The sequence below is a fragment of the Aedes albopictus genome, chromosome 2 (assembly GCF_035046485.1).
Source record: "Aedes albopictus strain Foshan chromosome 2, AalbF5, whole genome shotgun sequence".
NCBI lineage: Eukaryota > Metazoa > Arthropoda > Insecta > Diptera > Culicidae > Aedes > Aedes albopictus.
In genome coordinates, this window is record NC_085137.1 from 2,569,956 (window position 1) to 2,621,331 (window position 51,376).

The 51,376-nt window shown below is 42.1% G+C and overlaps 1 protein-coding gene across 6 annotated transcripts; it reads left to right on the plus strand.

Moving 5' to 3' along the window:
- The first annotated feature begins 13,715 nt into the window (after nt 1–13,715).
- Nucleotides 13,716–45,166, plus strand: LOC109411734 (AP-2 complex subunit alpha). Of its 6 annotated transcripts, none has more exons than XM_019685331.4 (8): nt 13,716–13,783; nt 14,747–15,057; nt 25,419–25,630; nt 25,694–27,378; nt 27,489–27,632; nt 27,702–28,118; nt 42,979–43,183; nt 43,259–45,166. In XM_019685331.4, the coding sequence occupies exons 2-8, from the start codon at nt 14,994–14,996 to the stop codon at nt 43,334–43,336; spliced, it is 2,805 nt and encodes a 934-aa protein (XP_019540876.1). In that variant the 5' UTR covers nt 13,716–13,783; nt 14,747–14,993; the 3' UTR covers nt 43,337–45,166. The 6 variants fall into 6 exon arrangements, with proteins under 6 accessions (XP_019540876.1, XP_019540873.1, XP_019540875.1 ...); XM_019685328.4 differs by lacking the exon at nt 13,716–13,783 and adding an exon at nt 13,880–14,163; XM_019685330.4 differs by lacking the exon at nt 13,716–13,783 and adding an exon at nt 14,116–14,350.
- Nucleotides 45,167–51,376: the final 6,210 nt, after the last annotated feature.

Below are 51,376 nucleotides of genomic sequence, written 5' to 3' on the forward strand. Positions count from 1 at the left end.
TGAAATTTGAATATGTGATACAGAATAACAAGTTTTGTATGTTAGTCATTAAACATTTTGAGTTTTGGCTTAAATCGCCAAAATATCAGTTCAGTTGCTATGATAGTGCTCTGGAGTGCGGGTCAGTATCAAGCCGTTGCCGGTCACTATCATTTTGATATTGATCGGCCTACAGTGATAGTGACGGTGGTGCAAAATCAGTAGTCAACTGACATGACTGATATTTCGCAGCTCTGGGCAAATCATGCTTATTTCCGAAGTTTTTCTTGTCAAATAAGAATTTTTGGCAGGATGTTTCTTCCGGTGATTTTTTACGAATAAATATTTGATTTTTAGCTATTAATATAAACCATTCAGAATTAAAGCAATAGTTTTATTTTTTTCTGGGGAATGGAATTCTGAGGAATGGTACATTCTGGGGAATGGATTTCTGGGGAATGATTTTCTGGGGAATGTTATAGAATCGCATGAATTGCATACATTTTGTTGAAAATGAATGGAGTTATAGTAAATGGTAGGTACTTTGAAAAACAACATGGGACTGACATGCAAAGAAAAGCAGGATACAGGCTGTACGACCAAAATAACTGTAATTTGTAATTGTAATTTATTATCATAAACGTAAGCCTGGCGGTATAACCATTAATCAGGTTAAGGAAATTACTGTTTAGTATTTTACAAACATTTCGAAAAATAATAACTATTACTAAGGAGGTAAGCAAGATTGACTATCCAGTAAGATGCATCATCGTCGTGCTGAAAGAGCTGACTTAAACGCATTAATAGTTGGTAGCTGCCTGGTTGCCAAGGGAAGTTGGTTCCAGTTGATTGCTCCTGCAATCATGATACTTTTCCTCTTCGATGTAGTATGGTGAGGGATCACGAAGCTACGAGCACGTTCCTGCCGTCCCTTTATCAAATGCTGTTGTAGATAAGGCGGGAAGTTGCTGGCATATCCTTGCCAGATCATGGCCCAAAATAAAGTTTCTCACGGCAGCGGTGGTTTCTCTCCGTCTGAGGCTATAAACGAAGCGAACTGATGCCTTGAAGCAGCGATTAAGTTGATCACGAAGCGCCGCAGATAGTCCGGGATAGTAGATGACATCACAGTACGTAAAAAATGGCAAGATTACGGCTCGAACTAGTTTCAGCTTAGTTTGAACTGACAGAACAGGTGCGAATCTTCGGAGTGTTCGCAACGTTCCGAAAACCTTAGCTGTCACATCGTTGATATGTCCATTCCATTTCAGATCCATTCTGATTCCAAGATTCACAACGTTGCCTGCTAGATTGATGCGCTCCCCACAGAAAACGATGCTCGTTGTTGGATCAACAGCACCTTCCTTGCAGAAAATGATAGCCTGCGTCTTCTTCGGATTGGGGAAAAGAGAGTTCTGCCTGGCCCAATGCTGTATCGTTTCAAGATCGCTGTTAATGGTCGAGATGAGCTGGTCTACGTCGCGTATCGATCCGGAGATGTAGATCTGCAGATCGTCAGCGTAGAGTTGATATCTGCATCTGAGTCCAATTGGAAGGCTGTTGATGTAGAGGCTAAAAAGCAAGGCGCTCAAGCAAGAGCCTTGAGGTGTGCCGTCTACTAGTGGTCTTTGGGAAGAGGTCGAGTTTCCTATGCGTACTGCTTGCGTCCGATGCTCGAGAAACGAATGTATGAGGTCGCATGCATTGTTGGAGAAATGAAACTCCTCTCGAAGCTTCCTTTGTAGTTTTCGGTGGTTGACACAGTTAAATGCCAACGAGAAGTCGACAAGAACCATAACTGTGCACTGGTCGTTATCGAAGTGGTCGTAGATGTCGTGCGTTACCTTTGCCAGGGCGGTCGTTGTGCTATGTCCTTTTCTATAGCCAGACTGGTTCGTTGCAAGAAGAGAATTGCCGTTCCTGTCCACGTGGTCCACAATTTGGTCGAGAAGAATCTTTTCGAGTACCTTAGATACCGCTGGGAGTACGCTAATTGGCCGAAAATCTTTGGGTTCCGTTGGACTACCTACCTTGGGTATCGGTGTAATCAGCGCACTTTTCCAAATAGCAGGGAACGTACGTGCTTCGATTATGGCGTTGTATAGATGAACCAGCACCGGCAGCACAAACGGTGCCAGCATTTTGATAAACGAGATAGGAATACCGTCAGAACCCGCAGCGTTAGTCTGGATCTCCATGATTTTTCGGGATATTTCGTTGGCCGTCGTACGTCGGAAATTGAAATTGGCTCCTCCACGGTCTGTGGTGGTGCGGTGTTCTGGCTCTTCTTCTTCCTCTCTATCGTTGATCACACGTTGATGTCCCTCACAGAAAAAGCGATTCATCTCGTTGGGATCGGCTTGGTCAAAGGAAACGTTCTTTTTGGTATTGTTATGCACGCCTTCGCGCCGGAGGTTGCTCCAAAGCTTTTTTGCTGGGAGGTCATGAGCAAAGTGCCTTTCTCCGTATCGTTTCTTCGCTGTTGAGATCAACGTTGCAGCTATATTACGCTTTCGGATATATTCGTTCCATTGGTTGTCGTGTCTTCTCCTATTAGGATTTCGAGAGTAGAGTGCATGTGCCAAGTCTCTAACCGAAATTGCTCTCTCAATTTCCGGTGTAATCCACGGTGTCCGGTCATTCCTAACAATAATAGTCCGTTCGGGGGCATGCGTGTCCATTAAATTCTGTAGTTCAGCTGTAATGAGTTCTACTTTAAGATTGACGTCGTTTGTGTTGAGGGCATTTCGAAAATCTTTGGTCTGAAAGTCTGCCTGAAGTGCAACTGCATCAATGCTACGGAAGTTCCTCACCGTAATGCGTTTAGGCGGTGTTTTTCGGATTTTAACATCAGGAAGGAAAATTATCTCGTGATCGGAAATGCTCGACGATTTCGTTTTCGCTGCTCTTATAGACTCAGGACAGTCAGTAATAAGCAGGGTATCGCGCCACTTGGGCGGTGGCTTCTATATTCGTCTATTTTCCACTATAACTCAGTGAATTTTGAACCAATTGACTTGAAATGTTGTACACGGGTAGATACTATACCTATCTCACCACATTCCAAAAGTTGTGTCAATCGGTTCAAATTTGACTGAGTTATAGTGGAAAACAGACGAATATAGAAGCCACCGCCCAAGTGGCGCGATTCCCCAGATCAATGGTGGTTGAACTTCTGTCTGCAATTCTAGTCGGTGGTGTCGGCAAGATGGTTAGGCGGAAAGCGTCATGGATACGGGAAAGTGCCCTTAGATTTCCAGATGGTAGTGGAGCACTGACATTAATATTAAAGTCCCCGACTATGAATACTCGATCGAACGCAAAGTCCTGCATATCAAAAAGAAGCTTTTCATACTCACGTGCAAAGTGAGGGTTCGAGACGTTTGGATTGTACACACAATAACGATTCCGATGCTGAGGTCGTTGATTTTAACCTGTACTGCTAGATATTCAAACCTCTGATCGAGCGGAGCATCCAAATTATGTTCAGATCTGAGTACAGGGATTGCCTTCAAACCTTTCAACACGTAGAGCCCAATTCCCCCACAGTCCTTGCTTCCACGGCCACGGATCGACGGTAGGGAATGCTTCACGAAGTTGTACGCCGGCAGGCGCACCGGTCCCACAGGAGAAGATGGTTTCAGCTTAGTTTCCGTGACAGCGAAGAAATGATATTCCGCCCTATGTAGAAGAAGCTTGATCTCATCGATATGACTTTCAAGGCCTCTAACGTTCAAATGTCCAAGTCGTAGGTGAGGTATGTTGTTGTTCGGCATGATTGTTGTAGATACTCGTATTACTATTTAGGAGGTTGTTAGCGCGCAGTAATGATCACTGTTGGGAGGAGACGTCTGCTGACACTGCGTCGAAAAAGACGTCCGCGCCCACACCAGCCTCAGTTAGCTTCAGGAGTTCACTGCAGTCAGTAACTGGAATGTACCGCTTCTGCCCGGGCAATCGAATAGAGACTCGATCATTTCGGACAAAAACAGACTGGATCGCATCTTTTTGCTTAAGACGCAAGGCCAGATTGCGTACGCGAAACGTTTGGATAGAAAGCATTTCATTCACAGTGAAACGATATTCCAGTGGCATTGCGGACTTCAGGTTACACAGTTTCGCTTCCTTATGCTTCTCGAAGTAGCGTTTGAGAACAAGGGATCTTATTTCTCTGCTTTCGAAAGCGACTACAATAGTGGGGGTGAGGTTTCGGTCGGTCCACTTGGATGGTTTTACTGGCAACCGGAAGCAGCAAGTGACGTGCGGCATTTTGTCCTTGATGCCGAGGAAGCAGAGGAAATTCTCCACTATGGACCGAACACTTTCGTTGGGATGGTGTGGTACTTTATTGATTGCTATTCGACAGCAATTGACACTATTGGAGCAGGTGCCAGTAAGTTTCGCACCTTTACCATATATTTTCATTTCGAATAGGTACTAGAATAGGTTAGCCAGATGCTTTTTCCTAGTAAATATTTGTGTAGGAATAGGAATTTGCTCTCTGTTTTACATATATGTTTTTTTATTAACATGTATTCGAATATCGACTAATAATTGTATTGTACTCTTTCATTACAGAAACGGAGAATTCAAAAATATTCAGCTCAAATCTAGTACTTCAACGATTGTCCTATTACTAATTCATTATTTTCCTCTTTCTATCAACTGTTGCCTGCTGCAGAACTCATGCAGATATAAATATGGAACAGCTTCGAAAAGACTACCAGACCTCTTCATGCATCCCGGTATGTGGGAAAAAGACGCATCAATGAACACACGAAACTTGATGGAGAAGTATCATCGATTTATGTAAGTAAACATATCGACACTGATTTTTCATTTGGGCCTAACTGACATTTTCGAGTTCTCTTCATCGATCCTCTCTTTGTGTTATCACAGAATGTGTATTGAGTTTTCCAAAGATTTTTTGATTGAAATGCGAAGAAGACGACTACATGTTGCTATTAAAACAAAAAAAATAATGATTTTGTTTGTTTTAATCAAGTTATTAGCAGAAGAGAGAGTCGGTGAAGAGAAATCGATCAACTCAGTTAGGCCCTTATGAAAAATCATTGTCGATATATAAAATCCTTTAACTCTAATTCCTATTTAGGGGCTGTCCATAAACCACGTGGTCATGAGGGGAGGGGGGGGGGTTCGGCCAATGACCATTTTGTATGGACGAATAAAAAAAATTGTATAGACTAATGACCACGCGGGGGGGGGGGTTGAGAAGTCTTAAAAAAATGATCACGTGGTTTATGGACAGCCCCTTAGTGTGAAGGATAAAAGGAGATGCAATCTTAAGGACAAACGTCTTAATATCCCGCTTCCACAGTGCATCAGAACTTCAGACGCACAAATCTCAAGAAGCAAGAATCAAACAATAGTGCGTTTTGTTATTCTGTTCTTGCTCACTTGTAATAAGCTTAAAATGAGAAGATCAGGTGCGCTGCTTTTGTTTACGAAGAGATTTGTGCGCTCGAAATCGTGAGTAGGTGACAAAGTCGGCCATTGTGACGGCCATGTTGGGATCCTAACAAGCCTGTCCTTAAGCTCTATGCTATGCCTAAGCCACATGTGGGCGTGTCTATTATCTTGAACAAATTCTCAAGTGGAACTCCTGAAGGGTTTCCAAAAGAAACTTTGGATTCCAAAAGAATCCTAAAGAAATCCCATCAATTCGGAAAATATCTCTCGAGGATCAATTGGATGATTTCTTGAAAGAACTTATACAGGATTCTTAGAAGGAATTTCTCAAGGATTCCATGGACATGGAACTTCTGGAGAATTCTCAGGAATAACTCCCCGGAGATTTCTATTCAGAACATCAGGAGGACTCCCTGAAGAAACTTCTGGAGGATTTGAGGAGAGAATTTGTAACAAAAAAAAGTGCGGAACACTACAAATGCATTGTGCTCACGATGAGTACCACAATTTGGACAACTTCTAACAGAACCCTACAAATGCGCATTTTATTTTCCATGGCAGGCTAGATTTCCCAAACTAGATACGAAAAATAAAATGAAACATTACAAATGCACAAAACACAAACATGAAAACATTACATAAATTGTGCCCAGTTATCTAAATAGATAACGAAGTCCAATTCCAGGATGACGAGGTTTCATTATTGTTCTGGGTCCATCAGTCAATCCTGTAATCGTATTTCTTCTGGCGGATTGCCTTTTTGTTCGCAGTGTTGGTTGCTTACATAGCTTGAATTTGGTCTAGGATTTACTAATCCCAAGGGGCATCCTGTTTTGAGCAACAACACAAGACCGTCTACAATTTGATGTCCGTGATAGGGGACGGTTGCGTGTTTTGTACTAGGTCGCTCCTGAAATGGTTGAAGCGCTACAAATGCACATTAAATTTAGGGATAGTTTCACAAGCCAGAGTATAGCATACGGTACAAAAAATACGACTAAATGCAAACGTAACAAATCCCTGGAAGATTACTAGACTTAACTTCTGGGAGATTCCCAGGAAACGCAGTAAGAAATCGGGGAGAATTATTATTATATTATCTTCATTAACGAGATGTTCAGGCTGGTTCGTCTAGTAATCATGGGGAAATAACAAAGATGAAAGATAGAAGTCTCTTGTAAAATCTCTTGAAAGTATTCATAATAAAAGTTCCAGTAGGGGTAGGTGTTTCTATTGCGCATAAATACCAATAAAAAGTCCTGTAGGAATCCTTCAAAGAAATTTTTGGATGGAGGACATTTTGTAGGGTTTGTACTGGCATGCACTTTCTATGTTTACATTGAGTGTGTAGATAGTGCGAAATGAGCAGTTACGAATGAGCGTGTAGAGTGACAGTTGCGAGGGAGTGAAGCGTCGGCGGACGGCGGACAGCGAACATGTTGGAATGTGGTGAATCCGAACGACCGGAGAGAAGCTTCTGGACTGGAGAGCTGGAGTTTGCCGTTGCGAGAGTTGCTTCCGGAAGTGGACCCTACAATTGGCGACGAGGATGGGATGGAAGGCCTCGTATACGGTGAATGTTTTTTGACCCCTTGAACGTGTTTGTTTTGAGATGGCTTGCTGGCAGTTTGGTTGGTGTTGTGATGATGGGAGAAACGATGCAACGGTGCAACAATTCGGCAGGTGAAGTTAAAAGAGGAAGTGTAATTATTTGCACGGAATAGATGACACAGTGTTTTGAAAATGCAGGTGTTGAAGAATAATTTTTGGACAGCTCATTGAGAGAGCGTGCTTGTATGATGTTTCAGTGGAGAAGTGTGAATGCGCGTGGTACAATCGGTATTTACCTGAACATTTTTTTTCAACCGTGGCGGGTTGCCGGTTGAAGAAAGTTTTAACCTTGGCGGGTGCCGGTTAAAAGAATACATGAGACCGTGGCGGGTGCCGGTCGATGCAAATTTAACTGTTGCGGGTGCCAGTTAAAAAGGACAAAAAGACCGTGGCGGGTGCCGGTCGAAGGAAATTCAACCGTTGCGGGTGCCGGTTGAAAGGACAATTGAGACCGTGGCGGGTGCCGGTTATAATCAAGGCCGTGGCGGGTTGCCGGTCGAAAGAAACATTTGATCGTTGCGGGTTACCGATCAAAGAGAATGATAAACCTTGAAACTCCCTGCAAGGGTGCTTGGGAGCAAGGTAGTAATTCCATGGCTTGGGGGAGCCTGGAAAAGGATCCGTAAATTCCTGCAATCAGGTGACATCGAGGTGTTGTGTTGTCATGTCTCAAGGGTGCGTTGAGTACTCAATAGTAGTTGGTAGCGGTTTTGGCAGTTCCTGTAACCACAATATGGTAACATTTCCATGACTGGGGGCGCATGGAAATAAAGTAATTTGCTTTAGAAGCTCCTTCCTACCTGAATAGGGTGCTTGGGAATTGAGAAGTGCTTCTATTACATCTTGGAGAAAACCAGGGTATATTAGTGGATCCATGGATTAGGAACAGGGTGATGATTGACTGGATGATGGAGAGGCGATGCCTTGCATGTTGTGTTTGAAGGCAGTGTAGTGTTTCCATGGTTTGAGGATGCCTCTAGGAAGATTGATCTGACTTAGATATTCCAAGTTGCGCTTGAGACCTTGAGAGCATTAGAAGTAAATCGTCTTATCGCCTGATAGTTCTTGCGAGAGACGTGCGGGCGTGAGTCATTGTATTCAATTACAAGTACTTGTAATGGGTAACACATGTATATAATGGATCACTAAAATAACTAAAACGGCCGCTATGAAGCGAACAGAAAGCGCCACTGTAGCCTTGTGTGTTTGACGTAGCTCCACTGCTGTCACAATGTTAATGTCTATATACGCTGGCGCCTTTGTTTACATGCGGTGAACACTAGAAAAGTTTGCTTAATTGATCCATTGATTTAAGCTTGGAAGAGGAGAACAGGGTTTTCGTAATTCGATGGATTTAATGCAACAGTTGTTATAATTACACCAAGCGAGCGTGTGATGTTTGATGGTTTGTGCAAGGAGTGGAAGGGAAAGCGAGACATGTTTTGTTTACTGACCCGGATGCTGGATTCAAGAATGGATTGTTGATTATACCAAGGGTTGCTGAAACTTGGTTGTTGAAGATTGGCTAGCTATCTGTACGCGGATGGTTGGGATTGGAATGAGAAAATTTGGCTGGACTTTGTGCGTCATTGAATTGCGCACTTGAGAAGTTGGCTGAAAAATAAAATATCTAGTGTTGAAAGGAGTTGACGTCTATGATTAATAAATCTTCCACCGTACACCGAAGGGGTCAGCAATATTATGAAAAGCCGTGTGTAGTTTGAATAAAGCATAAGTTCGGAGAGTGACACACGTGGCTCCTATCAAACCCAATGAGTATAAGGCACAGACAGAAAACGTGACTAAGAAGAAAAAATAGTGACATCAAGGTTTGAGTTCATTGTGGATGGCTAAGATGTGTTGTGCCATGAAAATTAAAATTTTTTAGAGGTAAAGAAATCCTTAAGGCATATTTTTGTTTGGATTTGTTAAGTGTTGGAACTCACATCGACTCGGAAACCTCTGCACCAATGGAAACAGTCAGCTGGTTGAAGAGTTAAAACATTTGGAGTGTTAAAACAGGCATTGTCCTATGTATTTAGGCATTTTGTCTTACTTAAAAAAAGTTTCTCTCATATACATTATTTATATTCATTTATTCACTTGCTTGATGCATTGGTACAGTGTGGCTTATATAATTCTATCGAACTTCGACGAATAGAGTGGCTTCTCTAAATAATTTCCTTGCCATGAAAAAGTGTGTATGTGTAACTATTATTGACAAAGCTATTGACTGTTGTTTATTGATAAAAGTTATAAGAATTGGAAAAGGTTTGAAAAGCCAAGGGGAAGTTATTCGAAAATAGTTGAGCCACGTCACATCACGTTGATGTTGGGGAGCATGTGGGCCGGCATGCAAAGATGCAAGGAGGTTGATGGTAGCTGCTGAACACTGAGTCTTGTTTTGTGGATTGTTCTGATAATTTGTGTGACGGGGTTTGATAATTAAGAAGGGGAAGGTTATGGATAGTTGTTTCTGGTTTCGCGGATGTGTTTTCGTGTTTGACAGATGTTGGATCTCCAGTTAGTCAAATGCAGTGGTGCTTGGGCTGAAGCATACCTCGGGCCAAATTGAGATTTAGCGTCTAAGCCGCGGGCCACAGTTTGAGCAACACTGGTCTAATGGATAGGGCTTGCAATTTCCAACCCAGAGAAGCTGAGTTGGATTCCCGTCTCGATCGTAAGGTATTCGAGACTTCCTAGATGTGATATATCAATGAGTTTTCCACAATGTGCAAATTCGTCCAATAGCAGGTGGGGAAGGTCCTTGATGTTAGATTGCTTATGGAATGTTGCGACTGGGCTGGCAAAAGTCCAGCGGAGGCGTTGTGGATTGTTGTTTTCAAGTATTGAGTTGCATATAGTGTAAATGGTGGGTGCTGAGTGATAATAAGGCTTGCATTTCAGAGCATGGGTTAAATTTGCTGAATTCAAAGGAGTCTGTAGTTTTAGTGATATTGCATCTTGCTTTGCTCTTTAGATTACCGTGCAAATGTTCAAACGTTTGAAATATTTGTTCACACGTCAAACACCAAAGGAAGTAGCAAGTAAACAAACCGATTATTCCATGCACCACCCAAAAAGTGTAACCGACGCTGAAAAATTCTAGCAGCGAAACGAATTAATGTATGCTAAAACTGGTGGGAACATATTGTGGTGGGACAAAAAATTTTTGCAGGGGGTCGAATGCGGTGCAAAAGATGCAATATTTAAAGAGAGATTGTTTAGATGTCAGGTTCCTATCATTTTTTTAAAGAAAGATGGGGGTGTAGGGTTTGTACTGGCATGCACTTTCTATGTTTACATTGAGTGTGTAGATAGTGCGAAATGAGCAGTTACGAATGAGCGTGTAGAGTGACAGTTGCGAGGGAGTGAAGCGTCGGCGGACGGCGGACAGCGAACATGTTGGAATGTGGTGAATCCGAACGACCGGAGAGAAGCTTCTGGACTGGAGAGCTGGAGTTTGCCGTTGCGAGAGTTGCTTCCGGAAGTGGACCCTACACATTTCAGTGAAAATATACCGCATTTAGTTCACCACTGGACTGCGAACCAATGAGAGTATAATGGAGGTGTGGAAGAGATGCTTTGTGTGCGTGAGATCCGTGTTTGGTGCAAAACATGTCACTACTACAAGTAAAGCGAGCTCCCATAAGAACGCGTGTCAAATAGTGACGTCACTATTTGTGTTTACATTTTTCTTTGCTTACTAATACATAGCCATCTCTTGTTCTTCCTCACCTGTAATATACTCTCATTGACTGCGAACTGCGACTTCATAAGTGCGAAAACGTAAATAAAAGTGCGCGTTTGCATCAAATCAGGTTGATGTCTTCGGCGCACTATTTCTTCAATCTATGGTGAACAAGTGCTCTGAAGACACCGAGATGATTTGATGCAATCGCGCACTTTTATTAGCGTTTTCGCACTCGTGAAAACTAGTGCGATAATCCAGTGGTGAACTAAATGCGCTATATCATAAGAAACTCTTTAATGAATCCAAGAAAGAGCTTTTGATGAAATTCTAGTAAAATTGTTGAAGGAATCCCAGAAATTCGGGAGGAACCCCAAAAAGAACCCCTGGAGAAATATCAGAAAAAAAAATTCTGTAGGGATTTCAAAAAGTAGGGTGCCTGTACCAGTTATCGCACCACCTAAGAAAAACTATTTCTACAAAAATAAGAAGAAGACCGACGAATGTCATCGATATGTCAAATGATTGATTAGTTTTCATACTTTACGGGAAAATATAAAAATTGAGCGAAAACTACTTTTAGTAAATAAAAAGAAAATCGCGTTAAGTACTGTTCCTTTGACTTCCACTAAGAATTTGCATCCTTTGACAGTTACGTATTTCGACCTCAACAGTAAGGTCGTCTTCAGTCGAGTCTTCAGTGTCTTGTACTTGACTCGACTACAAGACACTGAAGACGACCTTACAGTTGAGGTCGAAATACGTATCTGTCAAAGGATGCAAATTCTTAGTGGAATTCAAAGGAACATTACTTAACGCGATTTTCTTTTTATTTACAGATATTCCCCTAACAAGCCCAGGTTAATCATCATACTTTTAGTATTTATTACGACGTGTGCCAATGATAGGTAGCCTGTACCAGTTATGGACACATTTGTTAATTTGAGTTCCACTTCGCACTATTTACATGCATTCCTTATGGGATTTGTCATAACTGGTACACATGGCGAAATAGGGTGCAAGCAGGTCGAAAAGTTAAGGGAAATAATTTATACCATTATTTGAGCAAATTGTGAAGTTTGAATGATTGCAATCATCTTTTGTGATCGTGATCTGTTGTTCACAAAATTTTTCGTGTTGATTTGTATCTTTAAAGGTTGAAAATCAACTATGGCGAATTTGAGGTACTATAGAAACTCCTATATTTAAAAAGTAAAATCTAGGTGAAGTCATGTGAAGCTTCAAAGCAAGTCTTGGATGAATTTCAACAGGATGTCTAGGTTAAATTCCAAAATGATTTTCTTAGCCCACCTTGTGCATTAGGGTCATTCTAGACCCAAACCGTACACTACGTCAGCGAGCTGTTCCCAACATAATGCATAAGGAAGGTCAATAATTTCCAATTCCTGGTGGAATATTTGAAGGGATCCCCAAAGGAACTCCAGGAGACATTTCAAAAGAGATATCTACGCTCGTATCTAGGTTAATCCACAGACAAACAGACGTCTCACTCTACTCACTTCTCATCGTTACCCTTATTAACGGTTAGTTCAAATATGTTTTAGTTCGCAAATCGCTCGGTCACGGCGCTCCTGTTTGACGTTTGCTCACTACTGCTACCTACTGAGTGATTTGCGTAACACAGCCTGGTTAGCATTGGGCGATTATGTTTTCGTGACGATGATTTTGATCGCAATTTGTTCCAAGTGATACGTCTGTTTGTCTGTGGTTAATCTGAGAAGAAATTTCTGAAGAAATCATAAGGAGCAAAACCCCTTTTTACTAAAAAATGTTAACGAATTGAAAAGATAAACAAGTGGCATGGTAAAAGGTAACCTAGAAGAATTCTGGACGAACTTCTTGAAGAATCCAATATTCTGGAGAAGTTACAAAAGATTGCTTAGGAAAATTCCTAAAGGTATCTTAGACGATCTCCAGTTAACCTAGTGGCCAATCGCCAATCCGGGAACGGCAGGTTCGATTCCCGTTTCGGTCGGGAAAATTTTGTCGACTCCCTGGGCTCACCCGGCGGCTGCAAAACAATTTTAGCCAAGGTGCACACCGTGTACAAATCATACGTGCGTGGTCTGGCGCGATCTGAGGCTGCGCGTTTCGAACGCAGCTTGCTGAGAATCTAAGAGCCGATGCACACGGGCGGCGCGTCCACGCAGCGTGCACGCAAGTGCGTCCTGAGTTACACACAATCAAATGGGAGGATGCACACGAGAACGCAACGCTACCGCACCGCAACCGCGCCGCACCGTGTGCGCCACGCAATGTCAACGCATGCCCCACAGGAACGCTGCGGCGACGCAGCGTGAATTCACGCAGCGTCAATTAACAGATTTGGAATCTAATATGATGAATCTATCGAGAACAAGAGTCCATTCATTGAAAAAATAGTTGTAACGAAGTCGTATAGCAGATTGTTTGAAGGGGTTGATAAATGACAAAAATATCAACAATTTTTATTTTTTGCCCAACAAGTTGTATATAAACTAGATTTCAATGAAAATACGTCTAAGATGAACTTTCATTTGTATAAAATTGATTTACGTTTACCTTTTTCTTAACTGGTTGAAGGAATCATAGTAATAAGATAAATTACACAATGCCTGCCGCACTATCAAAGTTACCCGCATTATCAAAGATACCCCGTTTTACGGTACATATAATAAAAATAATCGATTACCAGGAATAATCGATTAATTATATCCGATTAATCGACATCGGTAATCGCCATGGCAAAACATAATCGATTACCGATTAATCGATTATTTGAAATTTTGCGACATCACATCGAGATTCCGCACTTCCTCGTCGCACTTTTAACTGCGCAATGCGCAATATTTTGTTTTGATTTATTTCTGAGTGTTGTTTTGAAACATTTTCCCCATTTTTACCCATACTTGAGTAAAACCGTGCAACCGTGTACGAGTGACAGCCAGCCGCCGTGCGCGAAGACGACAGTGACGTTTCTCGCGTTTGAAGATGCGTATCCCGTGTGTGTGTGTTGGTGCGCGGGGGAGAGAGTCGAGTGTTGGTTGTAAAACGGAACGGACACGAACTGAGGTTCGAAGAGCGAAAAATCGATTGATTTTTATCCTTAATCCCCCAGCAGGGAAAGCAGACTCGGAAGCAGTGAATCCTTTCTGGCTAGCTATAGAGGTAATCACGTTCAAATGTATGCGTGCCTTTTTAGTAGATGTAGTTGTGAAACTGCGAGGAAAATATTTGCACTCTTGCCCCGGACGTTAGTTTTATCATTATTTACCCGTTTTACCCAATTCGATTGGGTAATATTTGCATATGCAATCTGAATAGCCTTTCAATCGGCGTGCACTTTTGTGTGAGGAAAAATTTGCGCTAGTGTTCGTGTGTTGAAATGTCACTTATCTCTATTCGCGTGTTGTGGTTCCAGTGGAACGGTGAAAAATCTGCAATTGGATCACGTAATTGAGATTCGGAACGCGTCGATACTTCCCGTATAGGAAGAAGCGCTCTCTTCCATTCCGACAGGGGCTAGGCAGCCAGTAGCAGCAGCAGTGCAATTCGCAAGTGTGTGGAAGTGAATTTTTTTAGGGCGTCAAAAGAAGTGATTATCATCATCGCCGCGGTCGTCGTCGTGGAGTTTTAGTGGTTTTGTGTCTGTTCCATTGCCTGATTCATTCATTCATATTCTCATCTTCCGGAGGCATCCGGCCACAGGAAGAATCAGAGAAAAGTCGTATCCGTGGGGGGGACATTCTCGGATGACTTTTTCCTCCTCCAAGTGGCCATTGAGATCCTCCTACTTGGGTCTGTTATCAGATAATTGAGCTAAATTCAGTAACACTGGCCGACCAGATTGGGAATCAGTGACTTTCGCTTGGATGGGTCTGTCTGTAGCGTGAAAAGTGAACATTGCTGGCCAGTCGGAGTCGGCGACATATTTTTGCATAGAGTCGAGAAGAGTGTTCGCGAATAGTGGTCAGAAGGAACAGTGGAAGGGTTGAGCATTGATTTCTCGTTGTTTTCATTTGCATTCGCTTTCAGCCTGGGTGAAAGATTGCGACGTCGGCACTGAAGCTGAGGCTCCGTAACATTAGATGAGCTGCGGAAAATAAAAGACGTGATTACAATCATCGATCAGATCGGATCGGAGTGTGGGTGCGTGAGTGAGTGCTTGAAGAGCTGTTTGGTTGGCTCAACCACGGCCAGCAGAACCAAATAAACTAGCGATTCCGGCTGTTGGGAAAACAAATAATAGAAGCATTCGACCGGAGGACCGTGTTACTTCAGCATGGCACCTGTTCGAGGAGATGGAATGCGCGGCCTGGCCGTGTTCATTTCCGACATACGCAATTGTAAGTAATATTTTAACATTTAATAGTTAACTATAGTTTTTAAATTATATATGGTTTTGCAATTCGGAAGGTTTTTTTTTAATTTTCCTTTCTTCAAGAATGCTTCAAAATAAAAGACTTCCTAAAAATAAGAAATCCTAAAACCCAAAATGTAGCTCACATCACTGCTGTCAGGACAACCCATCCCAATGCGTAACTAAATGCAACAAAATTTAATAGAATAAGAATTGAAACTAGATTGAATTCACTTGAAATAATAGGTATGAAAATCGCCTTACAATGTTGACTATGTTTTGAGAACTAAAAATAAAACACTGATTACCTACTATTGAAAGGCAGTGGTTCTCAACTATTCGGCATTTTTTTCGTAAGTGATAAATATACGCTGTTTGGTATGGTCTGATCAAATATTTTATCAAACATACTTAAAAAAAATCCATTATAAAATTCGTATTTTTATGTAGTCCTTCCTTGGGGGTTGTCCATTTATTACCCAAGCCAATGTTTACGATCTTGGTTTAATTGCTGCTGTTCTTTGTTGTGCTGCTATTGCAAAGAGTTTACCTTGTCTAGTTTGGGTAGTGGCTGTGATCAATTAATTAAATTGATCAATTAAAAAAAACAGCAATGATCAATTTTGCAGATTTTTCAAGAGCTGAAAGTCTCTTAAATAAAGACAAATCAATCACTCAATTTTGCAGACTTATAGTATGGTACAGCCCAAGTTGTCTTAGTCCAAGAACCTTACTTTCATAAAGGGCATTTCTATATAAAAAAACCTTGTGAATCCGGCGTTTGATACTTTCAGTAAAAATTAAATGGCAAACGAGTGTCGTCGAGTGTCATGCCTCGAGCCTGTGTGATTGTCAAAAACGCAATTGTCGCATTCAACTCTGAACACCAGAGATGTATGTGCTATTTCAACTGATGTATCTGTTGGAAACCTCAACAGGAAATACGTCTATTGTTCGGTTTATTTACCGCATGATGAACCATCTCCTAAGGATGCTTTCAAGCAAGTCATTGCATACTGCACTTCAAAAGGCCTTCCGCTAGTTGCTGCTCATACATAAACTTGAGAGGCTCCAGTTTGATGGAGTATTAAAGTAGTACAGATCTTGGATTATTAACCACAGACAACCGCCCAACCTTCATGGTATCTGCTAGAGAGGAAGTTTTAGATACAACGCTTTGCTGACCAATTGAAATTTCAGAAAAAAATCATTAATTTGCATGTTTCAGACAAAGTTTCTTTGTCTGATCATAAGCAAATATTGTTTGAATTTGAGGCTGGTAATCAACTCATAGAAACCACAAGAAATCCCAGGATAACAAACTGGGAGCGTTACACATCAAAATTGCTAAGCGGTATGGGTATATTGAATAATCATCTAAGTTTTCGTCATGAACTTGAAAAAAAACGCTTCGACACTTTCTAGCTTGATCAAACAAGCCTTTCATGACAGTTGCACGATTGCACTGCCAAAGAACGCTCTTCAAATAGAGACGTTCCTTGGTGGAACGCTATTTAAAAAAAACTTCGAAGGGAAACCCGGAAACTTTTCAACCTGGCTAAAAGAACGCAACAGTGGGATCAATACAGAGTATTCCTCTCTCTTTATAACAAAGAAATTAAAAGGAGGTCAGGGAGAATAAATTAAAGGCACACGTGTTAAAACATTGAAAGTACTCCAATTACTGCTAGACTGCAAAAAGTCCTCGCCAAAGATCAATGGTGTAGCATTGATTATACGTCGTTTTCAAAATTTGTTACTGATTCAATAGGTTTAGGAACTCTTAGGAAAGAAGATGGTTCTTTAACTAAGAGTGCAGATGAAATTTTAGAAACCATGATGAAAACACATTTCCCGTGTTCTATTCTTGTTTCAACTGAAGACCAAAATACATTTGCATCATCATCACATACTGTTGGTAATGAAACCAGGAGGTATAATCAAAATAATGATGATTCGACTGGGATAGAATGCATCTGGAGTGATGAATGTATTTTGGCCAATGAAATTTTAACAAAACAAAAAGTTGAATGGGCGATTGATTCTTTTGAATCCTTCAAAGCGCTTGGTAGGGATGGAATTTTTCCTGTACTACTGTACTGCAGAAGGGAAAAGTAATGGGCAGCAGAGTGAATAAAAAGCGTGTATTTGCTTGAACGCTTAAAGAACTAATGACAGATTTATTAATTTCCTAAATCTACATAGAAGTCATGGATTGCTACGATATATTTCATCACTCCTCCTCAAACCATTGGCTTCTGAACTCCCATCGCTTGACGGCATGGAACCAGTTTGGCAGCTGGCAGCGGTTTTGTTAGGCCATCTGCTGTCTGGTGATCCGTACTTACGTATGAAATGGCTATGTCACCTTTTTCCAAAGCATCGCGGATAAAGTGGTGACGTATGTCAATGTGTTTCGTTCTAGGGTGGTATCCTCCGTTCTTGGCTACAGCTATGGCACTTTGGTTGTCGCAATGGATTTCGAGCTTCACTTCGTCTTCAAACAATCCTCGCAACCGCTTCCACCAGAGCGCCTCCTGTACTGCAGCCGACAGTGCCATATACTCGGCCTCGCACGTTGAAAGGGCAACGGTCTGTTGCCGCTTTGAACTCCACGAAATAGCTCCTCCTTGGGCAGTAAACAAGTACCCCGTGATCGACTTCCTATCATCGTGGTCGGACGCCCAGTCGGCATCGGAAAACCCTTGTATTGCCGAGTTCTCGTCCCGATGGTACTCCAACCGGTACTGCGATGTTCCTCTCAAATATCGCATCAAGTGTTTCACCGCGTTCCAGTGTCTCTCGCCGGGGTTGGAATTGAACCGGCTCAAAACATTCACGGCATAACAGATGTCAGGGCGTGTATTTTGGGCCAAGTACATCAAGCATCCGACCGCTTCTCGGTAGGGTACATTCTTCATCGTTTCGACCTCCTCAGCAGTCGATGGGCACATCTCGTTGGTCAACTTCTCGCTCACATTCATCGCGGTGTTCACCGGCTTGCAATTCGACATGTTGAATCTGCTTAACACCGCCTCCACGTACGACTCTTGATCCAGTGCCACCATCGTATCGGTCTTCGTGATCCTGATACCCAAAGCATGCTTGGCGGATCCCATGTCCTTCATCTTGAACTCCTGACTTAACTTTGCCTTTATTTCTTTCTTCCAGCGCTTACAGTTTGTGAAGATGAGGACGTCGTCTACGTATACGGCCACAAACAGCACTTTGCCGTCGCTAATCCTGTAGTATACGCAGGGGTCATACACGGTACTCTCCAGTCCCATTTTTCGGAGCGCGGCGTCCAGCTTTGTATTCCAGACCCGGCTGGATTGCTTCAGGCCGTACAGGGCCTTATTGAGGCGGCACACCTTGGCTTGATTCCGTCCATCCGTGAAGCAAGGGGGTTGCTCCATGTATATTTCCTCCGAAAGCTCGCCTTGGAGAAAAGCTGTCACGGCATCCATCTGGTCGATTTGAAGATTCAACCGTGCCGCCAACGCAAAGAGGTACCGCAAGGAACTGTGACGGACAACCGGGGCGTAGGTGTCCTCATAATCCACCCCCTTTCGTTGCGAGTACCCTTTTATCACCAGCCTCGCCTTGTATCGGTTGATGTCGCCGTTGCCGTCCTGCTTGGTCCGGTACACCCACTTGCACCTGATTGCCTTTCGTCCTTTCGGCAAATCAGCGAGGGTCCAGGTACCGTTGGAGATGAGCGCGTCGTACTCCTCCTGCATCGCCTGCTGCCAACGTTCCGCATCATCACGAGATAGTGCTTCCTGGTGCGTGGTTGGGTCGTCCAGCTTCGGCTGTTGAAAATCGGCACCAGTATCTGAACACGGAACAACATCATTGGAATACTTGCCTTGGGGCAGGCGCCCCCAGAGCATCAACCCTCCTTGCATCTCATCACTGGTGGGTGTTGAATTTGAAGACGACGGGGGCGCAGCGGTTTCCTCGGTTACGTTTGCAGGCTGGACGGTGGAACGCCTCCGATCATCTGAAAATTTTAACGACGGCAGTCCCTTTGTTTCTAAACGAAAATCTCTATACTTGCCTGCAAGAAAGCGCTCCCTACCACTTTGCCTCAACGCCTGTGACACGGGCGGATTTGAAACTTGGTGCGGTGGGAGCGCAGGATCTGTCACGGTGTCATCAGCATCTTCAAAGGACTCATCACTCGAAATCGCTTCATCGTCGTCCGCCTCGTTGCGGTCCACTTGTTCACAAGCTTCTGGGCGGGCTTCATCGTCGACATTCGGAACCATGAAATCCAGTCTAACGAATGTACGGTCAGGATCGCTTGACCTCGCAGTTACGACCACTTCACGCTCGTGGACTCCCTCGTCCAGAAATGTTACGTCACGGCTTCTGAAGATCGTACCCGCCTTCAAGTTGTAAAGGCGATAAGCTTTCGTTTCGTCATCGTATCCTGTCAGCACGCACTCTTCAGCTTTTGGGTCCCACTTTTGGCGCTTCTGCTTCGGAACGTGCGCCATCACGGCCGTACCAAAAATTCGGATGTGGGAAAGATTCGGCTTCCGTTTCGTCCAGGCTTCTTCCGGCGTCACGTCGATACCCTTGGTTGGTGACCTATTGATGAGGTAGACTGCTGCTGCCACGGCTTCTGCCCAGAACGATTTGGGCAGCTTCGCTTCGTACAGCATGCACCTCGCGCGTTCCACCACCGTCCGGTTGACACGCTCGGCAAGACCGTTTTGCTCGGGAGTGTATTCAGCTGATGTTTGATGACGGATTCCCAACTGCTTCAGAAAGTTTTGGAAGCTTCTGTTCTTGAACTCCCAGCCGTTATCCGTCCTGAGCACCTTCAGCTTCTTGCCACTTTGCCTCTCGACCATGCTGTGGAATTCCTTGAATTTCTGGAGCACTTCTTCCTGCGATTTGGTTCGCAGAAAATAGACGAATATTTTCCGAGTCTTGTCATCGGTGAACGACAAATAGTAACGGGCTCCACCCAATGACGGTTGTTCCATCGGCCCGCATATATCCGAGTGGACCAGCCCGAGTTCTTCCGTGGCCCGCGTTCCAACGTGGTTGAAAGGTAATCGCGCTTGCTTCCCGACGGCACAAATTTTACAGCCTCCGCCGTCCGTGCCATCGTAGTTTACACCCATCGCAAGTCCGTTTTTGAGCTTCGTCAAATTCCCGGAGCTCAGGTGCCCCATTCGCTGATGCCACAATTTCGCCGTCTCTCGGGGTGAGCAGGCGAGCGCCTCGGCGATTCTCTGCTCTAGCTTGAACAGGTCATTCGAACGACATCCAGTAGCGATGACTTTGCCGCTAGGATTGACCACTTCGCATCCAGTCTTCCTAAAAGTAACAGTATGGCCTTGGTCAACAATCTTACCTACTGACAGTAGGTTTACTGCCAGTTCCGGAATCAGCTCGACATTTCGCACTTCGACCGCATCGGGATTGCAGGTGGGCTGTAGCTTGGCAGATCCTTCCGCAACGATTCTCATCATGCCCTTGTTCGCCGCGTAGATGCTACCATTCGCTTCCCGTACGTTCTCCAAAAGTGCCTTGTTGTTGGTGAGGTGCTTGGCTGAACCCGAATCGAAATACCAACTCTTGTCCGCAGCAGCGTCCTGTACAGACAAAACGGTGCAAAAGGCGTCCCCTTTCCTGTCCTGTCCGCTCCGCTTCGCTGGTCCTTTGGCTTGGCAGTATTTCGCGATGTGACCAAATTTTTCACATCGTCGACATTTCGGTCCTTTTCCCTTCGGACTTGTGTTCGCGTTGCTATGGGAACCGCTTGAGTTTTTCTTCGCCGAAACAAACGCTGGTTCCATGGTAACCGCTGACGAGTCCGTCTCCTGGAGCAATTTTGTTTTTATGATGTCACCTGTGATTTCGATTCCCGAATTTTCCAGGCCCATCACCATTGGACGATATTCCTGGGGCAGGCCAGCTAGCAGCAGCATACCAATCCACTTATCGTCCAGCGGGAACCCGATTCCAATCAGCTGGTGCGCTGTGGAAACCATCCGGTTTACGTAGGCCTCCATTGAACCGCAGCTGTTGAGGTTGGTCGTGATGAGCTTGTGCAGCAGTGCCCACTGGCGTGTGAGTCCCGTGTCTTCGAAGGTGTTGGTTAGCTTCTTCCAGACTTCCGCCGCCGTTTTCACTTCTTCGACGTGGATGAAGTTCACCGGATCGATCAGCAAAATTATTTTGCCTCTTGCAATCCTGTCTTTCCGCGCATCCACCACTGGGAGATTTCCGTCGGCATCCGGTGTAGGCTGCACCACGTCCCAGAGGTCCTCCACCTCCAGAAAGGTCCGTACTGCGAACTTCCATGTTCGCCAGTTTTCGCGGCCAACCAGGCGTTCGATTGCCGGGTGGTTCTGTGTGGAGTAATTCTGCGTGGCTGCCCGTGCTTGAGATCCCGTAATGGCCGCCGAGTCTCCGGATCCGCTTCTTCCAGGATTTGCTTGCTGCATCTTCGATTCTTCACAGAACTTTCTCTGGGCCCATAACCTAATGGGCAGCAGAGTGAATAAAAAGCGTGTATTTGCTTGAACGCTTAAAGAACTAATGACAGATTTATTAATTTCCTAAATCTACATAGAAGTCATGGATTGCTACGATATATTTCATCAAAAAGAAATTGTAAAACCCGTTTTAATTAAAATGTTCCAATCTAGCTTATCATTAGGCTTCATTCCTACAGCTTGGTGAGAAGTGCGGGTCACTTTTATCCCAAAGCAAATAAGGATAAATTATCATCAAAATCTTTCTGACCTAGTTTATCGTCCATTATGTTGAAAATAATAAAAACAATTATAGACGAGCATATTAAATGGTCATATTTAGTGAAAGTTCCTATAAGCAAGAATCAATTTGCATATCAGGAAGGAAAATCTTCGGTAACAGCGGTGATTACTCTGGTTACAAAAAATCCTGCGTTTCTCGACATTGAAGGAGCGTTTGATAACACATCCTACATTTTAATGAAGAATGCTATGACAAAACGTGGTTTTGATAGATGTATTGTTGATTAGATTGTGGAAATGTTATCAAAAAGAGATATATCATCACCTTGGCAGCTCGTTTATAAACGTTAGAGCAGAGAAAGCGTGTCCTCAAGGGGGCGTGCTATCACTTCTATTGTGGTCTTTAATAGTCGATGATCTTCTCGAAAAAAAAATGGAAGCAGAGGGCTTCGAAATAATTGGCTTTGCTGATGATATACAGCGCCCGTTCGCTCGTTGCAAACCCGCTCATTGCAACGCTTTTTGGTTGCAAGTTCGCTAATTGCAAAATTTGACACGTGTTTGCAATTAAAAAGCAATCAAGTGTCAAATTTGTGCTGTCAGTCATGCTGGCAGTGCATTTCGATGCACTTTAGTGTCAAAGTGACGTTGCAATTAGCGAATGGCATTCGCTCGTTGCAATGTAAACATTTTGCAACGAGCGAACGGCCGCTGTAGTTATATTAGTCCTTGATAAATATGACTATGTTGTAACTAACAGAATGCAAACTACCTTAATTTGGTCTCCTCGTGGTGCGAAAAAGAAGGATTGAACGTAAATCCTTCTAAAACCACGATCATACCTTTCACACGAAGGAGAAAAGTTTTGAACAATAGTTTGACATTGAAAGAAATTGATTTGGAACTTTTAAACACAGTCAAGTATCTTGGAATATATCTTGACAGTAAACTTACTTGCAATTTGCAGCTTGAGCAGGTAGTTTGTGAAGCTATGAATGATCTATGGATAAGAAAAAAAAAAAAACTTGTAAAAAGTGGGGACTGAAGCTGAAAATGATCCTTTGGATTTATACGGCAATTATAACACCCAGAGTTACCTACGCGTCATTGGTCTGATGGCCAAAAGCTCACGAAGGATTGGTTCAAAAAAGGTTAGAAACACTTGAAAGGTTGGCAACTCTTTCAATTACTGGTACAATGCGAAGTACACCATCTAAAGCGCTAGACACTTTACTTCACTTACTTCCATTGCATCAATTCGTTCAAGTAGAAGCTGCAAAGAGAGTTTTGAAAGTGAAAAGATTCACGAACCTCTTTGAAGGTGACCTGAAAGGGCATCTTAGTATCCTGAAAACAATCAGTATCAACTCGCTTATTTCAAGCAATGATCATTGGATGAGTAGGCGATACAACTTTGAACGTTCTTTTCAAGTGATTGATCCTGGGTCCAGAGCTACAACCAGAATCGGTCATATTTTACACTGATGATTCGAAATTGAACAATCAGGTTGGTGCAGGTGTGACTGGCCCAGGAATTAATGTATCAATTCCTATGGGTAAGTGGCCAACTGTTTTTCAGGCTGAAATCCAAGCTATAACAAACCCTAATACGGTGGTACAATTCATTCGAAGTGTTGCACCGTGTTGGGATAACGCTTCCAATCAAGGACTGACGATTACTAATCTGCCGTGAATCGCAAATCTGTCCCATTTGCATAGGAAATCCAGCAAAGATGGGACTGATATGCGATTCACGGCAGTAATACCAATGGTAATACGTCAACTTGACAAAGCTAAATGAAAATGGGGCATATGTCACAATAGATCTGTCAACAGGTCGTAGTGACTTAAATACCCAACAAGGAATAAAAAAAACTGAAATGTGTGTTAAATAACAAATCTTTATCTAATTTGAACATGTTACTTCGCAAACTAAACGAATCCCCGGTCAACCATCTGGAATCTCTTTACTGATTTGGTTGCGGTCAAATTTTATGGATACTCATCATTTATTGACACTCTAAGTGATTTAGATTATGCCGTTGATACTACAGCGGGCTTCATCATAGAAGCTATTGAAGAAGCTTGCCCTCTACGGTCTGTGAAACCCACAAAGGGAACCCCTTGGTGGAACTCTGGCCAAACTCAGGACACAATGTAGAAAGAGTTGGAACAGACGACCTTCGGCTGAATCGAAGGATTTCAGAACGACTCGCAAGGCCTACCAGAAAGCTCTTCGGTCTGCTGAACTATCCGGCTGAAAAAGTTGAACAAAACCCTTGCGAAATCTAAGGATTTCCGAGTGAACGAACCTCGTTTATCAAATGACGATTTCATTTCCTCTGATGAGGAAGTTCTGGAATGCTTATTCAGTACACACTTCCCCGGAAGTGAGGATATTACATCTTTGGATTTTGTAGTTATGATTCTCTGGCTTCGGCTCGGAGTAACTATAGAAGCGATTGAGTAGGCACTAAACATTATTTTATTCCTTTCAAATCTCCTAGAGCAGATGTGATATATCTTATTTTTGTTCAGAGGAGGTTTGATTATTACAAACATGTTTTGAAAAAAACTACTTGTTTGGAGCTTTGCTGCAAGGTATATTTCCAAATCCTGGCGGGATACTGTAAAGTTTAATCCGAAAGTGGGTCGTGCATCGTATGAAGAAGCAAAGAGTTTCAGACTTATCAGTTTGCTCTCTTTTATTCTGAAATGCTTAGAACGCATTGTGGATCATCACATCCGTGATGTTCATCTGGCTAACGTGCCTCTTCATGTGAACCAACATGCTTACCAATCTGAAAAGTCCATAGTGAAAAGAGTCAAACAAAGTTGCTTACGATAGCAAGCATTCACTCAAAAGCAATCTTGTTTAAGTGTTTTCTTATATATCGAGGGTGCTTTTGACAACGTGCCTTTCGATGCCATATTGGGAGCCGCACGAAGTCATGGTATATCTCCAATGATTTTCAATTGGATTTACCAAATGCTCAAAAACCGATATCTCTTCTCGACATTGCGTCTAGCAGGGATTAGGAAATTGAGTGTTTGTGGATGCCCCCAAGGGGGAGTCTTATCACCGCTTTTGTGGAATCTCGCAGCAGATACGCTATTGAGCCAACTCAATAATAGCGGTTTTCCTACTTATGGTTTTGCCGACGACTACCTAATATTGTTAGTCGGTATGTGCATCAACACCCTTTTCGATCTGATGCAAAGCGCCCTTCAGGTAGCTGAAGGGCAGTGTCGTCAATATGGCCTTTCGGTTAATCCGAGTAAAACATCTATTGTTCTTTTTACGGAAAAGCGAAACCGTTATGGTGTTTGACCTTTGCGTCTCTTTGATTCTGAAATCAATGTGACTGAACAGGTAAAGTACGATGGAGTCATTCTTGATTCCAAGCTTTCCTGGACACCTCACATTGAGTTCAGAATCAAGAAAGCTTGTATGGCCTTCGGGCAACGCCGGTGAACCTTTGGTACAACTTGGTGTCTAAAACCCAAGTATATCAAATGGATCTACGTCAAAGTTTCAGATAAAACACTTGTAGAAAATGTTCATGGAATGTGTAATTATTGCTTTCTGCTTTCCACTGCCTTACAGGTAAAAGTAAAGAAGCGGAAATCAAGCGTATCAACAAGGAGCTCGCCAACATCAGGAGCAAATTTAAAGGCGACAAAACGCTGGACGGCTACCAGAAGAAAAAGTACGTCTGTAAGCTACTGTTTATCTTTCTGCTAGGCCATGACATCGATTTCGGCCAGATGGAGGCGGTCAACTTGCTGTCTTCGAACAAATACTCCGAGAAGCAAATTGTAAGAGTCTCATTAAATTGTGAAAAAGTTTAAGAATCTAATAACTGTTTTTCTGTATTTAAGGGTTACCTGTTCATCTCGGTGTTGGTCAATACCAACAGCGACCTGATCAAGCTGATCATCCAGAGCATCAAGAACGACTTGCAGTCCCGTAATCCGATTCACGTAAATCTGGCCCTGCAGTGCATTGCCAACATCGGAAGCCGTGATATGGCCGAGGCTTTCTCGACTGAAATCCCAAAGCTGCTGGTTTCCGGCGATACGATGGACGTGGTGAAACAGTCGGCCGCTTTGTGCTTGCTGCGCTTGTATAGGACTTGTCCGGATATCATTCCGGGAGGCGAATGGACCACTAGGATCATCCATCTTTTGAACGATCAGCATATGGGTGTCGTAACGGCGGCCACGAGTTTAATCGATGCTCTGGTAAAGAAGAATCCAGACGAATATAAGGGATGCGTCAGTTTGGCCGTTTCCAGATTGTCTCGGATTGTGACCGCTTCCTACACTGACTTGCAGGATTACACGTACTATTTTGTTCCGGCTCCTTGGCTCTCGGTTAAACTGCTACGCTTGTTACAAAACTACAATCCTCCGACAGAGGATCCCGGTGTAAGAGGTCGCTTGAATGAGTGTTTGGAAACGATTCTGAACAAAGCTCAGGAACCTCCCAAGAGCAAAAAAGTCCAACATTCCAATGCAAAGAATGCAGTTCTGTTTGAAGCAATAAATCTCATTATTCACAACGACAGTGAAGCAAACCTATTGGTTCGAGCTTGCAATCAGCTGGGACAATTCCTGAGCAATCGTGAGACAAACCTACGCTACCTTGCGCTGGAATCGATGTGTCACCTGGCCACGTCCGAGTTCTCCCACGAAGCCGTCAAGAAGCACCAGGAAGTGGTCATCCTTTCGATGAAAATGGAAAAGGATGTCTCGGTGCGTCAGCAAGCGGTCGATCTCCTCTACGCCATGTGTGACCGCACAAACGCCGAGGAAATTGTTCAGGAAATGCTGAACTATCTCGAAACAGCCGACTACTCGATTCGCGAAGAGATGGTTTTGAAGGTGGCTATCCTGGCTGAAAAATATGCCACCGATTTCACGTGGTACGTGGATGTAATTCTGAATCTTATTCGAATCGCCGGAGACTACGTTTCCGAGGAAGTATGGTATCGCGTAATCCAGATTGTCATTAACCGAGAAGAAGTCCAAGGCTACGCGGCAAAAACCGTTTTTGAAGCTTTGCAAGCACCAGCATGTCACGAGAATATGGTCAAAGTGGGCGGCTACATTCTCGGCGAATTCGGAAATCTGATCGCCGGAGATTCCCGTTCCGCTCCAATGGTCCAGTTCAAGCTTCTACATTCAAAATACCATCTTTGTTCATCAATGACTCGCGCTCTGCTTCTCTCGACCTACATAAAATTCATCAACCTTTTCCCCGAGATTCGTTCCACCATCCAGGATGTCTTCAGACAGCACAGTAATCTCCGTTCGGCCGACGCCGAGCTTCAGCAAAGAGCCAGCGAATACCTTCAACTCAGTATCGTAGCATCTACGGACGTTCTGGCCACGGTTCTGGAGGAGATGCCATCCTTCCCCGAGCGGGAGAGCTCGATTCTGGCCGTACTGAAGAAGAAGAAACCCGGACGGGTTCCGGAGAATGCAGAGATCCGGGATAACAAGAGCCCGGTGCCGAATGCCCACAACAACGCTCACGCTGCTCAAACCAATCACACTGTGAGGTAAGCTTTGCATATCTATTCTTGAAAAGTCGTTTCTTAGAAATTTCTGTGAAATGATTTTTGGGGGAATGTCATTGAAATCAATTTTAACTTATTCATGTTTTTTTCAGCCTCAATTCAACGGCTAGCTCGGATCTGCTCGGATTAAGCACACCACCGGCTAATCAGTCGCAAACCGGAACACTAATTGACGTGCTCGGAGATATCTACAGTGCTACCAACGGCACCGGCAATGTGATTAACAATGCCAAAAAGTATGATCTCCTGTTGAACCTTCCTTCTGAAATGAAGCCACTAATCCCATCAAAACTCACCTCTTACAGATTCGTCTTCAAAAACAACGGCGTACTGTTCGAGAACGATCTGCTGCAAATCGGAGTCAAGAGCGAGTTCCGTCAGAACCTGGGTCGCCTTGGTCTGTACTATGGTAACAAGACGCAAACGGCGTTGCAAAATTTCGTCCCAACACTGCAGTGGTCTGCCGAGGATGCGCTGAAGCTGAACGTACAGATCAAAGCAGTGGAACCGACGTTGGAAGCCGGAGCACAAATCCAGCAACTGCTGACGGCCGAATGTATCGACAACTACAGCGAAGCGCCGTCCATCGTTATCAGCTTCCGGGTGAACGGTGGAGCACCGCAGAAGATCACCGTTCTGCTGCCATTGACCATCAACAAGTTCTTCGAGCCAACGGAGATGAATGCCGAATCGTTCTTTGCCCGGTGGAAGAATCTCGGAGGGTGAGTAGTAATCGATAAGGTTGATGGTGGGTGCCTGAAACAGAACGTTCTCTTGCCGGAAAGTTGAAAAGCATTTCTCAGTCAATTTGCACTTGACTGACAATTGTTAACACTTCAATTATCATGTGGGAACGCAACTGATGGTATTCTTCATGGCACTTATAATTTATTATACTTTGTTTGAATGTAATGCTTTAGGTCAGCATTACTCAAGTAATCGGCATTTTGCAGATTGATTTAAATTAGGGCTTGTTCATGAACTACGTAGGCTCTTAGGGAGGGAAAGGGATTGGTTTTTTTTTGTCTGTATTAACGAGATTTTTAACCCTACACTGAGGATACTGTTCGTATGCTTTTCATAGTTTGCATCTTATGAATCAGTAATTTTTATTTTTTTCATCATTTCATAGTTCTTGTATGCTTTTCATAAATTGAATAGCGAAATCCATAAGACTTGTCGTATGAAAAATCTCATAAGAAGCATCGTATGAAAATCATAAGATGTGTTATGAAACACCATTGCTAAAAAACAACAAAACCTTTTATTGGCTTCTAACCACTTCATCTTCCGAAGAGTCGATGGGCGTATGAGTAAAGCACGCACTCGCCAACCTTGACGTTCCTGGTTCGATTCCAGGTTGCGATTTTTTTTTGAATTTGTGCAAAATATTTCATAAAAGTATGTATGATAGTCATACGACATAATTTCAGATTTTATACGTTCTCGGTGTGGTTTTCATACGTGAGTGTTATGAAATTTATACAGTAACAGTATGATAATAATAGTTGGCGCTTTTAATTCAAAATCATAGTTCGTAACTATGATTTTCGCAAGAAATTCTTGTGGCAAAAAATCATAGTTGATTCGTATGATTTTCGGAGTTGCAGTATCCTCAGTGTAGGCTAGTTCATCTCGGGACCCACGTTTTACTTCCCTTCCGAAGGAAGTACCCACATTTTGTGAGTATGTCGGGAGTGGGATTCGATCCCAGGTCCTCGGCGTGATAGTCAAATATTCTAACCACCACACCAGGTCCGCTCCCCAAAGGGATTGGTGTTGTCTGGCCAAAGTCTACAGTCCTTACAAATTTCGAAAATTGTGTATGAACAAAAGTCTACGAGGGGAGAGGGTGGTCTGAGATGGTCAAAAAATAAGTCTACTTAGTTTACGAACAGCGCCTTCGACCACAAACATTTAAATGCCATCCATATAGTCCGATTCGTTTGGAAAGTTTCAACTTTTTTTAGAATCGATTCGTGCAATTTTAGTACAAAAACGATAATTGATTACGACTTTTCTCGATGTATTTTTGGGATTTTTCCGGTTTTTAGTAAGTCCGGTTATGAGATCAAAAACAGATTTTAAAAGTTATTCAAATACCAAAAATAATTTCGATTATGTAGTGTTAGTGTATGCATCAAGAAAATCGACAATAACTTTCGTTATAGGAATTACTTTGGAAATACCTACCTTGAAATTCATCCCAAGTTTTTTTTTTTTTACAAGATTCCTTCCGTATGTTTGCACGCCATTTGTCTCGGTATTCCTTTTTTAAATTTCTTCCAAAGATTCTTTCGCTTTCCTATCAGCATTTTTCCAAGATTCGAACATTTTTTTCCCGTATTCTGCCTTGAGAATCTTCCAGGAATTCAGATCGATTTCTTCTGAAGTTTTTAAAGGGGATCATACAGAATTTCTTTCTAGAAGGTTTTCCAATATGCAAATATACTATATTAACAATATAGGTCACTTCGCGTTTTCACATACAACGCCATGGAGACACCGTTGGCGAATGATTACAGCACCACCTGTTGTCAGAAAAAATGAATAATTGTATTTTGATCAATTTTAGTTTACCGTGCCATGCGACATTTCTCGAAAAAGATGTTAGGGGTGTCAAAGTTTATTGTTCCTAAATAATCGATTAATAAATAATCGATTTCCAATATACGCAAACAAAATAATATTTCACATGACATCTACGAATACATCTAAAGAAGAATTTGAATGCTCGCTTATTGTAACGTTTAACATCAATATTTTAATTTTAAACCCTCAAAATTATCTTAAATTTTGCCCTGGTGGTTGCTATTTTTCTTTGACAATGGCTTTTAATATCATCATTGTGATGCCCACGCTAACAAACATCGGATTGAATAACTTACAAAAAATCCGGAAGATCTCCAACCAGAGGCATATCAAGAGCTGCTCAATTTGGCATCATTTGGAAGAGAACTTACTTCTCTGTACAGAAATGGCTCGTTTGTATTTCTATGGACAGAACTCGATAAAAAGTGAGAAAAGTTCACTTTACCTATGCTTCGTTTTGACGAATTTGTACTTTTGTCAGGGCCCTCCGCATCTGGTGGCAGGAATGAGAATCCTATGAAAAGAGTGACTCCGCCAAACAGTGCTATGGCGTAGTACAGTAAGGACCCGATTTTGTCAGCCCCATTTTATGACAAACTTTTTTCTCTCATTGTCTTACGGTGAAACTTTGAACAATTAATTTATGTTTATCATCAAACTACAGCTTCAACGCAGAACATAGAGGAATGAAATGTTTGAAAAACTGTTCAAGTTTTAAAGGAGAGCAAAAAATGTGTTCTAAAAGGGGCTGACAAAATCGTGTCACTTATATATAGGCAAAGTGCACTTTTTTCAGATTTTTCTTATCGAATCCCGCATCGTAGAGAATCAAACGAGCACTTTTTGGATAGAAAATTCAATTCTCTTTCAGATGCGCTTAGACCCAGTAGATACTTAAATTGAGGAGCAATTGCTTTGCCTTCGGCAGGCAATCTTCCGGATTTTTTGTTCGCTGGCCAATCCGATGTCTGTCGGCGTGGACATTGAGAATGATGATATTTGAGGCCATTGCAAATGGAAAATAGTCACTTATAGAGCGGAATATAAGTCATTTTGAAGACAAAAAAAATAACTTTTGTTGTAAACAAACGATTTTCACCTTATTTCACCGAACGCCTCTACTACTGAGGGACATTCAAATTCGTCTTTATAACGCCAGAAAATGTTGAAGAAGAGAGAATAAAACGAGGAATGAAATTTGTTTTGATTTGAGAAGTTCAAAGAATCGATTATTGTTTAATCGATTATTTGAGAAGAAATGGGCATCCCCACCATGCAATGACAGCTCGACAGAATAAACGTCATTCGGATAGCGCATGCATTTAGTGTGTAGTAGTACCTCTTCTGCCGCTTGGTGGCGACACATTCACTAAAAAGGTGTCGCCAAAAATTCGTAAGAGTGACCTATATTGTTAATATAGTATATTTGCAATATGGCTCCGCGGGTTTTTTTTTCAGAATTTATCCCGAGATCTCCATAAGATTTTCTCTCAAGATATACCGCAGAATTTCTGTTAGAGCTTCCCTTGGGATTCCTCTTGAAGATTTTCCGTGATTCCTTCCAGTGTTCCTCTTGATATAACTTCAGGAGAATTTCCCGGGATTCATCCAGTGTTGCTCCCAGGGGATTTAGTAGGAATCACGGAAAGAACTCCCGTGGGAATCTCTAGGATTTCTACAAATATACTATATTAACAATATAGGTCACTCTTACGAATTTTTGGCGACACCTTTTTAGTGAATGTGTCGCCACCAAGCGGCAGAAGAGGTACTACTACACACTAAATGCATGCGCTATCCGAATGACGTTTATTCTGTCGAGCTGTCATTGCATGGTGGGGATGCCCATTTCTTCTCAAATAATCGATTAAACAATAATCGATTCTTTGAACTTCTCAAATCAAAACAAATTTCATTCCTCGTTTTATTCTCTCTTCTTCAACATTTTCTGGCGTTATAAAGACGAATTTGAATGTCCCTCAGTAGTAGAGGCGTTCGGTGAAATAAGGTGAAAATCGTTTGTTTACAACAAAAGTTAATTTTTTTGTCTTCAAAATGACTTATATTCCGCTCTATAAGTGACTATTTTCCATTTGCAATGGCCTCAAATATCATCATTCTCAATGTCCACGCCGACAGACATCGGATTGGCCAGCGAACAAAAAATCCGGAAGATTGCCTGCCGAAGGCAAAGCAATTGCTCCTCAATTTAAGTATCTACTGGGTCTAAGCGCATCTGAAAGAGAATTGAATTTTCTATCCAAAAAGTGCTCGTTTGATTCTCTACGATGCGGGATTCGATAAGAAAAATCTGAAAAAAGTGCACTTTGCCTATATATAAGTGACACGATTTTGTCAGCCCCTTTTAGAACACATTTTTTGCTCTCCTTTAAAACTTGAACAGTTTTTCAAACATTTCATTCCTCTATGTTCTGCGTTGAAGCTGTAGTTTGATGATAAACATAAATTAATTGTTCAAAGTTTCACCGTAAGACAATGAGAGAAAAAAGTTTGTCATAAAATGGGGCTGACAAAATCGGGTCCTTACTGTACTACGCCATAGCACTGTTTGGCGGAGTCACTCTTTTCATAGGATTCTCATTCCTGCCACCAGATGCGGAGGGCCCTGACAAAAGTACAAATTCGTCAAAACGAAGCATAGGTAAAGTGAACTTTTCTCACTTTTTATCGAGTTCTGTCCATAGAAATACAAACGAGCCATTTCTGTACAGAGAAGTAAGTTCTCTTCCAAATGATGCCAAATTGAGCAGCTCTTGATATGCCTCTGGTTGGAGATCTTCCGGATTTTTTGTAAGTTATTCAATCCGATGTTTGTTAGCGTGGGCATCACAATGATGATATTAAAAGCCATTGTCAAAGAAAAATAGCAACCACCAGGGCAAAATTTAAGATAATTTTGAGGGTTTAAAATTAAAATATTGATGTTAAACGTTACAATAAGCGAGCATTCAAATTCTTCTTTAGATGTATTCGTAGATGTCATGTGAAATATTATTTTGTTTGCGTATATTGGAAATCGATTATTTATTAATCGATTATTTAGGAACAATAAACTTTGACACCCCTAACATCTTTTTCGAGAAATGTCGCATGGCACGGTAAACTAAAATTGATCAAAATACTGTAAGCTTTTAGAGAAAAATATTTTGAGTCACCCTATCGAATATGGGCTACCCTATAACCGAACTAGATGTGCAGGATTCGACTTGAGAGTGTATGAATAGACTGTCAGTTCAAGTTAGACGCTGATCGGGATAAGGTCAATAAAAACGATCTTTTGTGAAGAAACTGCGTTTCCTTTCCGCCTACCCGGACTCCCGCCTACAGTTTCAGAAGTGGGATATCACCGGCGGTGAAAAGTTAGTTTCGGTGACGGTAACTCCGACGTTCTGGGAGGACGACGATATTCCGAGACTTTCAACATGATGCCGGTGACCAGGAGCCAGACAGCCAAACAAGTGCGAGGAGGCGACATTGAAGAAGAAGATACGACGTTTTTCGACGTGAAATCAGTGCCGGAGGACGATAAACCAGCGACGGCGGTGAAGCGAGAACAAAATGTGTGTGTGCAACAAGTGACGCAAACCCATACTTTTGCACCGCATCCGCACGACCTTGGAAGGCTGATTCCAGAATTTTCGGAAGGAAATGGTGTTACGAAATGGTTGCGGAGAATCGATCATTTTCGAATCCTGTATGGATGGACGGAGCAGATGTGCCTACTATATGGAACGACTCGGCTCAGCGGGGCGGCAGCCAGCTGGTACCGGCGATACGAGGAAAAAATATTCAACTGGGCGCAATTCAAGCAGCGGCTGATAGTAGCGTTCCCGGAGACTTTCGACGAGGCGGACATCCATCGGCAGCTCGAAGAGATGAAGAAGGAAAAGGATGAATCATACGAGTCGTTCGTCTATCGCGTGGATGCTCTAGCGCAACAGGGAGATTTCAGTACATCAGCTACACTCAAATACATCATCAAGGGGCTTCGAAACGACCCGGTTTACCCGAGTCTGTTGGCGAGGCAATATACTTCGACACTCGACTTGCTGCAACATACCAAGTGGATTTCATCGAATCTAAACATGATTTCTTCTCGAAATTCATCAGCTCCACTACGGATTGTCAAAACAACATCGGTGACGGGATCAGGAGCGAGTTCACCTGGCAGTGAAACAATCTGTTTCAACTGTCGTGAAACGGGGCACAGATCGATTGATTGTCCCAAGCCACAGCGCCGTGAACGATGCAGCAAGTGCATGAAGGTGGGACACACAGCGGAAAAGTGCACGGTGGTGGCGAACTCATCAAAACAGCTCGAGGCGAACCAGATTCCATCCAGAACTGTTGGACGCCACTCCGTCAACGCAGTTTTTGGTGGCGATGAAGATGTTCTCGAGATGGATGGATCTTCTTCGGTCGAAGTGGACGTGGAAGCAGCCGGCGAACGTTTCCGAACCATGGCGCTGGTGGACACAGGTAGCTATGTGAATCTAATAAAACGAAAATTGTTGTCGTCCACTATCACACTAGGAGGAAATGTTCAGGATGTTGTAGGTATAAACGATTCAAAAGTTGCAGTACTAGGCGAGTTAGGTACAATCTTACGCATAAGGAACAGAAAAATGACTGCAAGATTTCTAGTTGTTGTTGACGACACGATGCAGGTGGATATGATTTTAGGTAGGAGCTTTCTGAGAGACAATCGCATTCAGTATTTGCACTTTCCTCTTGGTGATACGCACGGTAAGCATGACTGGTCCATGTTCGGAGGCTTTGTTGAATCGTACCTAGTAGACAGTAGTGGTATGGGTCTTGATGTAGGGGACACTGGCGAGACTCGAAATGTGTCGATCAGGCTGGAGGAATTATTGCTAAATAGTTATTTCAATAGATCTCGTCCTGACAAACCTTTGATAAGGTATCAGGCTGAGATCCGGTTGAAGGAGGATAAGATATTTACTGCGACTCCACAGCGACTCAGTGTTTGGGAGAAGCGTGAACTTGACAAGTTGGTTGGTGGGTTATTGGAACAAGGGATAATCCGAGAAAGTGAATCGCCGTACACTTCAAGGGTAGTGTTGACCAGGAAGAAGAACAACTCTTTCCGAATGTGCGTGAATTACCGACCATTGAATCGAATCGTGGAACGAAACCATTTTCCGATGCCGATCATCGAAGACCAAATTATGCGGCTGCAAGGGAAGCGATATTTCACATCGTTGGATTTGAAGAATGGATTCTACCATGTTGAATTGACAGAGGATAGTAAGAAGTATACTTCGTTCGTTACAGACAGTGGTCAGTACGAATTCAATCGTCTTCCGTTCGGATATGCAAACTCCCCCGCGCTTTTTGTAAAGTTTATTACTAAAGTTTTGGACCCTTTCATTCGCGATGGTAGTGTTATTGTGTTTATCGACGATATGTTGATTGCATCTGAAAGTATCGATGAACACTTTCAAACTCTACAAAGAGTTTTGGAAACTCTTTCCGATAACCATTTAGACTTGCAGCTTTCTAAATGCCAATTTGTCAAAACAAAGGTTGAACACTTGGGGTATGACGTTCAGTTCAACCAAATCCAACCAGGCAACAGGCATATCCAGTCCATACGCGATTTTCCTATTCCTAGCAGTCGAAAAAGCCTTCAGCGATTTCTAGGACTGGTAAACTATTTCAGGAAGTTCGTAAAAGGCTTCAATGTTCACGCGGGCAAGTTGTATGAGCTGCTCAAAGAGGAAAATTATTTCATTATGACTGCTGAACATATCCAAGCTGTGGAAAACTTGAAGAACGCGTTAATATCTAAACCGGTTCTACGAATTTATTCACCAACTGCGGAAACAGAGCTCCACACGGATGCATGTTCGTCGGGTTTCGGGGGTGTCCTTCTCCAGCGGCAAGCGGATGATGGTCTCATGCATCCGGTGATGTACCACAGTAGAAAAACTTCCCCTACGGAATCGAAGCTACATAGCTTCGAATTGGAGACGCTCGCCATCGTGTATTGTCTGCAACGTTTCCGAACTTACCTTTTTGGTTTGCGGTTCAAGATAGTAACAGACTGTAATTCGTTGAAGCACACCTTGGAGAAACGCGAAGTAAATTCAAAAATTGCGCGGTGGTCGATGTTCTTGGAACAGTTCGATTTTGAAATAGTTCACCGCCCGGGAACTAGAATGCAACATGCGGACGCTCTTTCGAGAGCCAACATTTACTTGATTGAGGAGGAAGACAGACAAAACAATTCACCATTGTTTGAGGATGCACTATATGTGGCCCAGTTGCGAGATCCAGAGATTGCCAAGCTGAAGGATGCTGTTATCGCCGGTTCGATGAAGGATTACGAAATTCGTGACGCTATCTTGTACAAGGTGGTAGGTCGTAATTCATTGTTGTATGTGCCAGTTCAAATGGTCCCATCAGTGATTAACAAATTTCATAATGAAATGGGACATTTTGGCGTAGATAAGGTTTGTGGGTTGGTAAGAAGGACCTACTGGTTTCCTCGAATGCGGGAGCAGGTGCAGGACCATGTCAAGTCATGTGTCACGTGCATAGCCTATAATCCTCGGAATAAACGTTATGACGGGGTTCTCAATAATGTCGACAAACCAGAAGTACCTTTTGAAGTTCTCCACATAGATCATCTCGGTCCACTCGAAAAAAGTAGAGGGAAAAATGAGTACGTGCTAGCAGTGGTTGATGCCTGTACAAAATTTATCAAGCTGTACCCTACTAAAACAACAAAGACAACGGAAGTGATGAAGAGTCTGCGAAACTATTTCCACGCTTATTCGGCACCTAAGATTATGATTTCCGACCGAGGAACTGCCTTTACCTCCAATGCTTTTGAGAACTTTGCTAAAGATCACGGTGTAAGACACATCAAGATAGCGTCTGCTTGTCCGAAAGCTAATGGACAGGTGGAGCGGTACAATAAAACTATGATGCCATTAATCAGTAAATTGGTAGAGGAAACAGGACGTAACTGGGACGCTGTTCTCACCGATGCAGAGTTTCTCCTCAACAACACGGTAAACCGTTCAACTGGAACTACAGCATCGATGTTACTTTTCGGAACAGAGCAGCGAAGACGTGTGGATAACGACCTGACTCAGTATTTGCAGGATATAAATCAAGCAGAAGTACGAGATTTGCGTGGGCTTCGCGAGGACGCGATGAAGAATAACAAGCGGCAGCAGCAGTACAATAAACAAGTTTACGATAAGCACTGCTCTAGGAATACATACTACAAGAAGGGTGATTTGGTGATGTTAAGAAGAGTCGGGGTAGTAGGAGAGCGAAACAAGCTGAAGCCGAAGTATCGTGGGCCATATGAGGTGAAAAAGGTTCTGGACAATAATCGCTATGTGGTGGGTGATCTAGATGAGTTCCAAGTGTCAGGTTTGCGGTTTGAGGGAATATATGATCCAATGAATATGCGTCTTTACCAGAGGGGTGCGAAAAATGATTCCTTTGAAAGTGAATGTGATGAAATAGCCACGGAAGATGATAATAGGAAAGATGAGAATGATGAAGTAGAATATCAGGATGTAGAATATTTAGAAGAGAATCAGGGGTCAGAAACAGAATATGAAGACGTAGAATATTTGGAGGATGAAAGTTATTTGTGATTTGTTTTCCAGATGAATGAGGGTCAACTTGAAGTACAGGATGGCCGAGCTGTAAGCTTTTAGAGAAAAATATTTTGAGTCACCCTATCGAATATGGGCTACCCTATAACCGAACTAGATGTGCAGGATTCGACTTGAGAGTGTATGAATAGACTGTCAGTTCAAGTTAGACGCTGATCGGGATAAGGTCAATAAAAACGATCTTTTGTGAAGAAACTGCGTTTCCTTTCCGCCTACCCGGACTCCCGCCTACAATACAATTATTCATTTTTTCTGACAACAGGTGGTGCTGTAATCATTCGCCAACGGTGTCTCCATGGCGTTGTATGTGAAAACGCGAAGTGACCTATATTGTTAATATAGTATATTTGATTTCTACTAAGGCTCCTCTAAGAGATATGAGAAATTTTCACTAATTTTCTGCATAAATTCGTTCCGGATTTCTATCGAAGTTTCTCCTGTGATTTCTTCAAGAAATGTCCGATAGTTTTCTTCTAGATTTTCTCCTTAGATTCTAAGTACAGAAGTGTCATCTAGTATATTTCTCAAACATTCTCACGGGATTTCTTTTGAAGTTTCACCTGAGATTTCTCTCGAAATTCCTCCTGGGAGTTCTCTCAGAAGATTCTTTCCGGTGTTGATCCTGAGATGCCTCTCAGAGTTTTTTTCAGAATTTATACTGGACTTTCTTCTAAGATTTTTTGGAGAGTATTTTGAAATTCCTGTAGGAGCTATTGCTGGTTTTTATCCGGAGTTCTTTCATGATGTTTTTAAGGACTTTCCTTGTAGTTGATTACCGAATTTCTTGCAGTGATCCATCTGAGATTATTTTTTAACATATTCTATCGGGGGGATTAATCCCAGAGTTCTTCCCGGATTCTCTAACAAAAATTATCCCGAGAATTTTGACATTTCTACAATATTTGTTACCGGAGCTCTTGCAATTTTTTTTTTCAAATAGTTTTTTTTCGGAATGTCTCCTGGGACAACTTACGGTATTTCTTGTAAGAAATTCCCGTAGAAATATTTGGAGAAATCTCAAGAGGAATTTTAAAAGAAAACCTGGGAAAAACTGGGACATCTCGGGAAAAAATGTTCTGGGAGTAATCCCAAGAAGAAATATTAGGGAATCTAAGGTAGAACTCCAAAAATTTCTAAGATAAATCCCTGGAGAAACTACGTGCGAAATTCCGCAAGGAAATCCTCCAAAAATATCTGAAAACTACCTCTGGAAGAAATCACTGAAAGATCTTCTGCGAAAATCCCGAGAGAAACTATTGGAAAACTATCCCGAAACTATTAGAAAAAAGTCCGGAAGCAATTTGGAATTATTTTGAAAAGATCTCCTGGAGGAATCCAACGAGAAACTCTGGAACATACTCAATACCCAGTAGCAGAGACCTCGTGAAAACCGTCGAAAAATTTGAAATCGTGAAAAATCTCGGAAGAAAGTATTTATGGAAGCTTTACGTATTTGCTCCTCTGGATATACTGGATCTGAAGAAATCCAGAAAAGAAAAACATTTAATAATTTCAAAAATCTGCTAGAAACAGGGAATGAATTAAAAGGAAGGGTTCCGGAAGAATTCGAAGGCAGAATTGGCGATAGAAGGTAGAGGTTACGTCGTGAAAATGAGAAATTTCAATGTATGGAATTTAACGGTCATATGGTCTGTGGAAATACTGATTGAACTGCTGAATGTTTTTTGAGCATGAGCATGAGCATTGATGACCATACACTTCGTAGTTGCTACTCCGTGATTGACCAGTGCTAGCGGAATTGCACAGAGAACCAACAGATGAGGCTTGGGATTAGCACAAGATCCTCAACGCGTACCCGAGAGCTCTAACTTTAATGGGTCAATAACTATGACGGCCACGTCCTTACGGTCAACCAGGGAGGGGAAGTAATGTTAGTTTGACAACCGTTGTCCTCCACAGTTGTCAAGGAAGGAGTTTTTGTTAGTAGGGAGGGATGGATAGTTGCATAGATCACGATTCCCTTTGGTAAGCGATGTGATCCATGTAACTGTGAACATAAACAATACACATATACAATCAATTGTGTCACCTGACAATTTAGAAGACTGGTGAGACCCTGAAGATTCAGAATAGAAATTTGAAAATTGTCTTGTGTAACGAGAGATCTTGCGTCACCTCGCAATTACGAAGACTGGTGAATCATTATATAATGTTACTTGCTTTTATTACCATGAGATCAATAAATTTAACCAAACCAAAACTATATGCTGACATTGATAAACTCATACCGTAAAAACTGAAGGAAAATTACTGAAACATAATTCAGGAACAAAATACTGTGGCCAGCACCTCAAAGTGATGAACTGTACAAATGTATTGGTCAATTTTATGAAAAGCGCTAGATAATTCAAATCGATGTGAAAACAGTTAATATATACTAATTATAAGTACCGTCAGTGTACCAGTAGCCGCTCATGACCCAATAGCCGCTCACTATCGTAAAAATCAAGGTTACACGTATAAATACACTTTTATTGGCGCGTATATTAATGGACAACATAAATAAGATGTAAACAAAGCCATTTTATGTAATATTTACTGAATAACATAAATTTTAAAAGCAAAACTTTGAAAATTTTTGAGTGGCTATTGGGCCCAAAAAAGCAGTCGGTAATTTCATGTGTTCCAGTAACCGCTCACGCAAAAACCTACGTGAAAATTATAAAATCTGTCGGTTTTAGTACACAGCATATTCATTCACTGTTGTACACTTACATTGAACAGAAAAAAAAATAATTGCAAAAAAACAAAGTTGCAAAAACAATGCACTTCTTCGGAAAAGTCTACTTAAAGGATGTTATAAATTTGTTCGTGAGTGGAATTAGGACCACTTTGGTCCTACACCAATTGCAATAAAATCATAATTTCATGAGAAGTTTTGCATCTATCTTGATTTGTATCTGATTGTACTTAGGTTGAACTAACTTGAAATGCGAAAACATTTCAAATTGACTTAACAACCTTTTAATACTTAGCGTTTTTCTGCGAAACTGGCCTTAGATGAGCGGAATCTGGTACACTGATGGTACAATCCTCACCGTTCCAATACTAATTCAATCAAACAGAAACCAAGTTGATACTCATAGTGACGAATCGAACAATTTAGGTGAAAAAATGTTATATAATTATAATAATATAATATTATAATGAACAGCAACAGAAAAAGTATAGACTTGTAGATCAATAGGATAAATCCAAACATGAATGTTTAAGGTGAAATGGGAGCGCGTCCAGGTGCATTTTTTACTCGCGTTTTTGAGAGCACTGATCTCGTCAACCACAAAATGCCCGAAAACTAAAATGCTACTCAATGTTTACCGCGAGTGAGCAAGGCTACTCATTGCTTTTTCAGTTCTGTTTGTTGCTTGGATGACGAGATCCGTGCTTTCGGTATTTGCAAGGCAGCCATTGTGACGGCCATCTTTGGATTCGCTCATATATGTCCTTAACAATGATATGGAACGAGCTCGCCTATTACGATCCATCTCTAAGTTCACCGCAAAACATGCAATTACTCCAGTCCTCATGATGATCCTTCGATGTCATGGAAGTATCTGCACGACCGAGCATCACAATCGGAACTCAATTCCACTTTCACTTTGCTGTACGGGTCGATACACTACCAAGCAGCATTCTTCGCTGCTGACGACAAAATGGAACTGAATTCTCGATTGAACTCCTGAATGTTTTTTTTTAGAGTATGACATTCAACATTGTAGGTGAAAATGTCAAAGCATTTTCACCTTTTTCACCTTTTTCTTGCAAAAAATCTGGAAAAAAAATAGAATATTTATCAAACGATTTTGTATTATTTTGTATTATATACTTTCAAACTTTTGTTACCGTAGCTGTATCGCAGATTAAATGAATATTCGAATGAATGTTTATATGTAGTTGTCAAGTATTCGCCAAATCCAAATTCGTCATCAAAAGTTGTATAACTATTGAAATTTATGTATAAAATTGTACTTTTCCGGAAGTAATCACTTATTTAGTATGACAATTGCATACTTTCAGGCGTTATCCTTCGATTTATTTATCTTTAAACTCAATTAATAAAAAAAAAATATTGAAGTTGTAAAAGTTTTGCATTGCCTTTTGCATTCTGGGGTGGTTAATTCAGGTAGAAACAATATTTTTAGGACTTACAAAGGCTTTTCACTAACTGATCAATTTCATCCCGAAAGTAAATTATTTTTTTGTTTTTTAATTTCAAATGATATTTATTACAATAAAATGATTTGCAGTAAAAGTTTCAACCTCGTTGACTGATGCACTCCCTGGCCGTACTTGTTTTAAAGCATTGAGTTTGAGCATATCGATAACAATTCAAAATTTAAACGCTAAAAACTGTGAAAAGTGATCAATCACGGTAATGTGAGTTACTGAATTCATCTTAGCTTGATTATGATTTCATAAGGTCATTATATGATTTCTAACGGCTGAATTATTATAAAGTGCAACAGCCAAATTCAAGAAAATATGTAGTGCTAAGCATGAAATTAGATTCTAGGAGTTGATGCAATGCACGTGTAATTCGACTCTAGAACGATTGCTTGATTCATGAACTGATCCATTTTTCGGAATTATGCCAAAACACATAACAAGTAACTATAGTACTTACGAATGAACAGCATTTATCATCTTGTACCGACTTTTCGAACCCTCTTAGCAGAATACCCTCTTCGAATGAGTGTAATCAGTTTCGTACTTTTTAATTCCGCCCTATGTTGTTATCCACTGGATAACTGGATATACTGACACTGAGGAAGACTACAAGTGGTAGTCGAAATACGCGTATCTGTCAAAGGATAAGCAACATAGGGCGGAATTAAAAGGTTCGAAGCTGATTACACTCATTTGAAGCATTTATCAATTTCAATAACAACAATAAGTTGATTTTCATAAAACATTAAATTAAACTGATTTAAAAATGTTTGTCAAAAAACGGTTTATCATATCAAAGAGTTCTTTAGGGCCTGTCCATAAACTACGTAGACTCTTATGGGGGGAGGGGGTTTGGCCAAAGTCTACGCTCTACACAAATTTTGAGAATTTTGTATGAACAAAAGGAGGGGGGAGGAGGGGGTCTAAGATGGTAAGATGGAGAAAAATGAGTCTACGTAGTTTATGGACTAACGTAAAAATTGATTGACTGTAGGTAGCTGTTAGAATTTCGTCGAGAGCAACATGTGGCACGCAGTCTGTAGTTAAGCAACCACTACAGCTCTAAACAGTACCTCCATCTAACATTTATGAATCAATCTTTTCACAACCTGCGGAACAGCGAGCAACAACGAGCGCAACGAGTCTTCAAAGCCCAGCAACCGTTGGATCTACCCGGCGCCCGTAACAAACTAATGGGCTTCGGAATGCAATTGCTGGAAGGCGTCGATCCCAATCCGGACAACATGGTTTGCGCGGGAATTATCCACACGCAGGCCCACAAGGTGGGCTGCCTACTGCGCCTGGAGCCGAACAAGCAAGCACAGGTTAGTCGCTGTTGAAAAGGGAAATTTCATCTTCCGAGTGTCGTAATTTCTTTCCTTTCTTTTATTTCGTTACAGATGTTCCGTCTGACGATTCGCTCCAGTTTAGAGAACGTCACGCAGGAAATGTGCAATCTGCTGGTAGACCAATTTTAAGCGCGTAAGAGAGAAACGCTCGACGCGTTTCTGATTCCTTTCGATGTAAATTATGCTGGTATGTAGTGATGTTGATTAATATTAGTAGGAAACACTGACGTGGTTTTCGTTCTTCGCCATACGGAAGAAAGTCATGTGTGAGCATACGATACATACCACACAGAAGCAACAATAATGAGAATAATATTGATATAGATTGTGCTGAATCGCAGGCTTATTATGGTGAGAAACATTTTCGAATCGTGGAGCGAGGATGGGTGCAACATGAGACACTGTTTCAGTTGAATAAATTACTAATGCCTAATTCGAGAAAAGCTTTTGCTAAAACAATCTGTTCGGAGAAATGTAATAACATAACAATATAGCAATCAATATGCAACCAAATCTAGCTGATCGACATCCGTTCGGTGTCGGTGCACAGTGTAAGGCAGTTCGCTTCAAACGTGTTTACTTCGAGCGATAACGATTTATCAAGTTTCGCGCATTCTCGCTCCATCGTTTGCCTGCTACAGTGTATCAAAGAATTAGGCTGAACGTGTATTACAAATGAGTAAGCAAAAGATAATGTAAACCCTATAATAACGATTATGATTCCTTTGTTGAAATTTATTATAGAGAAAGTATTTTGGACTACCGAAGACAAGTTGATTTAGTTTTATCTTTACCCAAAATTTACAATCTAAAAATCTCATTTACTGCATAGACATACTACAAAACGGCAGACATTAGGGAACTACCTAACTAGAGGACAATTAGATTACTAGTAGTAAAACGAGTAGATATTGTGAAACTGAGACACAAGGATCAAAGATATTTGCGGAACGTTGAAACACGCAAAAGATTTCATCGTGAATCAAGGCTGACATTTGCAGTAAATAAATGGAACACAGAAATCATCACACATACGCACCGTTGTACATGTATTGTTTGCGCGTTTCATATGTCGTTCTGAATTTGGGAAACCCAGAAAATTATTGCACAAAGCATGATCATCATTGGTGCAATATAATAGACATGTTTGTTTAGAAATTGGGAGCAAAATGCAAACTGCTGCAATCCTAATGCCCCAAACTGTGGCCGACACTCGAAATCGTAATCGCATAGGTCCATTATTATCAGTGGTACCACCAACCACCTTCCGTAGCCAGTTTGTTAACGAATTCGTACCTATGCCTTCGTACTGCTTGTAACTTTAGTGACATAAGTTTGCGTTTTTTAATGTTGTATTCCACACACTTTTATAATTCATGTATGAATGCATCGTTACTAATATATTACGTTATACTATTTGTATATCATGATCAAGACAAGCGAAAACAAACCTAAAGGAACAATGAAAAATACAGAGCAACTCATAATAGTATATGTAAAATGTTCGCTGAGCTCTTTCTTTCAACCAAAACAAATCGATTCCAACATCTATTCACACTGTCCATACAACTATTAGGGGACGATAATGAGATACATAGAAAATACACATACAAAACGCAAATAACAATTCCCCAGTCCTCTTGATATGGTGTAACGACAGACAAACAAGCAGAATTTACTACGTATTCAATATTCTCTATTGGTTAAAAGAATAACCTACTGTTTACAAAACAAAGAACACACAAAAACAAAACAAAACCAACTCGAAACTACAGGAGAAACAAGCAAAATTGCAAGGCCGACAGTTTTGGAGGATCGATCGGGAAACATATAAATTAAAAAGCGTCTCAGCGGATGATGCAAAAAATAAATACCCTAAACTTATATTTAAAACCATATTAAGATAAAAAAAAATACAGATGAGGAAAATATACAAAGGTTATTGAAAATTACAATGCACACTGTTGAATATTTTTTATTTGAGAAAAGCCAGCCTGAAGTAGAAAGTTTTTGGGAATTCATGATCTTCTTTTTTTATTTATGGCTCGACGTCCCCACTGGGACTTGGCCTGCTTTGCTTCAACTTAGTGTTCTTTGAGCACTTCCACAGTTATTAATTGAAGGGCTTTCTTTGCCTGCCATTGCATGAATTAGTACATTGTGAGCCGAGTACAATAATACATAATGAGGAAACAAACCATCATCTTTTTACCAGAAAATTAAAAGCAGTTTTTTCGCTGAAATCACAACCAATGGCAATGAAAATTTATCACTGTCCTCTACTCAGCATCTGGATTGCAGTGAAATAATTTTCATTGATGGTTTTTGGATTTCTAGCAAGAAAACTGCTTTTGAATAATTGATGATTGCTGATGATTGAATGATGGTTATTTGAGCCTTATGCCCAGGGAGTCGGTAAAGTTTTCCCGACCGGAACGGGAATGGAAACCGCCGTCTCTAGATTGGCGATCCATAGCCTTAACCACTAGGCTTATTGGAGACCCCATGATCATGGTCAATGATAAAGCTCGAACAAGCAATCAAGACTTGAAAAAGTCATTCTCATATATGAGTAAAAACTCTTTCCACTACTCCAATGGTGCACACTAAGATTCAGATGTTCCAGCTCAGTAATTTTTTCACTGAGTTCACTATTTTTTCCATCTTTTTACTGAGTTTTCTGTTGAGAAACAATTAATCATAGTATGCATTGCCCTAGCCTTAACAAACGTATGTCATCCATCCTAGAACTTAATAAATAATTCATTCTGTTATCAACCTTGAACCACTGCAGATGTTTCACTAATAGCTCTGCTAATAGGTTTTGGACCCAGATCATTTCAAGTCATTTTTCGTTCCGGCAGCAGTACGTAAGCGATTGTCAAGATGGGAGATGAAGAAAAATTTCTGCGAATCAAGCCTTTCGATGGTACGAACTTCAACAACTGGCGGTTCAGACTTCTGGCGTTTCTGGAGCAGTTAGAGGTTGTACACTGTATCGAGAAGGAAGCTTTCGAGGAAGATTTCTGGGAGGTCCTAGAGACAGATTCGGCTGCGGTCAAGCTGGAGAAGGAACAGAGAATAACAAGGCAAAGAAAGGAAGATAACAGATGTCGCTCGGTACTCATTGGAGCGGTTGCGGACAGCCACCTTGAATATATAAAGGACAAGACCCCGAAACAAATTTGGGACGGCCTACACGAAGTATTCCAGCGGAAGAGCATTACGAATCGATTCATTTTGAAACGCAAGTTGCTCGAGATGAAGCATGATGATCGGTCAAGATCGGCGTTGGAAGCAGTATCTGAAAAGCTGACTTTGGAGTTTTAGATCTTCCAACTAGTACTTAAAAGCACCTACTAACAGTAGACTAACCCGAGGAATACTATGAATCGGTGGAATAAGATTTTCGTGATGGTATTAAATATCAAAAGCGTGTTCACTAGTTCAGGTTTGCAACAACAACTGATCCAATCCTTTATTCTCCTCCTTTTATCTACCGATCAATCGATCGAGTACATCGGTTTCCGTTAAACGGCACACTCGGCTTTTCGCCGCTCGACCTACACACTAAACGTATATCACATGGAGTTCATCAAGAGCAAATACCTGGACATTGAATCGAAACGTAGAGGCAGGAAGATTTCACCAAGCCGGGAGCTGGATGAAGTTGCGTTCGCTGGAAAATCTGGAAAGCTCAAGCTGAAGTGCTTCGGTTGTGGCAAGATTGGCCATAAACGAGCAGACTGTCGGGAATCAGGAACTCGGCAAGATTCCGAAAGGTACAAGGATAAGAAGCATTCAAGAACGGGAGCTGTTGCGAAGACAGTTTCGTTCGTTGCGGGATCTGCAGCTGAGAGGAAGAAATGCTGGTACCTGGATAGCGGTGCTTCGGATCATATGTGTAACCAGAAGGAGATGTTTGAAACACTGGAAGCGTTAGATGAACCAGTCGTCATAGCCACAGCGAAGAAGGGAGTGAACCTCATCGCCAAGCACAAGGGGAGGATCAACATGTTTTCGAACATTGGAGAACGAAGAATTCGCATTCACGTCGAGGATGTCCTGTTCGTCCCGGATCTAGCGTTAAATCTGATGTCGCTTCGAAGGCTGGAGAATTCCGGAAAGAAGGTCATTTTTCACAATGGAAAAGTAGCAGTTGAAGATGAAGACCGGGATGTGGTGGCTACCGGGAAGCAAGCTGGTGTGTTGTACGTAATGGACATCGAGCATCAATCAACGGAAGGTAGTGCCATGGTAACGGGAAAAGTGAGCAAACAGTTGGAAGTTTGGCATCAACGTTTCGGTCATCTTGGACACAGTAATTTGATGAAGCTGGTCAGGAACCAAATGGTAGACGGAATGGAGCTGATGCATGCTGATGCAAGTGACGGTGACATTGTCTGTGAACCTTGTCTTGCGGCCAAGCAAACACGAGAACCATTCGAAAATCGGGACGGAAAGCGTACGGTGCGTCCACTGGAGTTGGTGCACAGTGATCTCTGTGGCCCGATATCGCCTGTATCGGTGGACGGAATGGAGTATTTCATCACTTTTATCGACGATTACACGCACATGACCGTGGTGCACCTATTGAAATCCAAGGACGAAGCGATTGATTACCTGAAGGCCTATGAAGCGATGGCGAGTGCGCATTTTGGAATGAAGATATCTCGTCTGAGGTGCGACAACGGTGGTGAATTTGGAAGCAAGCAGCTGAAGGCGTTCTGTAGACAGAAGGGTATCCAGCTGGAGATGACCGTTCCCTACACCCCACAACAGAATGGTGTCAGTGAGCGGATGAACAGGACCATCGTTGAAAAGGTAACAGCAATGCTATCTGGAAGTGGAGTCACGAAACGTTTGTGGGGCGAGGCTGTATACACTGCGGCGTACCTGACGAACCGGAGTCCAACCGTTGCGATTGAAGGAAATGAAACCCCATTCGAGATGTGGCACAAGAAAAAACCAAATGTGAGTAACCTGAAGATTTTTGGAAGCGACTGTTTTGTACACATTCCCAAGCAGAAACGGAAGAAGCTGGACGATAAAATGGAGAAAGCAGTTTTTGTTGGCTACGCGCCGAACGGATATCGAGTATGGAATGGTAGAAAAGTATTCGTTGCACGTGATGTTGTCTTCAATGAAAACCAATCGGAACAGAAGAAATCCTCTGAAGAGAAGCTGATTATGATGAGACGTGAAGATGCCAGTAAGCTGCTGACGGTACGTGACCATATTGAACAACCTGAGGTGTGTCAAAGAGAAGCACTGGACTTGCAAGATGAGGTGATACGCGAGCCAGAACAACCGAATTGTGACGAGGATCTGGATGACACTTTGATCGGTGAAGCGGCTGGAGGTGAAGCAGCTGTACGTGATGTAGCTGATGGTCATTTTGATGGAGAGTTGCGCCGGAGTGATCGCAATCGGTGCCCGCCAGTGTGGTATGATGACTACAAGATATCTGCTTTTGCGTTGAGTGCTGAAGAATTCGTTGATAATATCCCGAGTGACATAGTGGTGCTCCGGAAGCGAGATGATTGGCCATTATGGGATGAAGCGATCAATGAGGAACTGGCGTCGTTGGAAAAAAATCGAACCTGGACTCTTACGAAGTTACCAGCTGGACGAAAAGTTGTAAGTAACAAGTGGGTGTTCACCATCAAGCGAGACGGAAATGGAGAAGTGCAACGCTACAAGGCCCGACTAGTCGCCAGGGGATTCACGCAAGAGAAAGGATTCGACTATTCGGAAACCTACTCACCGGTGGCGAAGATGACTACACTACGAGTTTTGCTGGCCATTGCTAATGAACGAGATCTGCATATCCATCAAATGGATGTGAAGTGTGCTTTCTTGAACGGAAACTTGACGGAGGAAGTCTATATGCAGCAGCCTGTTGGTTTCAAGATAGGAGATCAAGTATGCAAATTGAACAAAGCAATATATGGACTGAAGCAAGCGTCAAGAAGCTGGAACATGCGATTCCATTCGTTCATCACCAAGATGGGATTTAAACGGAGCGAGCAAGATCAGTGTTTGTACTTCTGGACGGATCAACGAATCACAGTTTACTTGGTAATCTATGTGGACGATATCCTGATTGCCAGTTCGTCGGAAGCCATGATTGCGAACCTGAAAAAGAAGTTATCCACGGAATTCGAAATGAAGGATCTTAACGAGGTGAGAACTTTTCTTGGTCTAAACATTCAGCGGGACCGGACAAATGGTATTCTGAAGATTGACCAAAAGCAGTACGTCAAGAAAATTCTCGAGCGTTTTGGAATGAAGGATTGCCGACCTGCGTCTATTCCGATAGATCCCCATCTGAAGCTGTTAAAGTGTGAAAACAAAACTCAATTCACGAAGAAGCCATATAAGGAACTCGTCGGCTGTCTGATGTATTTGATGGTTACTTCGAGACCGAACATTTGTGCAGCTGTCAGTTATTTTGCTGGTTTCCAATGCTGTGCTACAGATGAACACTGGACGTACTTGAAGCGAATCCTGATGTACTTGCGAGGCACAGCAGATTACAAACTAATATATTGCCGTTCTTCTACCCCGGAAACATTATGCACGTATGCTGATGCGGACTGGGGAAACGATACGAATGACCGAAGATCTGTATCTGGATATGTCCTGAAGTTGTATGGAGCTACGATTTCGTGGGCCACGAGGAAGCAAGCATCCGTGGCATTGTCTACAACTGAAGCTGAACTGATGGCCCTTTGTCAAGCTAGCTGCGAAGCAATATGGGTCGCTAATTTGCTGAAAGTTCTGGATGTAGAAGTGAAGCTTCCGGTGACCGTCTATGAAGATAACCAATCCTGTATTGCCATCTGCCTAGAACCACGGAAACACCGGAGAATCAAGCACATCGACATTCAATACTTTTTCGTGAGGGAGCTTATCCAGAAAAACCAGATACAACTACAATACAAGTCAACCGAGGAGCAGGTTGCCGATGCAATGACGAAAGGGTTACCTGCGCCTAGGTTTCGGAAGCTGCGAGAGTTATTAGGATTAATTAATTGAGGCGGGGTGTTGAGAAACAATTAATCATAGTATGCATTGCCCTAGCCTTAATAAACGTATGTCATCCATCCTAGAACTTAATAAATAATTCATTCTGTTATCAACCTTGAACCACTGCAGATGTTTCACTAATAGCTCTGCTAATATTTTCAACAGCAGATTTTTTTCGGTACACTCGGTAATCGTATTTACCGTTCACCAGTAACGATATTTACCGTGCTTCAGTAACTTTTGACAGTTTGTGAGCTGAGCTCGGTAACTCATTTACAGAATATCCGTAAAATAAACAACCGAGCGTACCGAGTTAAATCTGCTGTTGAGAACTCAGTAAAAAGGTGGGAAAAATACCGAGCTGATCTTAGTGTGTGTTGGTAGCCTCCGAAAGACGGATGGTTCGCTCACTGTAGAACCTAACGATACACTGAGCGAATTGTTAATGATCCACTTCCCTGATTCAATCCCTGAGTCGAGAATCGGCGACCAAGACACTAGAATTGCTGTCTCAGATGCAAAAGAGATCCATTAATGGACGCTTAGATAGCTTACCCGACGTCTCCACTAGACAGAAATGTCTTGCCATTTTGCTGGACAGATGTGTCATGACAGAAATGTTCTCCCGCTGTTTGCATGGAAAGCAGCGGTGTTGATCATTTCTGTTACGTTTTCTCTTTCTGGCAGCAAAATGGCAAGACATTTCTGTCTAGTGGAGACGTAGGGTTAGAGAGAAGAGGCTTCGAAGTGGTTGGATATGTTGATGACGTTGTCATTATTGTACAAGGGGTGTTCAAACACCCTTGGTAAAAGATGGGGCATAAAACCAAATAAGATCATGTGGATATATAAAACCATTGTCCGTCCCAGGACTACTTACGCTTCCCTTGTTTGGTGGCCTAAAACTAATGAGGCTGCTGCAAGGGCTAAGCTCAACAGAATCCAAGGCACCGCTAGCATAGCCATCACTGGTGCAGTTCGTAGTACACCCACTTTGGCACTAGACGCAATGCTTCACCTGCCCCGGTTAGATCAATTCATAAAGCTAGAAGCGGAAATAAGTGTTCTAAGGTTAAAGAGAACAAAAACACTGCTGTCGGAAGACCTTACGGGTCACCTCAGCATACTAAATGAATT

Coding starts and splice junctions, on each gene's coding strand:
- LOC109411734 (XM_019685331.4), top strand. CDS start 14,994: ATGGCACCTGTTCGAGGAGATGGAATGCGCGGCCTGGCCGTGTTCATT. Junction 27,379..27,488: donor CAAACCAATCACACTGTGAG/GTAAGCTTTGCA, acceptor TGTTTTTTTCAG/CCTCAATTCAACGGCTAGCT. Junction 28,119..42,978: donor CGGTGGAAGAATCTCGGAGG/GTGAGTAGTAAT, acceptor CCTGCGGAACAG/CGAGCAACAACGAGCGCAAC.